Source organism: Patagioenas fasciata, chromosome 5, assembly GCF_037038585.1.
Source record: "Patagioenas fasciata isolate bPatFas1 chromosome 5, bPatFas1.hap1, whole genome shotgun sequence".
NCBI classification, from domain to species: Eukaryota; Metazoa; Chordata; class Aves; order Columbiformes; family Columbidae; genus Patagioenas; species Patagioenas fasciata.
In genome coordinates, this window is record NC_092524.1 from 38638528 (window position 1) to 38710616 (window position 72089).

At 36.0% G+C, this 72089-nt stretch overlaps 1 long non-coding RNA gene across 1 annotated transcript; it reads right to left on the reverse strand.

Moving 5' to 3' along the window:
- Nucleotides 1-27881: 27881 nt before the first annotated feature.
- On the reverse strand, nt 27882-54006 carry LOC139828005 (uncharacterized). Its single transcript, XR_011739165.1, has 3 exons — nt 53711-54006; nt 52694-52773; nt 27882-27974 (listed from the first exon to the last, which is right to left on the reverse strand). It is a non-coding gene; the product is annotated as an uncharacterized lncRNA (long non-coding RNA).
- Nucleotides 54007-72089: the final 18083 nt, after the last annotated feature.

Below are 72089 nucleotides of genomic sequence, written 5' to 3' on the forward strand. Positions count from 1 at the left end.
AAAATAGCCCAACACCATCAAAAGAGTTTGAGCAAGTTTCTGTATACATTGCTGAGATCCTAATGTCAGAAAAGGCTTCTGAAAATTAAAGAGCTGCTGACACCTCATGGCAAACTTTAAAAACCATTCTCAGTAAACACAACACTACTGCTCTATTTTTCTTGTTTTCTTTACAATAAAGGGCATTTGTTTGAAAACAGTATCTTTGTTTACTAAGCCTGCATTTTGCAAGAGCAGCTGGGTCAAAATAAAATTTATGACAGTGCCAAAGAAAAGTTTTCAATTCAGGTAAGCAAAAAATTGCAGAAGCAAATGAACTCTTAAGAAGGAAATGTTTTTCTTCCAAGGTTTTCCAGGATGCAAGAGAGTGCAAAAGAGAGAGAGGCAATCAAATAAGTGGGTTAGCTATTCCATCAATTAGTGTACCCTAGTCATTAATATAGAGATGCAGCTAATACAGCGCATACTTATATTCCTTTCAGTATTATAATCCTCTCATTTGGGAACTATTATCTCAGCTGTTTCAAATCACACAAGCTGACATTCCATGTAAAAAGTTGTCAGCAAGTTACACTTTTTAATAGCTCAAAGCTGCTGAAAAGTTTTAAAGCTGTGAAACACAAAACAAAAAGGTATTTTTGCAATGCTTCTGATGTTTTCTCTCCTCCTCCACCACACCTTTTTTTGTGCTGTGAAGTATCTTATGTTCCCTTGAATGATGTTTCCTGACAGAGACACCTTTCAATCTGCCAAAGGCTAAATGTGTGCTGGAATGTAAGACAAAAATCCAAAATAGAAAGAAAAAAAAAAGTCACAGGAACTTAGAATGCTAGAAAAGTCATTCTTCCAGTGCAAATAGCAACTGAGAGTTAAAATGTGGCATTTTTTGAAACAAAGACTTCAACAGACAGTTTGGATGACACTAAAATATTATGTAATAATTTTGGAAATAAATAACTAGCTTTCCTCTAGTAATGGATAGCTGAGAAATCAGCAAATAGCCCTTTGTGAAGGCGTTATGGTCAGTTAGATCTGCAATCCCTGCAAGAAATTCATTACATATAACACCTTCTCAATAGCTGTTTTTTCATGGGTACACGTACAGGTATAAACTGTTTAAGACAACTATAGGGCATTTATTGCCTCCCACAAATTTCTGTTATCATCTGTGCATGCAGTGCTTTTCCCTAAGTTTGCTGGTTATTTGGAAAACTGATTCAGGATGCATCCTACCTACAAAATACAGATAGAATACATGGATTGCATGCATCAGATAAAAACCTTACTTTGAAGAAATAATTGAATACTAGTGGAAAATATTTAAGTGAGTTGCTGTATAAATTGCTTATTGTAAATTAGCTTAGCATTTCTGGATGTGATAAATTAGCTTGTTAAATCAGGAAAGGCTTCTGAAAATTAAAGAGCTGCTGAGTTCAAATGAGTTCCAAACAAACCATGCTAATTGTGCATGGTATCTAAGGCAAATGCCTCTAGAAGCTGCAGAATACACTTTGTGTATACTACATGAAAATCCAGCTCTGGATTTCTTTGGGAGAAATCCAGGAGCCATTGACATACTCCTGAACTATGCAAGGTGGTGACAGCTTAGCAGTTGTGTAGTCCCTTTTTTAGGACTGATCTTTAGTTATGTAACTTACTTGTAGTAATATAATTATTACTATTGTCAGTATCGTTATTTTTTCTGGGCATGTTGGTCACAAGCAAGCATCACATTGTGGCAGGCATTATATCCACAACAAAACATCATTTCTTCCAACGGTGTTTCAAGAGTGAAGAGTTTTGACATACACTCCATGGATCAGTGAAGACTAATATAAAATTGATCAGCAATGAGGACAGTTTCTCATGTCTAGATCTTTCTATTACAGTATCAAGACAATAAACAACATGGGCCCTCTCTGAACACAGATTTCCAAAAGACAGTAAGGACTGGCCATGTGAAACTGATGCCTTTTGTTAATAGACTATAAGATCTCTTTTTAAGTGAAATGGGTTTACATTTTTTTAATAGATTTCAAGAATTTGACTACCTGCATATGCTAGCAAAACATATACCAGCTCCAAAAACATGACTGCATCTCTCCCGGGGCCTACATTTTGCAGTCCACTGCTGTCGCTATTCATTTCTGTCCTGCAGATTCCCATCGGGACCTCTCATCAAGAAAAAATTTAAGCTCACATTATTTTCAGCTCAATTTAGGCATGTGCTGAGTTTTTTTGTCTGAGAAGTATACTTTCTCTGGATCAGGGCCTAAGCTTGGTTGAAATTCACGCCTCTGTGCACATATCAAGGCAGCACACAAGAGCAGGGGAATGGGTTCAACCCACTCCCCCCTCAACCCAAATGTTTGAGTGCAGACCTATCCTTGCTACTTTTTCCAGCTTGTAAAATATGTCAGAAGTGAATAAGAATGAATCCCATGGCCTCTCTCCCAGCTCATCCACAAGGGACTCTCACCTCTGCCTATTTGCAGCAGCAGACAGAAGCACTCTGTTCTTCAGCTTTGCCCACCAAATTGGAGAGCTAAGTGATATGAAGGGTCCTGTGCAAATCCTTCCACGGTGGTATAAATTTTAAATACCGTGAGGAACAAACACTGGCAGCAAAATTAATCTCGAGTAAATGAAAACATTTCTCATCAAGTTTCATTTACACTCTGGTTGAATACAGCTTGTTATTTAGAAACAAAAAAAACAGCTACAAAAAGAGATGGATAAAAAATATTGAATATGTTTAATTTGTAAGAGTTCATAAAATAATTTTAGATTAGGATACACTTAAATCATGCTAAGAGACAACCATGACAAGGACCGCCCATACTATGGCAGTTCCAAGAGGATCTAGGCCTTGATTCTCCACAACACCGATTTTTCTGTTTTTTCTACCTGATTATTCTGGCCTATTATCTTGGAACAATAGGCTCTGAGGCCCCTGCTTTCATTATCAAACTTGGTTCAATATGCTGAAGACCTCTGTCCTTTTACAGCAATTCAGAAGGAATAATAAACAAACTAGACTTTCACAAGTCACCAAGAGACCAGTCTGTATAGGGAGAGTCCTGGTCAAAGTTGCAGAATTTGGTAGAGACTTAAAGAGTCAGCTCAATTTTACAAGTTTAGAATATGTTCATTTTGCTATCTGGAAGGCTATTAGCGAAAAACATTTATTCCCTTAGTCCTTATTGTTTGTTTTACTATGGAAAAGTTCATTTGCTCCAGAACAGTTCAGCTATGCAAGTCTTTAGCTGTCAAATTCAAAGTGACTTACTCAGTTCCTACTGGTTAACTTTAGGAGCTGTTTCAGCTGAATGAAATCTGATGCAAAAATTGTTTCCCTTTTGGATGTAGGTTTAAACATTGGAGGATCCAACATTTTACAACAGTACTGTGTAAGCCTTTGAACTCTAAGATTTTCAAAGTTTGGTGATTTTATTGCTTCTCCACATTAAAGACACATACATTTCAACTTGTAATATACTACTCACTGACTCAGAGATTTTCTTCCCACATTCAGAATGTTAGCTCAGTCTTATGCAAAAGTTGTTTTTTATTGTCCAATTTCACAGAAAATTACAATATATAATCTCATTTTGCCTTTCATATAGGTTTCTATGTTTTCTGGATTAACATAAAATATTTAGGTCTTTTGGTGATGCTATAATTTATATAAACAAACTCCTACCTAGTTTCCTCCTGGGTGGAATGTGTGGATCTATGCCATGTGGGAAAGACTCCTTTGCAGAGATTGCCATCTCAAAAGAACAGATGACCTGATTAGCAGCAAAGTCCCTGTGCTTTTTACATTCACATATGCTGTGGTATGTCCTCAAGGGTGTTTTTCACCTGTACTGTATTTCCCAACTCTGGTAGCTTTCTAGTCTGTCATCACAAGCTATGGAATTTGACTGTCCCATTATTTCTTACTTTTTCTTTTTAAAAACTACACTACTGGCCTTCATTAAACTTTGCAGGAGTTTACTCTCTTTGGAAGGAAGGTGAAGTAACCACAGTTTTTTTGTGCAAGGATAATAATTTTCCACTGTTTGTCTACCATAAAAGGTTTTTACAAAAGAGTTTAAGCTATGCTTAAAATGTGTTATGTGAATGTGCTTGCCATCTCCTGTTACTTTCACCATATCGATGCAATTGCCAGACACTATTAATCCTGGTACTGGGAAGTTAGAGGTAAACTAATGCTTAAACTGTTCCAGTAACTGCTACAAACTATTTTCTGAAGTATACTTCACCTTACAATCTACATATTAGAGCACTACTTGTCTCCTGTGTGTGGTGGTGGATAGCATATTGTGGATAAAAATAAAATTAAGTGAAGTAACATATATTATTAGCAGAAAATTTGTGTATACCTTGGAGACTACTATACCCTTCTTTCCAGACCATTACATTTTCTTTACATTAATTTTGATTACAAAACAATAAAAGTAGTGCAAAATTCCTTCATAATGTTATGCAATTTTTTGTAAAAATGGATTTTAATATTGTCCATATCTCTTCGGTATTTTTTCCTAAGGGTAAGAATATTTGCCAGTATTTTTTTATGTAGCTGTTGAAAATACTGGTAGAAGATGAATTTTTGATGTTATTGTAAAATATCCAGCTTGATTGTAAAGATTAAATCATATTGAACTTGATTATATGGGTTTCATTCTCCATGTACAAAATAGATATAATCAGCGACTACACTGTCCAACCAAAACTGCTCATTTTCACATTACTGAACTGCCATAGACCAATAATTTCTGATACAGATTAAGAACAAAAAAAGATTTCCAAGAATTCTCCTATAATTAATCTGCAGATCATATACATTCTGAAAATACTGGAAATGCAAAATACTAAATACTCAGCTAAATACACAACAGTCAGACAGCATGTGGCTTAGCTGATAATCGTTCCTAGAAGTATGGAACTTCTAACAGTCATCATTCTACAATGTGTTTCAATTTTAAGTCTCCAGAGACCCTATTACAAAGTCAAAATTAATAAAAAGAAAATAAAGGAAGCTATAATGTTGTTTAAAAAAACATGTGAAATTTAACACAAAAGCTGTTAAAATAACATTACTGTCCGACATAAACCCAAAAATACAAGGGAACTCTGAATTAGGGCAGATGCAATAACCTTAACGCAACCCCGTTGTGCTTACCAATTGCATACATATGGTATGTAAACTAACCCGCTGTTCTGAGACCCTCTGCTAAAGGACCATATGTGCTGCAATTGGTAGGCGCAGAAGAGCTGTGTGAAGGGTGCTTTGTGGCTGCTTATACTAAGTTTCTTCTTGGTCTTCTTGGGTCACATTCATGCTCTCATTGTACCATAACCTGTTTGCTTCCACATTTATGTTTTCTCCTTGACTATCCATTTATTCTGCTGATTTTAGTCTCATTCAGTTTGAAGATTAAGGTAAAAATCTTGACAATTAGATTTTCCTGCGGAACACTGTTTACCAAAATAAACACAGTTCATCTCTCTTAATTGTAAGTTTTCACCTAAATAACTTTCTCATGTCCTCTAAACCAAATGCCATATATCTTGTTGTTTTAGTCCCATCACCTCAGTGACAGACATTTCTACCCAAACTCAGAGATGTGTGTTTGGCTCCTTCAGCCTTTTTTGTAAACCTGAAAAAAAAAAAATTTCTTATACCAGACTTAGCAACAGGGTCTTGAATATGTGATAGATTCAAGTTGCAATATTTCACCACATTGTACTTTTGTATTTTTCACCACTGACTATTCTCTAGGTAACTCAGTGCAGATTAACATCACCCATTTTCCAGTAAACAGCAATATTAAACCAAGACGTATCTTTTACTTTATTAAATATTAATACTTAGCATTTAATATTAAAGAGTCTGCATTCTTTTTCCCAACCTGCTCTATACCATTTTTAAATTTTGTTTGAAAATAATTTAATAGGTCTAATGTAACACTCTGGAAAAAAAAATGTAAATTCTCCTAGTACACTACAGATGCCTACAAGGTCTAACGAGCACAGAAAATATGTGAAGGTAAAACATAGCCTAAAACACAGAAAAAAATGTACTAATTAATAAATAATATATATGATGTATGCTTATGACAGCACATACACAAACTATAACACTAACTGTGGGACAGTAGAACCTCAAGTGGCCAAGTTATTGAGATATTTTTGTGCTTTTGTGCTTGTATTATCATGTATAAAAAACAATAAAAGAAACAAAATAAGCAATAAATATTGCTCTGGAGGTCCGTTTATCTGTCTAGTTTTCAAAATCCTCACTGAGTTTTGAGTGCTCATTTCAGCACTCACTGCAGGGTGAGGATTGTACAAAGATGGTTTTATTTTTCTATAGTTTTAGGACTTTCTTAGTGCCAGATCTGTTAGAGTGGAAACTGAAGCAGCCTCAGGCACTTTGCTCTAGGCTGCTCTAATTTAAGACAGTTACCAATGACCTCTAGGAGCCAATTTATGAGTAAGGTTTCAACTAGAAATATGAGTCGTATAGCCTCCCATCATGGACTGGTGCAGAACTCTCACAGCATCTCCACATGAGGGAAGGTTTCCTTTTTCTTGGCAGGATACTCATGTGAGCAGAGTTACAACTGTTAAAGTGTTCTGCACATGCACACTCCAAGGGAGAAGTGAAGCTTGTCTACCTGTGCATACCCTGAGAGTGCAGCCAGGATATTTCAGTAGTCAAAACTGAGAAATACAATTGTATGAAACCACAGTTTCAGGAAAACAGAAGGAGATGGGGTATGTCCCATTTTTTTCTACTTGGATTTCATAGTTCTTTTTATTTTGGGGAAGATTTTTAGGGTGGTAGCACTTACTGATCTCAAGCTACTATATTTATGCCACTGAATGCATCTTGCATAGGTGACAAACAGGACTTATGCTGACCTTCTGCAATAAGAAATTGCAAACAAATAATTTTCTCAGAAGTTACATTATTTTAGACTTCTGCCGTCTCCCTTTTCAGTCCAGTAGTTCCCCTCTTTTTTTGATGCTTTTCCATATGGGCTACAAAGGGAAAAAGGGTTTATCAGATTTCTAGGACAAAGCTTATTAAAAGCTATGTAGATGAAATCAAGGTCAGAACCATGTCTAGAAATGAATGAGCATCTAAACAATGCAACAGTTAATAATTTTATGTCTTTGTGAGTATGTCTTTTCTTCTTAATAGTTGATGATCTTGCATTTAGCATCAACATTTGTAGTTGTTAGCTCACCATTATGAAGTTGAATTGAACCTGAGATATGAATCATTGCACAGAGATGAACGTCTAAAAAGCTTAGGTTTGGTTTGCGTGTTAGATGGGAAAGGATGAAAGATTTTTGGCCAGGTGCAAACTGCTAGGATTCCATTGATGTAATGCTGAATCGAGGCAGACCCTAAGTGATGGAATGATTTCAAAGAACACAATATCCTTTATGAAATACCTGGTTCTTCTCCAGATTACTCCTGAAGTAACCTGGAAATGAATTTACATTCTTTTAAGAATGCCTTTCTACTTATCAGACTACTTTTGAAGGCCCAAACTAGACCATATCACAAAATAATTCATTTTAGGTTTTGGAAGCTACCTGAAAGAGGAGAAGATTTAAGCGATTTTATTATTGTGTGTGCCATTATATGTATGAAACACATAACTCTACATCTGGGAGCATTAACCTTATGTTCTTTGCAATCTGAGATATGAAGATATGATAATAATGAATTAGTTTCTTTATTTCTTAAGAAATACCCGTATTTGACGATGAAGTATTGTAGACAGCAACCTGACAGGCATTGTGCTAGACAAGATGTGCTTTTTAGTCAACTTCCTCCTTATTTTCAAACATTTCTCCTTTCACTCTTGTGGCCAATAGCTGTACAAGTGGATAAGTGGCTCTTTCAGATCTGATGCCAACATCAGCCTACAAATTGGCAGATGGTGCCATGAGGCGAGGCAGTTAGTTGGCAAGCCCCCCACCCCCTACCCTGCAACCAATTTAGCTTCTTATGTTGGCATGGATCCTGCCATCCTGAGCCAGTGCCCAAACTAGGCCTTCTAGCGTGTGACTCAATATGCTACTGCTTAGCCTTAGGACAGCTAATCATGTATTCTCTCAAAATTGATGTGAATTAATTAGGCACTGTGGGCAGGGTCTGAAGGGGAGAAAGTGCATGGTCTCACTCGGTAAAGCAAAGCAGAAAACCATTCCCTGGTAAAACAATATGCCCTCCCCTTCTGTCAGTGGCTAAGTGCTGCCTTTTATTTACTCCTACACCATCTTTCTGTTGAGTAAGATCAGGTTTGACCTACCGGGTACTCATTAAGTTACAACGTATTTGTTTTGTTAATTGGCACCAGCTTTCAGGATTTTTTTTTTTTTTTCCTGGCAGATATAGATCTTCTTGGCAATTGTGCACCCCAAGAAAAGGAGGAAGTGGGAAACCCAGTGCTGTATAAGTACAATTAGCTTTAACTGGAGAAACAGAAGCTGGACTTTAGCTTGCTGGCTGAGTTATGGGGAAACTTTATCAGAAAGTGTTGCTGTGTCAGTGGGAATGTACTGTAGCTATGGATACTGGGAATTGCTGAAATATAATTCAGCCGCATAAAGGCCTAAGCAAAATGAAACAAATCACTTCCCCTCCAAAACTTTAGATATTAAACTCACAGCATTAGGCCAAAAACGGAAACCCTTTCAACTGATAGAGTGACAGGCTCATAAATTTCCCTACAAAACCTTGCAGTGGGAGGGAGTCTCTCCTGGAGCCGGGTTTCTCACCAGGGACCCTGTGTGTACAATGGGATGTTTGCTCAGGCATTTGGAGCTGGATTTCAGACACTAAAGAAGGTCTGGTTCTCTTCTGGTGTCTCGGAGTTTCATTCCAACTTGCCAGCAGACGCCATATATGCAATAAAATTTCAAGTAGTGGTGAAACAGAAATATTATTGGAAAGCTTTAAATACAGAGGAGGGAAAAAAATAGCCTTCCGGTTCCCTTTTTTTTGTTAAAGTAAATGAGTGCCTTATTGGGAATACCCCACTATTTGAACAGCAAAATTTTGGAAAGTTTCAGCTGAAATTTTCTGCTGACAGTTTCTACTTTGAAGGTTTCAACAGTTCACCATTGTTTTTACTTTGCTTTCAGTTGTTAGAAAAGCAAATGGCTTGTGCAAGCAATGCCTCTAACAATCAGCAGAAGTTTTTGTATGAGGCTTATGATACCACAATTCTTGTTGTAGCTCTTGAATAAAGCAGTTTCTGGATGGTACTCAAGTAACTGAACAACCGCTTATGTGACTCTGCTGCTCTGTTCACTATGTCAGCATTTTATAGGAACATATACAATTGCAGATGGAGAAAAATAAGATTTACATATATTTTCATGCAGGAAGTGTGCAGGTAAACAAAGCAAATTTGATATTTCTTCTGGTGAGGCTTGCGAAAGGCTTTTACACAACTCTACCTGATTTCCAGACAGAAAGAGAAATATTTTATGTAAATAACCATTTGAAGTATTTTATTAGGGTTTTTTTATTCTGGATCCAAAGCATACAAAAAGGATATATGGAGGTTAAAGAGAAAACAAGAAATACAGGAAAGCAATGTCGAAGAGGTAGAATTATTAGTATAATTTTCTTTTCTCTTTTTTTCCGTCCCCCACCAGGGAAGAGTCTGATCAGTAATATGAATGAGTTATTTACTTTTCTATACTCTCCTTTCTTCACATCACTCACTCAAAGAGCATGTCAAAACCACTATTCTCCAGAGCAAGCAAGATTAAAGACCCATGGGAATTATTTCTTTCTAACATCTTGAATTAAAAAAAAAAAAAAGTCACAGGAGAATTCCAAAGGTAACGGTCTCAGGCATGACAAGGAACAACAAGGAAATTAAAAGCATCTGCACTGGAAAGCTGAGGTTGTACAGGTATCACACACTTAAAGAAATTAAATAGCATAAGTGAATTAAGTACAAATCTAAGGGGGGAAAAAACATCAGCAAGATGGAATAATGTAAAGGCAGTTGAAAACTCATCATCAGACCTGACACTGAAGTTAAGTCTCCATCATACCATGAGAGCACAACCTAAAGCAAGGGCATACTAGCAACAATGATGTCAGAACACAAGAATCACAATTTTAACCTAAAATATCTAGATGCGCAGATTCAAACAGATGGAAGTAGATTACAAGTAACCTTCTATAAGGACTAAAAATCACCTCAATATGGAAATGTTTTTAAAGTATTTTATAAACCTAAGTATTAGGTTAGAGGTTAAATTAGCTGTACAGTTACAGACAGACTTGTATGACTATCAGCCAGGTAAAGGTTCACAGGCAAGAATTTTTGAGAGAGAGGAGAAAATGAAACTTCTGATTTTGAAAATATCTTCGATCAAAGTACTTATTTAAAAAATAAAGAATTTAAAATAATTTGATCCATTTTTGTCAGTCATCATAAAAAAATTATCCTGCGGTCACTCAAATTTAATAGTCAGTGTTTGTACTAGTGGGAGTGACAAGGCTGAACACAGATCATGTATTTGAAACTGTAATTTTTCACTATAGATGAAGTACCATTGTCTGCGAAAGGGGCATGATAAAATGTACTACTTCATCATTAATGTTTCTTTCAGCTGATGAACTAATTTGTAAGCCTAGAATCAGAACCTATGTCCTTGGTTTGATCTCTCACCTTGTACATTGAGGTAGATACTTGGATTGAGAAATACCGCTAGTATTTTTCAAGAACTGGAGGTTTAATACTAATAACATCTCCACAGAACAACAAAAGCGAAGGCCGGTGAAATCAATAAATCAGTACTACTGTGGTATGTCAAAAGGTTAATGTGCGTTAACTAAAAAAAAAATGGGGGTCCAGATAAACTCTACAGTGAAACTTACATGCAAGTTTATACTTAATTTTAACATACTCAGTATCTAGAATCATCTATCTGACTCACACATTCCTAAACAGGGTTTCTAAGTGAGAAGTTAGTTGATATATTGATTTGACAAAAGGATTTTGACATCTTAGTGGAAAGCAGAGGAATAAAAAAGTATGCACTCATAAAACCATAAGCCCATAAAATTCAAATATCTTATGCCAGCAAATCTAATATTGTGTAATAAATAGCCTTTATTGTCCAACACTACTTTTCAGATGGATTTTAAGAGAGATTTGAAAACTGGGAGACTGATAACACAGCATCTTGCATGTGTGACTGCTTATAAGAATACATAACAACATCAGAATTATTTTACCAGTAAAACTATAAGTCCAGGGTTCTAGCTCTGTCAGAGGAGACTGAATGTTTCATGTGGAGAAACCCATATTTCAATAGGCAGTGTGGAGTTACCTGATAGGAGACCTTCCCTTTAGTATTACCAAGTGCAATGCATGTCCTCGGCATGAGGCAGTTGCAAAAGCTGGGATGGTGTTTGCTCCTGTGAATGGATGATTATGAAATAACTGCTTGGACCCTTACATAAATTTTAGTTCTTTATGGCATATTCTTCTTAAATCATGACTATTTAGAATTAGACTCTTGATCCTTTAAGATACTCCTAAAAATCATTTCAATTACAAAAAATTATCATTTATATAAAAAATATATAAAACAAAGTCAATAAACTAAAAGCAATAAGTGTTTTGTCAATAAATATCAAAAAAAAAAATATTTTTTTCTTCATTAAGCAGTTGTGATTTATGTTTTATCTTGTGAACAAGTTGTTTTCTGATTAGCCCTGTTAGACTGAGTTTTTATTTCTAATTAAATATATTGGATGAGCAGTTTTGGGAACTAAAGTCTCCTTTTGCACACACTGATGATCAAAACAGTGCAGATGACCTTGTATCACGCAAATGCTTTTGGTTTACTTGTTTGGGGTATTTTTTTACGATATGGTTACATCAGTTCTAGGAAAGGCAAGTGGGGTAAATTCTGTGAGTGTTCAAATGGTTGATTTCTTCAAACTGAAGAACATCTAATATTGCCAGTTGTGTTGTACTACTATGCTGTGAAATGCTTTCCCACAGAAGACAGAGTTTAACCATCTAATCTATGTTTTAATTATTTAATTAAAGGAATAAAAAATATCAAAGCCTAACAGTTTTGTAAATATAATTCATAATACAAAAACTATTTAATGTCTTGGCTTCAAACTTACAGGCTAATACCATTTTATTTTGCATATATTGTTACCTTTGAAATCATTTGAAGCAGAGATAAATGTGATGAAGTAGTATTTTAATTTAAAAAAAAAAAAAAGGACAAAAATGGCTTCAAAATATAGAGACAAGTTAAATATCTTTTGAATATCTGTTTCACTGCTTGTTCCTAGACAAACAATGGAACTATTAACAAGAACACATTACTATGCTTGGCAATATTTTATATGGTATTTGACAATCCATGGGGGCTACTTTTCCCTCTCCATGAATAAGATATATAATTTAATGGGTTTCTTTCATCTTAGACATCATAGCAAATCTACAAGAACATCACTTAATCTCCTCTATCCATCTTTCACCTGCAATGTTCTCACAGACATGAATGAACTGAACTCATAATACGCTAAATTTTGTATTATGAATATGTATTTTCACATTGCACGTGTTAAATATTGTCCCATCCATAGCAGATTTGAGACTGTCAAGTATATTTAAAATACTGATTTGAGGAAGGTATATGACTTCTAAACATCTTGGAAATATATAAAACATTAAGAAATCAAGTGACTTCAGCTGTAAATTTCCAAAGTCAAATATGTACTGGAAACATTATGCTAATGCTAAAATGACAACAGGGCAATTGATCACCTGTTCCTTATTGATGACTATGAAAAACCAACTTCATCACCACCCTTAGTCTTTTTTTTCTCTTTCATATCAGTTAATCACAAAACTCACTTAATCCCTTCCCTCTTCCTTAGGAATTTGGAAAACATAAGGAAGGCTCCTTAGTGAGTATAATTTGGCATAGATCTCACAAGACAAATTATATCCATGTCAAGTTATATTATTTGAGAACCTGGTACTCATACTATTTCAAAAAAATGCAGAATGGCTAGATACGCAGATTACAGCAATTGGCTTAGCTAATTTTCTTTTTGATAGTATTTTAATTTTTTGTGGCTTTTTGAGAGAATCAAGCCTCTCTCTCATACTAGGCAAGAAAGTGATGAATGCTTTAAAAACATGAACTTGTATAAAGCCTGGAAAAACAGAAAAAAAAAAAAAACTTGAATAATTGTATTCTGATTTCAAGACTAATGTAAAGCAAGGTGTACACGAAAGGTCCTGAGAAAGACTTTTCCCTACGATTCCTGTTCTGTATAACCTTTAGGCACACACCTGAGTTTGCTCAGACAAACCTCAACAACTAAATCTTGTGATTTTATTTATTTGTTTGAGTACTTATTTTAAGATTTATTGCTATTCACTTTTGAAAGGTGCAGCATTTCATATGTGATTTCTATTGCAATAATGCTCAAAAACACAGCCAAGATGCTATGTGAATGCAGAACAAGGAAGTTGGTCTCAAGTGATAGACATCTGTCCAAATTTTTCCTTTTCCCATTGGAGTTGTTCAGTATCATATAGATGCCTGGTTTTAGACAATGGGAATTGTGATAATCACATTTTGTGGGTGATCAAAATGGACACAGCTGCTTTTAAAATACATTAATGTTTTCAAATTACCTCTGTGTTTCCTAGCATATTTTGGAGTTCTTTCCATTAGGCCACATCTATGCCATCCACTTAAACTGTAAACTCCTTGGTCCTGTTGCAAAACAGCATCACATTTGCACAATTTTTGTGCATTCTCAAATGGTCCTTTAGCACTATTGTAATAAACGATCAAACAGAAGATTTGTCTTAATGACATTATAATGAAGCTAGGCTTGTCAGAATATGATAAGTTCAATGAACCTTATAACATCATTGCGTCATAGGGGCAACAAAAAGCCAGCTGATTCTCTCCTGTCCCATAGAAGAATCAGCTAAACCTGTGTTGCTCCTGAGATGTGTGCCTAGTGTGCTCTTGGAAACTTCCAGTTACAGAGATGCTCCTGCCTTTTGAGGTAATGTGGTAGTGTGTTAAGAATATTGTTCCTAATACCTAATCTCACAGAATCATAGAATCATTTTGGTTGGAACAGACCTTTAAGATCATCTGAGTCCAACCATTAACCTAACATTGTGAGGTTCACTTCTAAATCATGTCCCTAAGAACCTTGTTTACATGTCTTTTAAATACCTCCTGGGATGGTGTTTCAACCATTTCCCTGGGCAGCCTGTTCCAATGCCTGACAACCCTTTCAGTGAAGAAGTTTCTCCTAATATCCAATCTAAACCTCTCCTGGTGCTACTTGAGACCATTTCTTCTTGTCCTATCACTTGCTACTTCAGAAAAGACACTGACAACCTCCTTGCTACAACTGCAATTTAATGAATTCCTTTTCTCCAGTGGAAAACAGGTAGTAAATTCTTCCTTTGATTTTCTGTTTGATCTGGTAGGCCAGGCTTCCAGATCTTTGATTCTTCTCCTTGCTCTCCTCTAGACTGTCCCATGGATTCATCACTTTCTTGACTGTGGTACCAAAACCAGATATCCTATTCCAACTGATTGATCCTAGCACCGATTACAAGCATATGATTATTTAACGTGTCTTGCATATGTTTTCTATGGCATTTCCATTTTTTGTAGTGCCATACTACTCGTAAGACCAGCTTATCCCAAACTACAAACACTAGATTTATTTCTGCAAAAGGTTCTTATAGCCGTTTATTCTCTATTCTGTATTTATGAGTTAGTATTCCAGCATAACTCCTCATGTTTCCGAAGAAAGTCACTTTATTATTTTAAAATAATCTTTTTGTCAAGAACATTTTGAATTCTAATCCTGTTTTGCTGTTTACTTTTGCTTGCTTAAGTAGACTCTGCTTCCATCACCCAAACCATTAGCATAAGCATCAGTGGTATCTCAGAGCTAAGGCATTGTCTCCACTTTTCTTGAAAAGACATACAAGTTAACTTGTATACATTCAATTATACTATTACCTACAACATAAAATATATGGCACCAACTGGTAAGCCAGGGTTTTTAGTTTGTTTTGGTAAAGATAATGGGAGTACAGTAGAATTAGGCGAGTTTGTGAAAGCAAGTCCATAAAACCAGTTCCAGTTTCTGACTCTAGAGATTCTTAGGGAACAAATTGTTGTCATCTATAAATACCTACTTTAGTATATGTAGTATACTGTAATATTACCATACTTCTATGTCTGCTTGGTTCCTGTACAAAGTGGTAGACAGTAACAGTTACAGAAAGAGGGCTAGACAAAATCTTACATTTTTAAGTAGGATTCCCTATCCAAATCAAATCATACTGATGTAAATGAAGTACAAACCAAACCTGTGAGTCCTAGTGAAAATGCAGTCCAGTGAATATGAAACAGAACCAGAAAAAGTCTCAGAACAGATAAGACTATTTAAGGTATTTCTAAAAATGTAACAATAACCGTGTCAATGACACTAATGATGCAGTTAATATCTCTAAATCAGTAGCAACAGAGCCCCATGCATCATGCAAACAGAGGAAAAAAATCCTTCAAAATTATTTTCTATTTCACTAAGATGAGAAGATGAACTATGAGCAAAGAAAAGCATTTATACCATTATAAAATAAAAAGGTTCTCTCTCTTAACATTTTCTCTTGTTGCTTCTCTCCTGCAGAAAAAGTACAAAATTGAATACAAACTGGACGTTTCAAATCTTAATTTGACTGTGTTCCCTATAGTGGAGTTTAGGTTATTTATCTCTGGTAATATCACAGGGCTAGGTTTTAAAGCTTACTGCAAAATACTGAGGGGGAAAAAAAAAAATAATAAAAGGGTGACGTTTAGTTCACCTGTTGGATAGAGGAGCTCAGGAAACACAAAAATCCCAAGAAAGCAGGTGTTTCAAGTCACAAGTCTAAATAGAGAAGCCTATGTTCAAATTAAATTTCTCTTAACGCTAATCATATGATGGTTACAAACTAGCCAGTGGTATCAAGCAATGGTGACTTTGTCAGACACATATGCTTAAGTTCATACTACATATAAACAAAAACTCTGTTTCAAGAACCCAGAGATTTACATACCAGTCTTTAGTGAATATAATTTCACATGATTTATAGTGGCTATAAAATACTTTAAAGGTCCTACAAAACTTTTAATGTCAGAGAAAGAGAAAATACAAATGAATTCCACAATTCTTGCTGTGGTCTAAGGACCAAACTGGAAAGCTGCTGTGTTTATTGTATACCCTTTTTTTTGAAACTCAGTAGGAGCAATATTGGCAGAATTCAAGTTTTGTAGTGGAAATATAAGATCCTGAAACTGTAATGTATTGTGACTTACAGCAAAATCAAAGGCATCCTTTCAGGCTTAATGTAATTCGTAGACTGATGCACAAGAGTCTCTTGTCCTGCTGAGTACTTCTCTTGCTTGAGTAATCCTGCTCTGAGCCTGCAGGACAAACCACCTTCTCCACAAAGTCATAGTAGCAGATTTCCCCGTGAGCTGGGTGTGCTTTGAGTCGCATGCTGGGGAAGGAAACATGCTGCTGCCTAACATTTCTTCTATTTTTTTTTGACAATTTTTCTCCTTGCAGTGTAGTTATATTGTAATGCATTCAGCCCTGACTTTCCATGTTCCTCTTTCCAAGGATTTTATGCCAATTCCTAATTTTCATGGCCTTTGATAAATTCACTGAAGGTGACACTCTTTGTTGCCAAAAGGAGTCCCAACTCTTGATTCCCTGCTCTCACATCAGGGCAATTTACAGAGCAAGCAGAATGCACTCCTTGTATTATCTTGCTGCCTGCAGTGGGGTTTTTGAACAGTATGCTCAAGTATTTCTTATTCACTGTTCCCACAAACAACCTTAAATCACAGGATATTAAAGTTAGAAGCCAAGATAATGCTGTCACAGTAGGCTCACAAGGCTCTTAGCCACATTCACTTCAGAACTGATTGAAATAGAAGAGCAACACACAATTTCTATTATTTTTTTTTTATTCTGACACAGAAGACAAACTGTGATAGTTTATCTTTAATTTACCAGGCATTCCCATTGATGCAGAAGTGTGTTCATGTTAAAAAATTAGGTTGAAGATTTATGGTGTTTGCCTCTAAATTCAGAGACTGTCCTGGAGATGGTTTCAGACTGACTTTTCTGCCCCAGATGATTAAGAGTTTTATATATATATATATAAGACATATATATATGACATATATATAAAGACTTCATAAAATATTCAACTGAAATGAAAGCATAAATAAATCATTCAATAGAGTTTAAAGACTATACATAGGTAATCAACAGGAACCAAAATATATTCACTGGGGAACAATAAACTGTAATAGGAAAAGTTTTGGAAAATGTGTAATGGACATAAGACATAAACTATCATTTCACCTCTGAGTCTAGCACATCTATATAACTTTCTGGGATGTCTTCAGTATAGGTACACAGATTAATGGAAAACTGGAAAGCTATGACAATGCTGTAAGTTGCAGGATTGGATGGTATTAACACAAAGAGGAGAAGTCATGTCTCTGATACAATACCAGTAGGAGAAAAATACTCAGATGAACAAAATGAATGTGCTGTCCAGAAAAATACAAACCTGCATTTATAGTGAAACCACAGATACCTTGGTTCGTAGGCATAGAAGGCATAGAGACAAAACTATAAACACAAGTCTCAGTTCATAAGAGTCAAATTAGGACTAGGATTTTATCAGACTCCACAGTTCCATATTAAAAAATTAAGATTATTGCCCTCGTGGTCTAAAAATAAAAGATATGAGCTTCCAAACAACCATGAAACAATGGCTCTTAATGATCTACTTTGCCCCAGATATTTCACTGGCTTTTTGCATCTGAGATACAAAAGACCATGGGAAAAATAGTTCCAAAGAGCACTTTGTATATGACACAAGGAGAAAACTACTGTGTCGATCCTAAGGTCTGTGCTTCCTTCCTGTGCTTCCAATTCCACATGTACAGCAAGAGACTTAGTTTTCCTCCTCTGATACTCTAGTCTGGAACAGAGAACTGGGGCTAGACCTATGCAACCCATCACATCTCTTCATGAGGGAAGAGGTCCACTAGTACTAAACTTAAAATAACAGTAGAGGACAAGTAATAGTGTGGGGATGACTTAGATGTAATCACAAGGTATAAATCATACAAAACACACTTTAACTTTGTTCAGTTTCATAGAATATCAGCAGATATTTGAATTTGCTAAATGTGAGTTTTTCTGTCTCTGTGCTTAGCAAACCATGTATTACTGCACAGTAGTGGTTATAAAATATCTGTTGACATGAAGTCAGCTATCAAGGTTTGAGACTCCATGTGACAAGTCATAACCTAAAAGTCAAAATGGAAATAGACACTCCACAGAGAATAACAAAATGTGCTCCTACAACATTTGCACCTGAAACCATTTGAAAGAGCAAAATCCGCTGATTTGCAAAAATAAATGGAAATTCACTTATTTGAACAGATATTTACCTTTAATTATTCAATTTAAATATGCAAATCTGTGCTGTATCTGTTCATATAGAATTTTGTGCGTGTAATATGTCATGCAGAGAAATTTATTAAGTGTTAGATGCGCTTTAAAAGAGTGGACGGGAGGGTCCAGTCAATCTGGTTTCCTTCTTTCACAGCTTCTGTTCTTCATGTTTTTTTGCTCCCTCACATGCACTGTCACTAAAGGCATAGACATTTCTAATGAGTAAGCTCATTTTCTAGTGTATATAAAGAGATACCATTTGCAAGATTATTTATTAATAAGCACAGTGCTTTATACTATGTTGTCAACCAATTTCCTAACATAATATCCACATCCTATAATTTCAGTTTATCTGCAGTGGGAAGGACGTGAGAATATATAAAATTGTCCATGGTTTTGTTTTTCTGAAGGTCTGGAATCTCAACGTGTGTGACACTTGCACATACTCCATCAAGATGCAGTAGCTTAACAGGCAATACCCACCTTGAACATTGCCACACTGACTTGCAGAATTGTGCCCTTGAGAAAAAGACTGCAAGAAAAACAGAGAGTCATTCAGTGACAAAAATGAAATAGAACTGTCATCTGGCAGCTCTTCATAGTCCATCAAGTAGACTATTAAAGATATAAGAAGAACCACAGAGTGCTTGGGCAAAGGTTGTTAAACCACTACTCCAAGGGCAGGTCACTGCACATTGCTAAGATTGTTAGTAAAAGATAAAGCAGTTTTCGCTATGAAACTTGACATTGCCAGTTTTCAGCCTCACCTTTAATACTATACGCTTGCAACCAGGGACACAGCTGGACAAACTAATAATACAAGAGTTTACAAAAACCGTTCTTACTGATGTCAATAACATTGTGTATTGAAGAATCATAATTTTGTCATCAAATAACGTGAATCTGATTTTCATGTTGCTTTACTTACATTCTACATTGATTAATATATTCTGTGTTACCTTGCCATAGTTTTAAAAATAAAAAGACATATGTGTATCTCACAGTGAGATATACATATACAGTGTACTTATTTTGAAATTACAACCTGAAAGACCAAACAGAAATGTAATTAATCCTAAACTACCAAAGCAATACAGGGAATGTGAATAGCTCTCACTTAAATGAACAGGGAGAGATGCTGGTCAGCCTTTCCTGAGACGAGTGGAATCAAGTAGATATGAGGCGGAGACAGAACACTATCTGACTCTAAGCCATATGCACATCAGAACTACAAAATGCAGACAGGGCCCTGATTTTCAGAAATCCAGAGATCTTCTAGTTACAAATTAAGCTATTGATTTTCAGCAGCTCTAAACATTTAATCCCTTAGAATTTTACAGGACTGTTGAAGAACGTTAATGTAAAGCAAAGTACGTGGTCTGTTTCCATAACGGAAAATCAAGTGCTGAAAACCATGCCTGGTTACTAAATGCTGTAACATTTGCAAAACATCAGCTACTTTAACAACTGTCCCATGTAAACATAAATGTACTTGTGCTTGCCTACAAGTTATTCCTAGCTAGTGCTTTGATACTCAGGCATAGTTTAAGAAACCAAAGCAGCTATGCCATTATCCTGTTTCTACTATTGCATTATAGAGTGCTGTACGCAGTTTTTATCATTAAATAGGAGAAGGATTAGGAGTGAAAAATTTTAAAATAAAACACGCTACTAATCTGACTACAGAAATTAGTAGGTTCACTGGTACATCCCTGTTTACTACACACTTGGAGAGAAAGAGCATGATAGATAGACAATAAAGAGGTACACAATAGAGGCTGTTTATACATATACAAGAAATCTGTCTTCCAAGTTTTTTGCATCTTTTTGTTGTTTTTGCTTTGTTCTGTTCTGTTTTTCCTAAAAGAATATAATAAAATCATTGACCAAGAATTTTGTGATACATGGTCTGCAAGTTTTAGGAAAGAAAATAGTGGTATCTAACCAAAGAAAGAAGCAAAGGATGAAAACATCTGATCAATCTCAAATGCTTGTGCACTAACTAGCTATTAGGTGATTATTATTTAGCACACCTACTTTGAATTAAAAAATAAATATCTCTGGATGGATGTCTGTAAGGGAGATTTGCTAGTGTTTAGTAATGTTCCTGTTACTATCCCACCTTTGAGTCTTCACCTTATCATGAGCAGATCACACCATCATTAGTGCTTCATCATTGTCTGAATCAAATCAGATGAGTGAGATGTCTCAGGTTTCAATACATTCTGATTGTTGCCTTATATAAAGTACATGAACCTAAATGAGGCTGGTACCTGTTATCACTGTTTTAGCTCACCTGTTAGAGGAAAAAGTTGCAGGAGATTATAAGGTTGGGATCTATTTTTCCCTCCGCTGAGTACTTTAATTAACAGACACTCTCTGTAAACATGTTGAGGTGATCTTTCTCTCAAAATTACTCTTGTGCAATTGTTGAGATCTACTTGAACTAGTAAAGTCATACCACGAATATTATGACACGATAAAGTGTGCATTTAAATTTCCATAAGACCTTGACTTTTTTACCATGAAACTTTCAGAAATAACTAAGATAAAATCTTTGCCATGAGGGCATTGTAAATATTAATAGCTAAGGCTCCATTTCCTTACACTGGTTTTATACCAGCACTGTGCCATCAGGATAAAAAGTTGAGAAGATAACCTGGTCTCTAAGAGAGCAATTTGCTCTTGATTCTTTTTGGGGGACCTCAGAGCTCTTCCATTTCTACAGCAGACATTTGCACTGATGGTTTGACATCAGTGCATTATAATGAACAAGGAAGATTTTGCAAGAGATGTGTAAGGTGTATGATGTAAAATGTATGAACAGTCCAGACCATGAGGTCAGGAATATGTGTGGGCTCCCTCACAGACAGAAGCTCGAAGTCCTATGCTAGGGCAAGTTTTTGCTTTCTCTCTTTTCAAGGCCCAGTAACTACTGAGTTATCTCGAGCAATGGATCAGCTTCATTATCAATGGGAAGAGTAACCCCTGCATTTGTTCATAAACTTGCAGTGAGGCTAACTGTGAATGATAAATAAAAGGGTAAGTAAAATCTTTTTGTTACATTCCATTTAAAATTCTATTATGATTTAAGTAAACTCAATATTACCGGAATAAGAATTCGCTTAATGAGGACTATAAGTCTCACAAACAGAAGAGCTTATCTCTTTAGCACCCTGGCAATCCCTTAAGTACTTAAAGATAAGCATGTGGTGTCATCTTAAGATGCCTGAGGCAACAGCTTCCAGCTACTACTCCAGACTCGACCACTTGCCCTCAACAGACAACCTCCCTGTTAGGCTATAGTACTGAGAGAAACTACCATTTCATCCTTTTCTGATTGAAGATTAAAGTGTATATTATACTATTGAAAAAGGCATGGAAATATTGTGAAAAAGGGTCTGGACTGAGTGTTCCAGGCAAATGGGAGTTCCTTCAGATTAGGTCTAAAAGTATGAAGACCTCACAGAGGACGACAACTTCAGGAACACCAAAGTGCTTGACGTCTCCTGTTAGCTGTCTCCATGAGGCTACCTGCAGAGGACTTAATCTGATACCTGCCCAGTTCTAGTCTGAGGGTCTTATGTTTCCTAGCACATCTCAGAAGAACTCATCACAGAGAGCCTATTCTGTGATGTGAAGTTTATCTAAAGTTAGTAATGGCAATACTTTATTTTTAAAATGAAAATGACATTCACTCCATGGTTATGTTTCAAATATTCCTGTTGCTGGCTTTGCTACACTTAGGATTGCTTACATAAACACATTAGCCACAACACAGGTCAAGAAAATATTCAATATCAAATTTTCATATGATGTTTATTCTGGTTACGTGGACAGCTATGTGCTAAATTCTGTACAGAGTAACCCACTGATAATTATTTAATGTATTCAGTCACTAGATGTCACATAATCACGGCTTTTATTTGAAGATTTAATTTGATTTTTAAACATTTTGGTTTATTTTACTTTGTTGCTTCTAGGTTGACATAAATTTTATTTTTAAAAGTATTTTGACAGTTTCCCCCTACTTTAAATCAAAAATCATGTTCTGCCAAGGCAAATCACTAAACCTCCAAGGAAAACCTATATAAAATTTTAATATTTATAGACATTGTCTTTGAACAATTACAGGTATTTTTTTAAAGGAACTGGCCTACTGGTCTGAAACTTTATGACATAAATTCTCAACAGCTCTTCAATTTTTTTGCCACCATCTAGCTGGGGAAAACAAAAGCCCTGCATTTACCCTGTTCTTTTGTCTTCCTCGAACCTTGAATTTTGGTCTCAATTGTGCTGCCTGTATATGCTGTCGGTAGGTGGAAACATCTCACATTTTCTTTTTTTAAACATTTCCCTATCACACAAGTAGATTTGTCTCTGTCATGTAGAAACAGTCACTGTGGCTTTGTGTCCTTTTACAGTTCCCATAATTTCAAATGCTCTCATCACCTGTGTCATTTATGCCACTAGCATGGCCTTTATATAACTCTTTGGTAGTGATCATGTACATATTTGATTATTTCAATAGAGGATGAGATCTTCTCTGTACTATCTGAGGATGAAATGCTATCTGATTTTTAAAGGGTTGTACCAACATTAATTTCCAATGTCCTTGCTGAATTTTCTTGTATTAGGCAAGGTAATGTAAGGTGAAAGTCCTTCAAGTCTTCTTTATTCAGTTCTGTAGCCATACCCCCTCATTATGAATCACAGCTCTTTTCAGCCATATTTTCTTCTGTCTACTACTCAGCCCCTGTACCTGCCCAGAAAAGTTGTCATCCATGGAGGGAGGAAGAAGCCAGATTTCTCCTGTTCTCCCCATTTGCACTGTAGGAATTAATCTGGCTGCCAGGGGCTCCTTCAGTCAGTGTATGCCTAAACTTTCCTGGAGAAACTTCAGTACAGACTCCTGCCATTATCTAGATCATCCGACTCAGAGCACCAAGTGTTTTGATTTTTGTCATTGTGTTCTTCTAAGACTTGCCAGAGGATATGTTGATAGTATCTTAAAGAAAACATTTACCCAGGTAAAAGACTATACTTAATCTGCTTTGATCTTTTTAAGGGACAAACAGTTTAGGATCCAACAAGTTTCTTTCCTTTGGCTAAAAATGTTAGAGAAAATTCCAAGATGTAATTGCTTCTTGTCAGATATTCGAATGTCTGTGTCTGAATTTTGCAGTGAAATATTGATCATGCAAACACTCATGGGTGGCTTGTTTTTGTACGTACAAATGGAAAGAGGCCAATCGAGAGATTTCCATGTTTGGGTTGCAGATTAAAATAATAAAATTTATCCTTGTTTTTACACTGATAAACTAAAAAGGTTATTTGTTTAAGGAGTGGCAAGAGAAAAAAAAATAAAAATAACTCCTTTGAAATAATTTTGTTCCTTTGGTACTTTGGTAACATATATAATATGACCACATCTTTTGGCACCATTGCATACTGCACAGTTAACTACATTATCTTGTTAGGACAGTTATCTTCTCTTATATGACAATGACTTGCAATATGTAGTCACTGCCTTCTGGGGAAAGGAAAAAAAACAGCAATTACCGTGCAGTACTCGAATCTGCCTGCCAACAGCAGACCAGTGATTTGTGAGACACATCAAGAGCTTCTGGCAAGATCAATCTAGTGAGATCCCTCTGATAGAGGAATAATGAGTTGACAAAGACCAATGTTCAGTTGGGCCCAAGCCCAATAAGATTACTGTACAGCATCATCAATATTGTCTGTGTTTGGAACTGACACAATCAGAATGGAATCAATTGTATTTTCCACAGCACTGTCACACATGATTTTTAACTTTGGCTCACAGTACTGCAGAGAAGCTTGCAGATGTTGGCAGATTTTTGCTAACTTATGGGATGTCATTATTAAGTAGGAACCATGCACTACAGTAATTTGTGGTTCTGCATGTTCCATCATATGGTCTCTGTGTTGAGGAAGGAGGAGAAGGAAAAGATGCAGTAGCCGGAGGGATTTGTCTGTTATCACGCTCATTTTACTGTGATTGTTGAAAATACCATGTGACCCTAAAGGTGCGGATTGTTTTTCAGGGGAGGACTAATTTGGGCTGTATATCAAAGTGATTTTACTCAAGTATGGGCAAATGTCGCTTTTTTTTTTTTTTTTTTTTTTTTTTAAATACAGCAACGGAAACACTTTGGTACTCTGATGAAAAGATTTAGGATACAGATGACCCCATCTGTGAATAGTAGACGTGATCCAAGGAGATACAATGTATACTTAAAAAAAAAAAAAAAAATTAAGCAATTTCTTCAGCCTTGCAGCTACTAGAGTTAAACATTCTGTCACAAAAAGCCATCACCTGTATGTGCTGTATAATCCACTTTCATGTCTACTCATCTTTTGTGTATAGTGTAGTTTAGTATAATCCAAAATAAACAACATTAATTTGTAAACTAATTGAAATTAGACTGATACTGATGAACTAAAAATCTATAATTTATTTACAAAATACCAAACTGCTATTTAATATTTTTGAAAAAGGAAGGCGCAGCTAAAAAGTCAACATTCTTCTGTAAATATGTACATATCTTCGGATGCGAAAATCTTCGTTTTTTTTTTCTTTTGTTCATATCATTCTCCCCATTACTTGTTTCTGTGCAGAATGTTTTTTTGGTTTTTGTTTTTTTTTTTTTTGAGAACGGGATTTTAATTTTCATTAGAAATAAATCTGAAATTTCTGAAAACTGAATTTACCTTTTGACTCATAAAACACAGTAACACAGACATCAGAAGGAAAATTTCCATATAAGTCTGCATAGCAGAATTTATTTGTGTTCACATAAAGCTGTTCTGATACGCTTTTATATATTTGTCTATGTCGAGCTAATATGAAGGCTTTAGCTGACAGGCAAAAATTCACTAAAAGAGAAACTTGTTTTTAACAAAACCAGGACAGTCTATTAAAAAATGCTACTTTAGATGAAAGAGTGAATTATTGTTAATGAATATTGTACTTTATTTCACTGTAGTCAAAAGTTTGAGTTTGAAGAGCAGAGATTAATGATTTCATATTACACTCACTAGAAGCTAAAGGACAGCAAACTGTTTCAGAGACATCACTGAATAGCAATCAAATAATGGTAAGCTTTAACCACTGTCAATCTGGACAAAACTTGAACCAGTATGCTGGAAATGAACTTTGGGGCACTCGTGGTATCAAATAGCCTTTTAAACATTTGTTCTACTTGAATCTGTCTATTTTGATGATGTTATTCCCTATCATATCAGACTCACATTTTTAGTGGTATCGCTTCTGTGGGTTATACTGTTTTACATGAACATAAGAGAACTCCCCACTGGGAAAATGCTAGATAAACATTTAGTATCTTTAACAACCTGGGAAACTTCCCAACCCAAACAGTTAGAAAATTGGGCTAAAATGCATTTGCAGTTATTAGTATAGTGTAACTTTTAATGTAAACACCTGACTATCTGAAACATCAGTTGTTCACTGGGAGGCGTCCAAAAGAAGAGGGAAGCAACTGGCAATATACATTTATATCTCTTGTACCCTTTCTTCCCACATAATTTCTTTTTGACTTACACAGCCCTATTTTTAAAAGATTGAACTGAAAGATTTTTTACAGAATCAGGTAGTTCAAAGACAAATTTAAGATTGTATTTTCTGTAAAGTGTAACATTGCACATAATCTACTCAGGATTTTTAAATATGGGAGGTCTTCAAAATCTATTTACAGCAAATTACATCTAATGCAGCTTTTAAATTAAAGATAAAATGGAAACATCACCTTACTTTTTAAAAAAAGCTACTAAATTTAAACATATTTAAGAAATACATAGAAATAAATCTAAAATATAAAAACTAAACATTATTTAATATAGTTTGCTTTTATCAGTTGAACATTACAAAAATTGTCAGTGCATGAAAAACAGAAAGGCAAACTCACTGGAAGCCAGGATTAAACTACATTATTTCCCATCACACCACACTTTTCCTGTGGGACAGATATTCACATTTTTATTGGTTAATGAAATTTTAATGCTACAGAAATGATCTATTTCTTTTAAAAAATGAGTCAAACCAGAATTTGCACAGATTTTGTATATTGTGTAGTGCAACTTAATAATAATATTGGTAACGTATTCTGTACTTAACATTCTCATTGATTTCAGCTTTTTTCCCAATAGTGCTAAATGAAGTTTTTGTCACTTACAAAAGCTTCCTGATATACAATTATTTATTTATTAATCTGAAGAAGATCTGAAGTAATTAAAGACTTCACTAAAATCTGTCTGGCTGAAACACAAGCCAAACATGCAAACAGAAAAGTGACAAAAATATTATCTGTCCTTTGGGAAACATTTACACAAAGCGCACGTGTTGTGGTTTTTTGTGGGGTTTTTTTTTGGTTGGTTGATTGTTTTTTTGGTTTTTGTTTGTCAGGGCTTTCTGTTTGTTTTTTGGTTTTGTTGTTTCATTTTGGGTTTGTTTTGTTTTCTGTGTTGTTTTTTGTTTGGTTGGTTGGTTGGTTTTTTTACTTTTCTGTATCTTGTGACCATTCCTTTTAGTCAGAGGTGTTCCATGCCTTGTGCTTGGCATTCACCTCCTGGCTGGGTTATTAAAAACAGCACATGCCCCTATGTTACATCTAAGGACTGTTTCAGATAAGACACAGCTTAGCAAGGTTTGAGCGGTGCACCTAATTTGAAGGACCACTGCTCATGCTGGGTGAAGTTAGATATGTTGAGATCACTTCCTGAATTGGGGACTAATTGCAGTGTTGAAAAACAATCACTTAATAAATTTATTTTCTTCTAGACTTCATGTGGTCCCAAACAGTAACAAATTTTTGAATAGTGATTGCATACTACAAATAACTATCTTCACAGATAATGCTGTGACTAAAGAGTGTATTGTTTTGTCATTGTCAGGACTTCAAACAATAAATAAAAAATTAAAATCAAATATATATAAACTGAGTCACACTATTTCCTTCAGAGATTTTTTTTTTTTCAGAATTCAACAGTTCTTTTTTGTTACTTCTTTTTTCATATTCTACTGTAACATAACACAGACCATTTTTGTTGTGTATGTAACGTCTCTTCCTATTGTTATGGCATATGCATTCTTCATTTCCTTTTGCTGTTCATCAGTCTCTCCCTGTCCCCCTTTTTTATTTTTTTTTAGTGTGACACCTCTGAGCTGGTACCCATAGCAACACTTGCTAGTAGGGGTGAACCTATGAAGCTGGTGCAGCTATCCCCATACCTCACTTCTGACAACGCCAGTCATTAGTCCAGCAGTATCTGCTTGGTCAGATCTCTGCAGTTCCTCTTCTGGTCTTCCCTTCTTCAAGCCGTAGCTGCCCTGTGCACAAAGATCCAGAACATTACTGTTAATGATTTTCCATTTATTTAAAACAGCTCAGGCTGGCAGCTCTGTCTAATCCACGCTCAATGGCACTGCCATATTAAATTATAGAACTATCACTGTGTGGAAGTAGTTTCAGGAATTTCAAAACTCAGCTCAGTTATCTCTGAGTTTGTCATCACCTTCATTTTAATTATAAAATGAAATAATAATAATAATATAAAATAAAAATTACAATTTCTTTGCTCTTTATTTACAAAGGTGGATCATGACCTATAAAAATGTCCCAAAACCACAATTAAATTACTTCTGTGTCACAGGCAATAATTGTATTTTTTTTTAATTATAAATGATATGCTGTACTTTAATATCTCACACATTTTAACTACTGCCATACAGAAAGGTCTAAGACTGATGTACAAGTGAGTCATTCCAGTAGAGATCTTGTGCTGGTCAGCTGCACACAAGATAAATTTCATTCTAAGATTAATCTATAACTGAGATTTTCAAATGAGGCTAAAGGGGTTATGGACACAAATCCTACTGAAATATAATGGGAATTCTCTCCCCAGCTCCCTTAGGTGTTTCTGAAATTACTGCCTCAATTTTTAGAATCAAATCCAGGATGGAAGAATTATGTTTTTATTTCTGTGGGTTACAACTCATGCATTTAAATTCCATCAAGTTAAGCCTTTGACATTTGTTTACTAACACATAGTTCATGTAAATATAAGTGTTTAATGCAATTAATGAGAAGTTTTTAGATAGTTTACTACCTTTTCCCTGTGTATCATATTCTGCATATGACTAGATGGATGCAACTGCTTAGTACAACTCAATCAATTTTCCATTATTAAGGAAAAATTTCATCTATTTCTAAGGGATTGCACATATGTTTCTTTTTGTCACTATGGAATTTAATGAGACCCTTCTGTTAAAATGTGTGTTTCTGGTCTTATCTGCAGCTGTATCTGTTGAGATCAAATATGCAGGCATGCTGACAAGTCCTAGGAATGGCTTGGGGATTTAAACCCGTACGCAACCTACCAAGTATTTCAAAGAATAAGATAAATGTTTTTCTAGAATATGTTCTTGCATTGAGACTCTATTTGTTCTTCAACGACCTACTCATTTCGGGGAAAGCAATATATAAATATCTGTTAAATTTTTCTATTCAGACTCATCAGAAAATTTGTGTCTTTCTGCTGACCTGTTCTTTTAGAACATGTGAAATATTCTGGTGTATCTTTTAACCAATGAAAGATTTCCTTCAGATGATATTACAGGACAAATATGAAGACCAACTTTTTGAAATTGAAGATAAGTTTCTATCTTGAAAATGTATAGGTAGCCTCAAATCCCACTGGGGGAAATCTCTTTGACTTGATGGTTTGTCTGGTATGATTCTCAGACCATTTTGATAAATGAGTAAGAAGTAAATGACAAAAATGAAACTGATAGTGGGTTAAGTTCATCAGCCGATTTGGGGCATAACTTGTTGGAACAGTAAAAACCTAGAATTGAATCTGTAATTAACTACAAAATATCAGACATTGTGATTAAAAATTCCAAGTTTCAATTTATTCTAAAATGAAGAGTATTCCAAAAGCAGTTAAAAATCCATTTAGTCAAGGTGAATGTTAACACACATTCAGTGTTTTAGGTGTGACGTAGCTAAAAGACCGGTTTATCACTATCATTAGGGGAAACAATGTTAGACCAATGTAAATACAATCTTCTATATGGAAAAAAAGTCTATGCGTTTTAGAAAAGTATTCCACTCTTCCGTGTGCTTTGGGGATCTGTTTATTATGAAAATAGCATAATTTAACACAAAGTGGATAATAATAATCATCATCATCATCCTCATCATCTTCAGATATGGAGAATCAAAGAATCATAGAATGAGTTGGAAGTGACCTCTAAGATCATCTAGTTCCAATCCCCCTGTCATGGGCAGGGACACTTTCCACTAGACCAGGTTGCTCCTAGAATTATAGATGATCTAAGGTTGGTATAGGACTTCAGTTAGAGCGTATTTAGCATAATTATCTAGGGTCACTTATGTGCCTGAAGGGTCAAAAAGCTTGAGTTTCAATTCTGAAATACTGACTAGAACTCCCATACAATGATTCCTAGCAAGTGTCATGAAGGCAACTTCTGCTAATTAGTTGTATAAATACAATGAATAAATAGCAAATAACACTTCTTATTTAAACTTCATTGTTTCTCAGTAGCTGCACCAATTGAGAAAAATGTTTTTCCTTGCATACAGTTTTCATCTTAAAGGCAGAGAATCATTTTTTAAAAAGTTTTTTCTTAATTAAATTGAACTGGGCATCACTCATAAGTCTTGTAACTTTAGTGAACATTACTCACTTCCCCAAAAGCATAGATGGATGTTTTAAGAAGTTTGCCGGTTATTACAATGAAAGCAATATCAATATTACTTTCCTAGTAGCTGGATGCTTACGCATAGATAGCTGTGTCTTCCTATGTAATAGGTCCTATTAATTTCAGTGAAACTGTTTGATTCCTAGAGCATTACTGAACAAAAGTCAGAGTGGAAAAGTCTGTCCCACAATATCTCTGTCAACATATTTTCACAAAGGCATTAATAGAATCTGATCCTTAACAGCTTTAATATATATATGTTTCCATTAAAATCAGTGATGTTAGACCCATTTACATCAATAAAAAAGTCTTTGATAGAAGCACCACAGCTAGAGATTTAAAACATACTCCTCTGTGAAAGGGTTGTTCAGATGTGTTGTAAGGAAGCACAGAGCTTTACAGAGTACTGGAAAGTGCCTAAAAGACGTTGTGCTGGGTCATGCCATGCATTACAGATGATTCTTGTGCTAGTTTACAGATTCTGTAACACCAGGGTGGTAAATTATATTCAAGAGCAACTTCAGAAGAAAAGGAGACTCCTTGTATAATAAATAGTTCTTTATATTAGGTGGAAATTAATTAGTTCCAAATTCTGATCAAATTATGAGATTACATCCACTTTAATACAAATTAATTTATCATAATGAATGCTAATAGAATTAATTATAATCAGACATTGCACTGGGTGAAATATTTCATAATGGTCCCTTTCATAATCGTAGTAGATTATGTGCATATTTCAAAAACACAGAATAGTAAGAATTATGCTAAAAGTGTTTCATGGTGGAGGTGTGTTAAAGAACCATGACACGAAATTTTCGCCTAGTTAATGGGAAAAATGAACTCTTGCCATACTGAAAGTTGATTTGATACACTCCCTTGAGCATTCAAAACCTGTTTATTTTTTTCTAGAACACCCACAAGACGTCCAAACACAGCCTAAAATCTTGGAGATTGAACATCCTCTTTGATTTTTCTTATATTCTTACTTACAACCCTCATGACGCTTGATGCTAAATCATGATATAATGAGTTCCGAATTACTTAGGCCTTTTTCAATTTCCATAGAAAATGGACTTTAATTCAAACCTATGCCTGGTTAATTAAAGTTTCCATGATCTAATTTGATGTAATTATTTCTATAAATTGAGATGTAACCAGAGTTATATCCTAAGGTAGAATTGGGCTATGGTTACACATTTTTACTTAGATGGCGGGAAATGACAAGAACTTCATCATTCTCTCATATTAACCCTAACCTTGCTGGCCACTTGAATCAACACAGTTCTACAAACTTAATTGGTCAAGAAAGAATTGTATTTTCAAAATGTCAGACAGGGTGGTTTTAAAAATTTTTTTAGCAAGATTGATTTTTCCCATAGACATTTGAATAGTAATGTTTCTGTTTGCATCTATCATGAATGGTTATAGCACAGGAAAAACATTTTATATAGTCTACCTGTCTTATTGACAGTCCAGTACATATTTGGTCTCTTTTTCTTTTCTGTGTAATAATCACGCTAAAATAAAAATTAAATTAATTTTTCTCTAAAGAGCTCTTCCTTTTTAGAAGACATGCTCTTCTAAATCATACACAACATGATCTGAACAATTTACAACATGACCACATTCTGAAAAAAAGGGAAAACTCCTTGCTAAGTTATTTTATTTTGCCATATCAAAAACAAAGCCTAGATTTATTTGTTCAGGCTAGCAACGTTTATTACATCCTGAAAAAACCTGTCACTCCTTCTTTGGCTAGTTTCTTTAAGCTGTTGCTGATCTACTTGAGTGATCTATCACAGTTGCTTACTAAAATCTTGTCACGTCCAGTCAGCAAGTGTATACATATACTGTTCTTTGTAAATAACATTAGAAAAAGCCTTTCTGAAGTCTTTGCTGATGGACAAGCAGAGTGCAGGTGCTTGCATATCAGGCTTTGCAAACAAACAAGACAATATGACAAAGCATTCAAGGCTTCTAGCTGCACTGTCTGAGCTGGTTTAGAGGTCAAAAAAGCCGGTTTCCTGTTATGTGTTAGAAATAAGTAATTAAGTCTGGGAAACCTGTTAGAGCTACAATATTATGCCTGGAAAGTAAGGGTAGAAGCCATTCTGCTGAGTGAAAATGCCAACTTGAGGCATATCCTCACTGATAATTTAGATGCCCATTTTCCAAGAGATAGGCAATCCAGACCTCCTAACATAAGCTCTCTACAGTCAGTGCTGCCTTAATTTAGTTACTTTCCTGTTAGCATTCCATGGGGAAGGTAAGGATAACATGGGAAAATCTAGTCCACTCAGGTTAGGTATTTAATTGTCTGTTGCATCATTTCTAAACAAAGAATAGGAAATGTTAAGTATTTTCATATTTGTATGATGCAACCTGCATTATTTTTTTCTGAATGCATGTCTAGGTGATAATTATTAGCAACTTAGTGACCTACTGCTGAAGGGATAGCCCCAACCATCAGATCATGAACTGCCCCAAGGGACTACCCTCTCTACTCCTGTTACAAGGCTACATTTTCTACTCTTTGTGATGCCAGTCAGTCATGCATTACACAGGGTCCAGAAGGTCACCCAACTCTTTTCTTGTGTTTAAGAGTAATGTAGAGAAAGGCAGAATTAGACTTCTAGATCAAGGTCTCTGGAAATATGTACAGGTTCTACATTATAACCTTACTGGATAAAACAAGGGAACAAAAAATAATTCAGAAATTGAGATCAGAGCTTTAATTCTTTTCCTACCTACTGCCAAAACTACTAAGCCAACAGTTATATTTCTCTTGGCTACTCTCCCCTACCCACAAGTCAAGTACATCACGGCAAAATCTTTCTAACAAGCTCAGTAAGAGATCATGATTGGAGTTCTTTATTATTAACTCCCATTTAAAAATGGTTTTATTGAAGAGAGCTAATGATATGCTGCTTCTTTAACTTGTTGACCAGTTGTTGATTTCTTTTGATAAAGAAACACTCAGTGTGACAGCAGAAACTTTAGGAAACTTCAGAAACTGAGAGGAAAGCAGTTCAGGAGATGTAAATCCTTGTTAGCTTTAGTGAAACTGGACCTGATGTATAATAGAAATAGTAATCAGTATTGGAAGTTTTTTTCTGATAAAGACATCTGGAAACAAACAAAAAAACCCATTCAAAATATATTCAGATTAAATACATCTGTATTTGTGGTGTACCTCAGTGTCATGCACAACTGTGGATCTTAAACCAATTTGTTAGAATCACATTCTCCATGGGAAAGTTATGGAGCATATATAAATTAAGTAGTGCCTCGATACATTTTATTTTTTAGGCACATAACTGTCACTTTTTAAATCTAAGATCCATCTCTCATCACATTTTAAAAACTAAGATACATATATCCCCTAAAAGAAAATTAGATAAAGTTTCTCTTATAATTCTACAAATGAGAAATATGACTTCGATTTCTTACCATAGAATCACAGAACAACCCAGGTTGGAAGGGACCTTGAAGGATAACCTGATCCAATCTTTATGAAGAACCTTTTTTTGAAGAAATTCTGAGTAAAACCTTTCATTTATGGCTCCTATATGCACATGCCTGATCTCCCAGTTTAACTGACATTCTGAATATTTATGCCGACTTAAAATCTCCATGATAAGGTGTTATCTAGGCAAGATAATGAGCTGATACTTGTCTGTATAATTTCAGAAGGCAAAGGTTGCCTCATTCACCATTTTAATTTGCTGATCCCCACACTATTTTCTTGAAATAATTTATCAGTTTTGTTTCATTACAGACAATAATACAAACATGTTTTCTTAGTTATTATTGTTTTTCCAATCTTTTATTATTATTTTATTACTATACAATAGTACAGAGTGGAAATGTAAAGTTCATTTGCTTTAATGATCTTTTCTTTGCATCTCTTGAAATGCAATGTCCAATGCCATAAGGTACTCAGCATTTCTTGTGAGGTATTTAGCATCCTTTAGGTACTCTGCTGGTTTAGTTTATAACAAATCTCTTTGCTAACAGGAAAAGTCATTGTATAGTAATTTATAAAAAAAAAAAAATTATAGACCCATCTATTAGGATTAGTTTAGTAAATAACAAATATGAAACATTAATCCATTTTCATTGGATATTTAATTTTCTGTGATAGTGTTGTACTGTAATATTACAGGGATTTTGTAAGAAGACAGGACAAACAAGTGTTTGAGAGAGCTAAAGGCTAGAAAACAGTCTATAAACTGAATTTTCCCCATTATTAAAAAAAAAAAAAAAGATGGAATTTGATGTGGCAATAGCAACTACAACGTAAGCTACCTGACCTTGCCCTTGCAATGACCGCAACCTTGACCTGCAGGGACACTCTCTCTAGGTATGAGAGGTATGTTATTACATGTTATTTCATTACAAGGCCCCTGCTGAGCAGCAACTGCCAAATGGACTCAATTAAGTGTTTCTTGTGATGTGGATTACTGTCTACTGGGGCGAGTTGATACTAGCAAACATATTTCATGCTCTTAAAGTTTGACTGGTTATGAAAAGTGTGTGCGTTACTCATTTGTGACACTTCAATGTATGATTTATATCTATTTTGAAAAATCATACCATGCAGACTTCGGTTGTACACTGCAACATTTTCTCATTCCTTGTCCTTCAGCAACAAAACCCTGTTACCACACTCAAGGATTCTCTAGCCAGACTGAACCTTCATAAAAGTAAGCTTCCAAAAAGAAAAATTACTTCAAACAGTTGTTGCATTCTGATGATCAAATTGACATTTATCATTGAGGATAAAGTTCAAAAATGGCACATACTCAACTCTGTATGCTTTCTGATTTTTATCTCAGGAAAGTTGTATTGGAAATAAAACACTGAGTACTCATGACAGCTGGTTTAATTCCTTCCTTCTTTAAAATCAGTCTTCTTCAGGAAAACAACAACTGTGTAGAGTTGTTGGTAAAAATGAAGAATGATGTCTCTCTAGACACACATATTCTGTATTTATAAATTTTTAAAAATACACCATTTTCACTATCTTTTCTGTATATAAGAGTTTTCTAGAAGTTGTCTTCTGGGATATCTTCTGAAACTTGTGGAAAAAGAATGTTGAGCAAATTAATAAGCTGTTGCATGTAGAAAGAATACATTTTACAGGACTTTCAAGTAAAAATTTTTATCTTTTTTATATCTCTGCATAAAATGTATTTTTTCATAATTCATACGTAGGCAAAGTAAGACAAACACTTCAAAATATTTGTTTTTCCATCCTATTCTTTCCATGGCATTTTTCACCAATAAAATGTGGAGTGTAAGCAATTTACATTAAGACAGCTAGAAAAAGCTAGTAACATGGAATTCGGAGGAGGTTTTTTTCATTATTTCTAAAAAAGCCTCCTCTTTTTTCTTTGTTCTCTGTGAAATCAGTAAGACTGCACAGAATTACTTTGGTCCTGAAGGTAAAAACAGGAAACACTTTGTAGAGGAAATAACTACCTGTGACCCGTCTTAGGACATCATAAATAATTAATATAGGTTTTAAACCATAAATGTCTTGTCAACCAAAAATATCTTACCTTTCTACTGTTGTTTCAGATAAAAGACTTTTTGCAAGTTAATGATTAAGCACCACTTGAACTAGAACAAATTTCTACCTGAATGACTTCTCAAGGCTATTGGAAAATAATTTTTTTTAATTGTATTAGATGGTTGTAACTAGAATCATAGAATGCCCTGAGTTGGAAGGGACTCACAAGGATCATTGAGTCCAACTCCTGTCCCTGCATAGGACAACTCCAAAATTCACACCAAGTGTCTGAGGGCATTGTTCAATTCCTTGTTGAACATTGTCAGGCTTGGGGCCTGCTACAGTGCTTCACTACCCTCTGGGTGAATAACCTTTTCCTAATGTCCAATCTAAACCTCCCTTGGCACATCTTCCTGACATTCTCTCGGGTTCTGTCATTGATCACCAGAGGGAAGAGATCAGCACCTACCCTTCCTCCTTCCCTTGTGAGGAAGCTGTAGCTGCCATGAGGTCTCCTCTCAGTCTCCTCTTCTCCAGGCTGAACAAACCAAGTGACTTTAAACGCTCCTCATACGGCTTCTGTAAACCCTTCACCAGTTTCGTGGCCCTCCTCTGGACACTTTCAAGTAGCTTTATATCCTTTCTATACTGTGGCACTCAAAACTGCACACACTACTCGAGGTGAGGCCACACCAGTGCAGAGTAGAAGGGGACAATCACCTTCCTCAGCCAGCTGGCAATACAGAATCATAGAACAGCTTGGATTAGAGGGAACCGTTAAACTTCATCTAGTCCAAGCCCTCTGCAATGAGCAGAGACATCTTCAACTAGATCAGGTTACTTAGAGCCCATCCCACCTGACTTTGAATGTTTCCAGCAATGGGGCATGTACAACCACTCTGGGCAACCTGTTCCAATGTTTCACCACCCTCACTGTAAAAATTTCATCCCTATATGTATTCTAAATCTCCCCTCTTTTAACTTAAAATCATTACCCCACGTCCTATTGCAACAGGCCCTACTGAAAAGTCTGTTCTCATCTTTCTTATAAGCCCCCTTTAGGTATTGAAAGACTGGAATAAGGTGTCCCCAGAGTCTTCTCTTCAGCTGAGGTTGAATAGCCTCAACTGTCACAGGAGAGGTTCTCCTTCTCTTTGATCATTTTTGTGTGCTTCCTCTGGACCCTCTCCAACAGGTTCATATCTTTCCTGTACTGAGGACTCCAGAGCTGAATGTAGTACTCCAGGTAGGGTCTCACCAGAACGGAGTAGAGGGGCAGAGTCACCTCCCTGACCTGCTGGCCACTCTTCTTTTGATATAGCCCAGAATACTGCGGCAATGAGAACGATTCATACAGATGCAGACAGAGATGCACAAGCACAGAGTTCTTGTTAGCAGCGAGAGCAGAGCCAGGCAGAGCTGAGCTCTCTTTTATTAACAGTTCTCAATTTATAGGTTTACAAATACAGGGCTGGACAAAGAGGTTGGACAGTTTTTTTCAAAAAATGTTATTCTAGACATACCACACTCATGTTGTGACTGTTTTCAGTCACATTCCCATACATATCTTGTGGGTGGCGTTCCAACCCACTCATTCACACGCCCAGGCCCAGCATTTACACATCATACGTATGGTTTTCCGACCCGAGGTATCATTCTCACTAGCCTGGGATATCACTCCTTACACTTATAAAAAACATATTTCTGTATAACCTGTCCAAGGCTCTTTAGCTAGATGTGCACATCTTTCTGTTCCCACAGGATATGATTGGTTTTCTGATCTGCAAGTGTACATTGGCTGTTCATGTCCAACTTCTCACCCACCAGTACCCCAAGTCCTTTTCAGCAGGGCTGCTCTCATTCACTTCATCCCCCAGTCTGTATTTATACGAGGGGTTGCCCCCACTGAGGTTTAGGACCTTGCATCTGACCTTGTTGAACCTCATGAGGTTTACATGCGCCCGCTTCTTGAGTTTGTCCAGGTCCATCTGGATGGCATCCTGTCTCTCAGACATGTCAACCACACCACTCAGCTTGGTTTCATCTGCAAACTTGCTGAAGGTGCACTCAATTCCACTATTTATGTCATTGATGAAGGTATTAAACTGTATTGGTCCCAGTATGGACATCTGAGGAACAGTAGTTGTCAAGATCTCCGTCTGGATGTTGAGCCATTGACCAAGCCAGTGACACCCTCTGGATGTGACCATCCAACCAATTCCTCATCCACCAAACAGTCTACCAATCAAACCTTTATATCTCCAATTTAGAGAGGAGGATGTTGTGGGGAACCATGTCAAAGGCCTTACAGAAATTTGAATATATGACATGTTTAGCTCTTACCTTGGCCCTTAATGCAATCACTCCATCACAGAAGGTTGGTCAGGCAGGATTTACCCTTGATGAAACCATGCTGGTTGTCTCAAATCACCTCCCTGCCCTTTATGTGCCTTAGCATAGCTTCTAGGAGGATCTGTTCTATGATCTTCCCAGGTACAGAGATGAGGCTGACAAGTCAGCAGTTCCCAGAGTCCTCCTTTCTACCCTCTTTAAAAATGGGTGCAATGTTTCCTTTTTTCCAGTCACAAGTGACTTCCCCTGACTGCCATGCCTTTTCAAATACCATGGACAGTGGCTTGGCTACTACATCAGCCAGTTCCTTCAGGACTTGGATGCATCTTATCAGGTCCCATAGAGCTGCGTGTAGCCAGGTTCCTCAGGTGGTCACAAACCTAATCTTGTCTTACGGTGGAAGAGACTCTGCTCCCCCAGGCCCCGTCTTGCAGTTCATCTACCCAAGAGGTGTGGGAAAGAGAGCTTACCAGTGAAGACTGAGGCAAAGAAGCTCTTGAGCCTTCTCCTTGCCTGTTGTTACTAGTTTACCAGTCTTGGTCATCAGGGGACTACACTTTCTTTGACTTTCCTTTTCTGGCTGACATAGTTGTAGAAGCCCTTATTATTCTTTGTGTCCATTGCGAAGTTCAGCTCCAGCCGCACCTTGGCCTTCCTAACCCCATCTCTACACAACCAGAAGGCATTCCTATAGTCTGCCCTGCTTCCCTGTGCATTTCCTTCTTGTCCTCTATTTTGGACAGCAGGTGTCCACTCATTTATGCTGGTGTCTTGCCTTCCTTTCTTGGTTTCTTATACCTGGGGATCAACACAAATACTTAGAGTTTCTGTTTAATTTTTGATGTTGCAGTAACTTTTTTCTGTGGTAAATGTAGCCTGGATTTAAGAAAAGGCTAAGAAGAACAGAAATTGCTATATGTTGTTCAGTGTTTTCCCAGAAATAGATACTCAACACAATGTTGAATGGAAAAAATTCTCCATCAGTCTGACTAGTTCTCTTTGAGCACTCACTACACAAACATGAATACAAAAAGTTATCCTTCTGCTTTAGTGCTGCTGAAAAAAATAGTTCATTTTATTTTCTAGAAATACAATTACCCCAGAAGTGAGAAGGGACCAGCCTCCACTATTCTGTCACCATCCTTTTCTCTACAGTGTTGTGTAATCAGAACTCCAACAATGGCTACATTCTGCTTTATTGTATATTTTTCTTGATCTTTTATTCATAATTTTTTAATAGATGATAAGAAATGGAACTAGATGAATCTGTAGTATCCTGTGGTATCACAGCAATCTAATATTTGGACTAGGTTTACTGCAAAATCTAGAAATTACACAATTTGTGTTTGATCTGGTTATTGTAGTTCCTGTGACTTCATGCAAAGGAATGCCACCATTCACTGCTGGAGTCCCGATATCCTGGCAGAGTTCACAAGTGATAATAAATCCTATGCTACTAGTATACTTTTATACATACCACAAAAACTAGCAGCATAATTTACAGGATATAAACAGGCAAATCCATGGGTTAGAATAAGTGCCTCAAAAGAAGGTGAAGAGGAAGCTTCAGAATCATATGTTAAAATTCTGCACTTCTAATATATATAATTGTTTTCCATTTTCAAAAATTCTAAATTAATTTAAGAAATTTTAAAAGTATTAAGCAGTCATTCTGTCAAATGCAGTGGAGCTGTCTTTACAAAATATTACCAATAATTACAATCATTTAATTTGAAGTACTGAGCAACACCATACAGAACATGTATCATTCATCATTATTGACCTTAGTAGAAACAAATTAGCCCAGATCAGTATGGACTCAAAATATCCATTAGAAAAGGCAATGATTGTTTACAAATATTGGTAATTTCATATATACCTGTATTAATGAAAAGAAAGGAGGTCTGGATGTTTCTGCCTAACAGAAAGGAATTTTTTCCTTAGCTGAAATTGTTATATAAAGTAAAGTTGACACAATTGTTCTTTGATTAATGTTATGCAAAACATTTGGTTTTGTTCAGTTGTACTAACTTCTGAAATTGAAATAATTTCAAAAGCGTTAATGTGTGTTGCTGTAAAAAAATAAATTTTAAAAAATATTTTCATTTCTCATTCAAAGGTTTTTGACTGGAATTAGACATGTAGGAGCTTTCTTAAGATTATGGATTGGTATTTTCTGTATATTGAATACATGTAGCAAATCACTACTTTTTTAGAGCTTACTTAAATCAAGTAAAAATGTGAACTTGTAGCCTTCCCTGAAGAGCTGTACTGTTCCATGTTTCTACATATCTGGACATGTGGAATAGAATTATCAGAGCATTGATTACTTTTCAATAATTGGCAATATTCCAAGCTTATTGAGTACTATAACTACATATAAGACTGCTAAGCACTGCAAAGCACAATTGCTTCTGAACAAGAAAAGTACTTTCTATTCAAACTTCACAGAGAACTTTACAGGGTTTTCTCTTTTTCTGTCTTTTTTACAATGAATTTTTTATGTTCTGTTCTTCCCCTGCTTCTTCCAGTCCTTTTGGTTTTGCAACATACGAATGATAGATGTTCCTTTTTTATCCATTTTCTTTTCAATTCCTCCTTTTAGTTAACATGTGGTAAGGTTTCTGTCGTGGTGTGAGGGCTGCTACAGGGGTGGCTTCTACGGGAAGAGGTCAGGGGCTGCCATGTGCTGGACACAGCCAGCTCAGCAGCAGACCCACCACAGGCCAAAGCTGAGCCCAATGGAGGAGTCTGTGGTGCGTCTGTGAAAGCATAACTTTTAAATGGCAGAAAACACCAAGGGGGAGAGAATGAGGGAACACAGGAAGAGACAGAAAGAGCAAAAGCAAGAGAGATATCTAAATAGAAAGAGCAAGAACCAGAAAGAGACTGAAAAGGGAATGACAAGATGAACATTGAAGTCAGAGAGTAGAAAGTGCTCCATGGTGGACTAAATGGACTGCAGTGTTTGTACCCGCTGACACTAGGCTCCTTGAAAAAAAAAAAAAAAGGTGTGGGGGATAGGAAGCAAGACAACTGTAGGAGGCTGCCCAGCAATTAGAAAAATCTGTCAAAGTCAACCAAGAGTAAATTAGTTCATTAAAATGATCAGAGTATAAATAAGAAAAGGAAAAAAAAAGTCTTATGACTTTATTAGATGTGACTTTTTTTTAAGACTAAAGCAACCAATATAAGAATGACTTCTGTGAAAACTAAACAGACTATTTACTTAGGACTAATAATTAGGAAACATAAAAAGTGTCTTGAAATGGCAGCAGAGTTAACAGAAAACATGTTAAAATCACAAAATTGTATTTATTGTTTCATGCACCTAACTTCTTTGGCTTTTTCTGAAATACACCAACTAGCTACTCTGATGGCTGTTGTCTTTATATCTGTTGTAAAATAAGCAAATAATTGTTTCACTCAGGCTTGTGCAATCTCAATCTAATACTTTGCTAGCCTAAGGACAGATTAACCCTAGTGTGCACTTTAGATATTTATGCTTGCAATGAAAACAACTTGAAAAATCAAATGTGCACTCAAAAGGGAAATCAGTATAACTACTGTTAAGCGAAACAATTGCTTAGACTTTCCGCAGCTTCAGAATAACTGTTAATTAGATAATGTATTCTGAAAGCCAGAGAGAGATACTAAGATCTTCTGATTTGTCCTTCTGCGTAATATGGGACTTAGGATCTTACAGAATCAATTACAGCATAAAGTAGGACTAAATTTATAGAAAAACATCCTATCATGGCTAAAATATTTACTGTCATAACGCGCTTGACAAACAGTTCCCATGGGTAACTACTCTGGTTAGATGTGATTTATTAGAAACCAGAATTTAAGTTGAAAGTTGACGTGCTGACTATTTTTTTACTTGTTTACTATAATCGTGTGAGCTCATGTTAAATTTCTACTTTCCATGAATAATAAATTATTTTATAGATAAAGAATGGTCACCAAGTCACACTACAAACGGTTTACTTTGATAAGCTAATTAGATTGACCTCACTGAATCTTATTTGTAAGGCACTTTCAAAAATCCTTTAAATATTCTCAAGGCCTTTCTCCAAACTGGATTCTGGGCTTCCGGTTGCAATTTTCAGTAGCCACTGGAACAGCTTCAAAACCCAGGGAAGTGTGCTGTTACTTCTGTTCCTCATTTCACTGCGCACACTCTCCTAAGTTACTTTAGTCTTTCTGACTATAGCAATGTGTTGGGAGTTCATATGTTAGTAAAATGTTTTGCGTTTTTTAGCAACACTGAGAAGAAAGATTATTACAATTGTGGGAGATCGTTCTAATTGTGGCCATGAAGTACATCTTTGATCTAAAAGACAGAACAGACCTCACTGAAGCTGAAAACCCTGCTAGCTGTCAATCATATTTAAAAGGAAAAGGAAAAAGGAAAGAATAGAAGAAGGAGAGGGAGAGGGAGAGGGAGAGGAAGAGGGAGAGGGAGAGGGAGAGGGAGAGGAAGAGGGAGAGGGAGAGGGAGAGGGAGAGGGAGAGGGAAGGAAAGGGGAAAGGAAAGGGGAAAGGAAAGGGGAAAGGAAAGGGGAAAGGAAAGGGGAGGAAAGGAAAGGGGAGGAAAGGAGAGGAGAGGAGAGGAGAGGAGAGGAGAGGAGAGGAGAGGAGAGGAGAGGAGAGGAGAGGAGAGGAGAGGAGAGGAGAGGAGAGGAGAGGAGAGGAGAGGAGAGGAGAGGAGAGGAGAGGAGAGGAGAGGAGAGGAGAGGAGAGGAGAGGAGAGGAGAGGAGAGGAGAGGAGAGGAGAGGAGAGGAGAGGAGGAGAGGAGAGGAGAGGAAAGGGAAAGGAAAGGAAAGGAAAGGAAAGGAAAGGAAAGGAAAGGAAAGGAAAGGAAAGGAAAGGAAAGGAAAGGAAAGGAAAGGAAAGGAAAGGGAAAGGGAAAGGAAAGGGAAGAAAAGGGAAGAAAAGAGAAGAAAAGAAAAGAGAAGAAAAGAGAAGAGAAGAGAAGAGAAGAGAAGAGAAGAAAAGAGAAGAGAAGAGAAGAGAAGAGAAGAGAAGAGAAGAGAAGAGAAGAGAAGAGAAGAGAAGAGAAGAGAAGAGAAGAGAAGAGAAGAGAAGAGAAGAGAAGAGAAGAGAAGAGAAGAAGAGAAAAGAAGAGAAGAGAAAAGAAAAGAAAAGAAAAGAAAAGAAAAGAAAAGAAAAGAAAAGAAAAGAAAAGAAAAGAAAAGAAAAGAAAAGAAAAGAAAAGAAAAGAAAAGAAAAGAAAAGAACAAAGATAAAGCAACTAAATTTGTTCATCATAGAATGGTTTGTGTTGGAAGGGACCTTTAAAGGTCATCTAGTCAAACACCCTGCACATCACCCGGGGGATGTCTTCAACTAGATCAGATTGCTCAGAGCCGTGTGCAACCTGACCTCTAGTGTTTCCACATATGGGGTGTCTACAACCAAACCAAGTACAACTTTGTGATGATAGGGAGACAACAGAAGCTTCTCTTTAAATGTCTAAGGAATCAGGAGCTAAGCTGTACCAGCTGGGAGGTTTCACTTTGGAGCAACTGTAATTGCACTGATTAGGGAAGGGATTAATTGCAATTTTTGCCTACCTGTGGAAGAAATCAAAAAGCCCTAGACAGCCCAAGAGGTAGGTATAAAGCACAAATTAAGAATTGGGTGTCTCTCCTAGAAATGGTAAGAAAGGAAATAAGTTATTACTTCGTCTTATAGTGTTTAGAGGAACTTTGCACATACTTCTGTATGTGAAATATAGAATCATAGAACGTCCTGAGTTGGAAGAGACCCACAAAGATCATCAAGTCCAACTCCTGTCCCTGCATATGACAACCCCATAGTTCACACCATGTGTCTGAGGACATTGTCCAGTCTTTTCTTGAACAGTGTCAGGCTTGGGGCCATGACACTTCCTTTTGGGTGAAGAACCTTTTGTCCAACCTAAACCTCCCCTGGCACGTCTTCCTGCCGTTCCTTCAGGTTCTGTCGTTGGTTGTCAGAGAGATCAGTGCCTGCGCTTCCTCCTCCCCTTGTGAGGAAGCTGTAGACCATGAAGAGGTTTCCTCTCAGTCTAATCTTCTGCAGGTTGAACAAACAAAGTGACTTTGGCTGCTCCTTATACGGCTTCCTCTCCAAACTCTTAGTCAACTTTGTAGCCCTCTACTGCACATTCTCCAACTTTATAACTTTTCTATCCTGTGGTGCCCAGAACTGCACACAGTACTCCAGGTGAGGCTGCACCAGTGCAGAGCAGAGTGGGACATTCACCTTCCCCACCCAGCTGGTAATGCTGTGCTTGATGCACCCAGGACACGGTTGGTCCTCTTGGCTGCCAGGGCTGTTGGCTCATGTTCAACTTGCTATTAACCAGAACCCCCAAATCCCTGTTCACAGAGCTGCTCTCCAGCATCTCATTCTGTGGGCTGTATGTATAGCCAGGGTTGTCACATCCCCGGTGCAAAATCTGACACTTGCCCTTGTTGAACCTCATGTGGTTGGTGATTGCCCAGTTCTGCAATTTGTCCAGATGCCTCTGTGTGGCCTCTCTGCCCATGAGACTGTCAACAGCCCTCCCAGTTTTGTGTCATCGGAAAACTTAGTATCCCCATTTTCTGATGATCTCTGAGGCTTGCACTGTAACATAGTACATAGATGCAGTTTCTCTTGCACAGCTGAAGTTGATAAGACAAACGGAATAAATTAGCAAGATTTTGGTCAGTGATCAGTCTGGAGTGAGAAACATGTCTCTTCTCTCTTTGAATGGTGCTTTACTAATTAGGTCATGCTGTCTTTCAGTAGAAGTAGATATTGCTAGCTGAAATGAGAACAGGACAAAAGGAAATGCTAATTTCAGATTTTATCAGAATAATGACACATCCTGTGCTTGCAAAGCATAATGAAACAGACAAGTTTAGAGGAATATGCTGATATTCTTTCAGGAGAGTCATAAGAATCTGAACCTGATTGCTGATGCCTAGATCCAACAACCCAGGTTCCAGTATAAATTGGGGAATTACCTATTAGAGAGCAGTGTAGGAGAAAGGGACTTGGGATCCTGGTGGACAGCAGGATGACCATGAGCCAGTACTGTGCCCTTGTGGCCAATGAGGCCAATGGCATCCTGGGGTGTATTAGAAGGGGGATGGTTAGCAGGTTGTGAGAGGTTCTCCTCCCTGTCTATTCTGCCCTGGTGAGACCACATCTGGAATATTGTGTCCAGTTCTGGGCCCCTCAGTTCAAGAAGGATAGGGAACTGCTGGAAAGAGTCCAGCGCAGAGCCACAAAGATGATTAAGGGAGTGGACCACCTCCCTTACATGGAAAGGCTGAGGGAGCTGAGTCTCTTTAGCTTAGAGAAGAGGAGACTGAAGGGTGACCTCATTAATGTTTATAAATATATAAAAGGTGAGTGTCATGAGGATGGAGCCAGGGTCTTCTTGGTGACAACCAATGATAGGACAAGGGGCAATGGGTACAAACTGGAACACAGGAGGTTCCACTTAAATATGAGAAGAAGCTTCTTCACAGTGAGGGTGACAGAACACTGGAACAGGCTGCCCAGGGAGGTTGTGGAGTTTCCTTCTCTGGAGACATTCAAAACCCACCTGGACGCCTCACTTAAGTGTTCCTGCTCCAGTGAGGCGATTGGACTGGATGATCTTTTGAGGTCCCTTCCAATCCCTAACATTCTGTGATTCTGTGATTCTCTGAAGTTCAACAACATAAATCAGTGCTGGTAATACAACTCCATTCGTAAGGCATCATTGCAAGGCATTGCAAAAACATGGCAAGTAATGATGGCATTTGTCTGGAATTATATTTATAAGGGATGAATTAAAACCTGTTAAATCCATCTGTTCTTTTGTAAGCAGATACTGTTCCATGATTCTGCATTCAATTTCAGTGGATATACTAATTCAAATTTGATTATTTCAATAAATTAAATAACGGCACTTTACTACTTGCCTCTTTATGAGAATCACACATGAAGAGGTTTGTGTAAACACCAGAATCTGTTCTGAAGTTGTCCACAGAATGCTTATTAATGTCTCTCTAATTTAATATTAACAGTATTACTGTATTAATGACCCATTTTCTTGTAGCTTTGGAGGCAGAAGCTATAAGTCTCTTAGTACCGTCAGGACAGAAGTTGAGTAATGATCAGCCATTAATTCCACTCATGGCTTTGAAACTGAAGAGTAAAGTGTAAAGGGAGGAAAAGTGGAGGAATGAAATGCATTAAGAAATGCGTAGGGAAGCATCATCCAGAAGAAAAAAGCTGTGGAAAATTGAGACTAATTAAAGTTGCAGTGTGAAAGGGAATATAAGGATAAAGTCAGAAAGTGCAATGTATGACAGGTATAAGAAACTGATGGCAAGGGCAAGCAAAACACAAAATAGAGTGCACAAGTGAAAGCATGTGCTAGAGGAAACTGTGAGGAACTGCTGGATATAAGCATATTTGTAAGAGAGGAGGAGTAGGCAAAAGTTATATGGCTCACACTAGAAAATACTTAAGAATTACTGGAGTCATTGTCCCAGGAGTAGTGGACAAATATCTAGTTGAATAAATATTGTGCATATTACGTAAAACCTCAATCTTCTGATAATTTCTAATGCATGTATGTACAGTACAGGTCTACCTAATAGCATTATATTGTTTTTAAAAAATTCTGTGATTCTCAAAAGGTTGAAAAGTTACTTGTGATTTCTCAAAATTTGGGGTTAGAGGTATTGTTGTTATTTTTTTTTTTCCTACAGTAATGTCTCCTTGAATTAATAGTGATTATTTATTAGTGTATGGAATATTGAAGGAAAACCAGCAGTATCAGCATAGACACTACTTTCTTTACAACTCAGTTATGAAAAATAATAGAATCTGGATGGTGGCTGGTATTTCTTCATGGAATGGAAGTATGAGCATTCTTTAAAAGCGCTGTTGATCTCATTTATCAAAGGATCACCAAAATGTATCATTTAGGAACAGCAAAGGCCAGTTCTTAAACAACTACTTTCTCAGTCCCTTCTTTTTATTTTTATTTTTATTTTTTTTTCATGTGCTCTAGCCTTTGATTATTTAGTAATTGCATACTTATGAACAGAGAAGAAAAATTTGTGTCAATAAATGCTAGCTGGAGAAGTGCTTCCTTTTGCCTAATAAGGCAGTTGAGAACTCATGTAGGTAATGACAACAGCATTGAACATTTTAATTCTACACTCTGATTCTTAGCAAATTCTTTCTGTGGACAGCCTATTTTCCACCGAAGTGGAAATAGTTGCAGCATATTGGCACCCGCTGAAATGAGTGCAACATACTTACACTCAATACTGTGATATGATCTATGTTTCAATTTTTTGCTTCTTAAAAATAACCTGATGAAGTTTAAATTATAACATAGTTTATTCCAGCAGCTAGAGATTGCAGAATATGCATCTGAAATGACATAAATATGATAAATAACCTCCTCCTACAAAATGCTGTTGCCCTTTCTGCTCAGGAAGAGGCGGCAGCGATAGCTACACAATTTAGCAACAAATCACACACCATATGTATTTAATACAAATATATATATTAAAATCTGTCGTGTAAAAAATAGGCTACTACTCTTCTGTTACTTGTAAGTTTTCTTAAAACTTTTTGAAGAACTTTGTTTTCATGATTCCTTGGATTTTGTTGAGTTTTTCCATTGACAACACTCTAAGGGAACACTATTAATTTAAAGGAATCAGTGTTGTTATTAGAATAACATTTATCAAACATGGAGCTTTATTAGAAAATACAAGCCTGCTGAGAAATAAATTCAGTCAAAGATCATTGTAAAATTATCAACAAGGCTGAAGCACGGAGATTGTGTTTCATTATAAAAGGTCGCCTATATAGCTTTCCTACAAGCTAAAAAAGACAACCCAGGAAACCAATGAAAAAACAATGGAAAACATTACACTATTGTTCCCTACACAGTCATCCCAAAGGCAGGAGTCTGTTGCCTAGCAATTCTGACAGATTATTTACACTTTCCTGAGTGTCAGAGATACCATGAGGTCCAATGAAAAACCTCAGGACACTATACTTACTAATGTCAAAAGTGATATATTTTCCAGGTACGCTATATTGTTACTTGGAAGTATTCATATTTAACTTTGCAAGACAAAATTGTTTTCCTCTTGGGCAAGCCTTTTCGTCTTTTTTACTTCTTCATTCAGTCTGCCTTATATAATACTGTTTTGCAGTTTTTTTCCTGATATTCCTATCTTCCTGATCTTTGAAAGAAAATAATGCTTCTTTTGGTGTACTCCTTAGAGTTACATTGACCAGTAACACCACGTTACGAATTTTGAAAACACTGTCAGTCTGAATTGGTTGCCTTTACCAATTTAAAACAAGTTCTGTTTCAAAGCACTTTGCCTGCCATCCAAGGTAATTGGAAAGCCAGTCTGAAGAACCTTCTAATGTGTTTTTTAAAATTGACCAAGGTTGCAGAGGCAGCTTCTTAAAAAAATATAATTAATTTCTATCTGTCTAAGCTGATCAGTGCAGCTTGACAGTCCCTCTGTATTCTTTGTTTTAATGCATGTGAATTTTTTTTTTTTTTTTGACAGACTATGCCTCCCTTTCATCTCCCTCTTTTTCTTCTGTAAATTGGCATTTTCTGTCTTCTACGAATCTCATTACCACGTACGGATTCTCCATTGCTTCACAATAAAGGTGCCCACCTGATGTACCAAAAGACTTGTAAATATATATTTTTCTCTACCAAAGTTTTTTTTTTTTCCATATAAGATTTATGGTTACAGTGGTTCTAACAAGCCAGCAGTTGTCTGAATTATCCAAACTCATTACATCTATTCAACTCATTTTCATTCTAAATCTCTACTGTTTGGTGTTATATAGTGACTAAGATGTTCCAAGGGGATATAGGTAGTTTTTCCACTGATTTCTAGAACAGCAATTAATTAAGAAAGATCCTGAAATAACTGAATTACATCATCTGAAGATTTAAGTCAAAAAAAAAAAAAAAAAAAAAAAAGAAAAATGAACATAAGTCCTGGAATGTACTACCAGTCCTCACATGAAGTTTCTGTATCATCTTTAGTTTTTCCATCTACATATACAAGACCAGGCTTCCTGAAACTAAAAGCCCAAAACCTACTTGCCACTTAAGCATATTTGTTTCTTCATCTGAAACATGAAACTAAAATTTTTCTGACCCTTAGAGCTACCACAAAATCTGCCATACAAAATGCATAAGAAATGTCAGCAGTAAAATAATTTCTCCCCTTGTTTTCAGCTTAGAACAACACTAGTGTAAGAGATGTTGTGAGTGATGACTGTATGGGTTTGGTTTTTACTGCATTGCTGGTCACTGGGAAAATGTCCCACTTCTCTAATTTCATTGCATAACTAATACCTTTTCTTTCAGACCAAATGAGTGTCCTGGTCTAACCCGAACTGCAGCAGTAGATGATCAACTTTTTTCCAGTCAGAATTCCCTCTGATTGCATACATATTTTAAAAATTTCCAAGAATAGTTCCTTCTATTTGACACTGTTTGGTTTGGTTTGGTTTGGTTGGTTTGTTTTCCTGAAGAGATTAATATTTTTGCAAATAAAAATTAGATGCTGCTTTTGGACTTTCACAGGGCCAAATAGATTCCTTTCTTATCCCTAGATCTCATCTCTAGATCCTCTGCTTCTAAATATATTGTTTATGACTGCTTTTTCACCAAATAAAGCATATGAAGAAAGGTAATAAAATTAGCAGAAAAGACATAGTGTATAGAAAGCAGGACTAGGACTTTCTAGAGTCACTGCAGAACTCTTAAGTTTCTTATGAAGGGATGTTTTTCTTTCCTTTTTTTCATGAAGTTGAAATTGATCCTAACTATTTTGAGGTGCATCTTTTGATCTTAAAGAAAAGCTAAAAGCAACTCTTCCTGTGGGCTTTTGGAACTGAATGACAGTCATAAAAAAATCAAAACCAGCTGTACACTACTAAGCTTAAAACACTTCTGAAATCTTGCCTTCTTTATTCTCATATTTTAAGAAATATGTAGTTTTGTTATGACATATACAAGATACTTCAGGTTAATATCAGGAGGCCATAAAAATATCCTGATCCAACAATTCTGGAGGAACTGATTGCACAGTGAGAGGTGTTGGTCAACATGTTTTAATTTAAAAACATAAAATTTGCCGCTGAATTCTGTAATCTTGTTTAAAAAATATTTTGCATAATGTCCCTGAGTCAGGACTCAAACTCTGCATTGCTCTGCAGAGGAGAGAAGGTTTTGTTGGTACTGATCGTTTTTCATAATTCTTCTGCTCCTGAAGGGGAAACATCACATGCATGAAGATTTCTACAAAACATCCCATATTACTTCCATTCATCACTACTAGTTTGAGCCTTTTAGCATTCGCATACTAGTCACAAAGTGACTAAACAACTTGATGAATGTATTTACAGGATGCAGGGGTAAACTACAACACGGACCACTATATTTTGCAACATCCTTGGTTTTATGGGAGTGATTTTCCGCTGACAAAAAATACTGGCAGATTTTTATTTTTACCAGTAGTTCTGTGAACTTCAAGATATTTTATTTAGGCTGCAGTTTGTCCTATTGTATGAAGGTGAAAAGTGGCAGTGATCAAGTCTTAGACAATGAATGTTGGGAGAAAATCAATAGTCTGATTAAAGAAAGAAAGCTCAAGAGGCTTCTAACCCTAAAAAGTTGATTTGTTACTTCACTATATCTCATTGAAAGACCAAACAATATTAGTCTTTAGATTTACCAGGTGCATTATTCCTCGCATAGTTTCAAAGGCATCGGTAGTAATGGGAAAGAACATCTCTATGTTAGCCTTTGTTTCCTCCTAATGTGTGCCAGTCAGATCTGTGGGAAGAAATGCCCTATACTGTCTCATGTAGGTGAGCTATAAAACTTGCAGGAACAGAGGATTTCTTTGCTCTGTTTCTGACCCTGAAGATTAGATTGAAAAAATCTCAGTTTCAGGTATTTTTAAAACATATTGTTCCCAAAGAGACAATGAGAGTAAATGTAGGAGTGTATGGTCCTGCATTTGGGAAGGCAAATAATTTTAAATGTTAAATATTAAATTAAAAGATAAAAACTTTTAAACATTTATTTAAAGTACTAAATGGATGACTAAGAAAAATATGTTTTGTAACTTCAAAGAGCAAAAGTAAGATGTCAGCTATAACTAGCTCGAGTTTCTAATAAAAATGGCTAACAGTGGCAAGACATTTAAGGCAATAATAACTGGATAATTGCTGAGAAAATATTTTGGGAAAGTTTCCAAATGGTAAATCAGAATACACTAGGTCAAAGACAGAGTAAGTAGAGTTTCACTGCAAAGTGTAGGCAGCATCTGTCCTAGAAGTGAAGTTTTGCTGATGAACCTCTGCAGACTCTTTTAGGGAGTCAGGTTTCTGGGACTCAGTCCAACAAAGCACTTATTTTGGACGTAACTTGAAACATGCAAGTCAACATACTAGACTTAATTAATATAAAAGCATTGACTGAACATAGCATTTATCATGACGTAGACTGATAGCTCTTGGTTTAAATTACATCCTTCTTTATCTTCAAACTCTTAATAAATTTAGGCTGCTGCAAATCATTGAACTCTGACTCCATTGCCTTGATAGGCTATGAGTAAGTGTACATGGGCTAGAGCCCCAAACCTCAGAGTATTTAAACACCTACTTCGCTGGAACAGTGAGAGCATTTCTGGTCCCCAGTATCAAGAGAGATACATTACTACTAGAAAAAAAAAAAAAAAAAAACAACACATAAAAGAGCATCAAACTTGATGAAAGTAGGTAGGAAGAAACTAGCTAAACCAGCAATTTGCATTTTGAAAAAGTGGTGACAGAAGAGTATGAAAGATGTTCATAAAATCACAAGATGAATGAAGACTTTTTTTTTTTTTTTTAAATAGTGGAAGAGATACAGAGCATCAAGTAAATTAACAGCAGCCTGTTTAAAACACGTATTATGAAATGCATGCACACTGTGCTTAATATAATTGTGGGGATTATAAACAACAGGATCTACTAAATTTTATTGATCGGGATACAGCCTCTGCTTTGTCGATACTTATTGTGGATTGAAGAGGTGATACCAGTCTGTATTTGCCTGAGCATATAGTCTTTTATAAGCACTGGCTTCTGGTCACTGTCTGAGACTCTTTTCAGGTAGATGGATCACTGGTCTGAATCTTTTGTGGTTCTTTTTACCCTAGAATTAATAGAAGACATGCACAAATAGTTTTGAGAACCTGGGCCCAGCAATGTGAAATCAAGAAAGAACAATGCAGCTGAAAGAAGAAAAACCTGCATGTATTCAGGATGATAAAACTCCCTGTATATTTTAGCAATTGGGATATCATTCATTCATGCAGACATGAATCAAAAAGATGTTTTTACGTCTGTAGAGTTACTCACAAGTTAACATTCTCTAAGAAAGTCATATGGCACAGTTGGCTGGAATTCTAAAATGTCTTTGGTGTCTGATCTTCTGCTTCCTGCAATAAAAAGAGAAGTTTGTAAGAAAGTCTTATTTTTCTTTAGTAAACAAGGACACAACAAGGACCAGTATTCTTAAACCTGTCAAATAAAGTGACTGAGAAACACTTTAGTGATAGGTAACGAATAACACCCTGCAGAAAGTTTTCAGGGCAGCTCTAAGATCAACCTAGATGCTCATTTATATAAACGGGTCAGTACCTAAGTCTGTCCAATCCTCTATTTTCTTGCAGTTACATTCAAACTGTATCTTGTCTCTCAAAATATCTTGAAGATCAAACTACATTTGGTTTAGATAAACATGCTGACTGAAGACTTGTTTATTAAAACAACAAATACACTCTAAATATTCAAACTTTTGCTATTTAACTTACATATTAGGTACAAATGGGCAACCTGAAGATAGAATGAGGTTATATCTTGACATGGTTTATATACCAAGCCAAAAAGTGTTCCAGTGCCCTCTTAACTTACTGAATCACAATTCTTTCAGAGACTGTTTGCTATAAACAAAAGGAAAAAAAAGAGAATAATTCCTTATTTTGGTGGAATAAATAAATATTTTGAAAAATGTAAGAAAATCTGGGTCAGTGATATCATATTCATAACAGTCGATGCATGTTAGGGTCTGATCTATGATCACTGCATTCAAGGATTCCTTTAACTGAAGCAAAGGTAAGCCTTTGCACAACTGGTTTTTTTCATTCTATTTTTTTTTTTTTTTTTTTGTCTTTGAAATGTGCCCTGATTGATTTATAAATTTACTGGTAAGCTTGGGTTGTAATGCTGTGCCACGAGAGAGTAATTTAGGATTCTGCTTGCTGCAGAACAATGTTCACATTTCTTAAAAAGAAGTGTGACATTAAAGAGTTCAGTGGCAGGTTTGCTCTATTATTTACTGCATGGGGGAGATACACCGAATCAAATGCTGCTTACTTTCTCTCCAGGTTCCTGTGTCCGTTTACGAAGCAAACTTTCAGGCGTCTACTTTCCCTGGTAACTGCTTGCTCCAGGGGCTGTGTCTTGAAGCTCTGGAGGCAAACTTTCAGGCGAGGCTTATGTCCATCACAATGCAAATGTTCGGGTTTCTTCTTCCCCAATAACCGTTTGCTCCGGAGCCTGTACTTAAGGCTCCAAAGGCAAACTTTCAGGGGAGACCTGTAACCACATGCAAAACAGACTTTCGGGAAATAAAAATCTCAGAAAATAAAAAATTTAGTGGAGTAGAATAGCAGAAGGGCTGGCTCAAACGGGGTACCTGCGCAGAGGTCCACCCGAGCACAGAAAACTACAAACTTTTATATCTTTACAGACCATTCACACCAAAATCCAGACCAATAGCAATATTTCACCACCAGGTCCCTTGCACCGCATTGGACCCTTTTTTGCTGACTCCACGTGGGCCCGTTTTGTTCAGTTGTTAACATTGGTTTTGGTCCATATCTTTGAAGGTGCCATTTTGTCTGGACAAATCCTTTCTTCTCAGCAAAGTGCAAAAATAGGCCCCACTTCACAGATGTCTGTGATGTCTCTATGTTAGCCTTGGATCGTTGTTTTCCCAGTCTGTTCCATTTTTCCCAGCAAAATGCAAGCTAGACTTTATCTTGCAGGCATTTAGTGTAGTCTGAAGTTGCTTTTGGCAAATACAAGCTTAAAAAATTAGCAAATCTAGTCTACTAAGTAACATGAATCAAAGAGTATATAAAAAAAAAATACAACCTTATATTTCTAAATAATCCGTTACATTTCATGTGCATCTACTTGAGCTAAATGACTAATAATGAACTTTAATTGGGCTCATCCACTGACCTGTGAGTGGTAAACTGATTGCCATACAGTTCTCTTACTTAGCAGGGATTGCTCAAAGTGGGCACATTCAGGCTGTCATATTCACAAAATGAAGTGGCTGACTCACAGTCAAATTGCATACAGTAGGAAAAGTATGCATAAGACTCCCTGTGCCCACAAGCTACCAGCGTTCAGTGTGCTGTTTTGCTTCCCTGTGGGTCTCCTGGAAGGAGTTCTTGGCCTGGCTGCAGCTCAGGTCTCTACCTCCTCTGGACCCTGAACAAAACTGCTGCTGATTTGGCTGGCGTGGGGTGGGGAGGGTCGAGTGAATCCACCACATGCTGATTATAAGGATTCTTTCTACTGTTCTACTAATTATGGAAATGAAAGACTAAAAAGTTCTTTCTCATTTCAGGAATTAAATTGTGCCTGTCTACTGATCCAGTATTTGTAGTTGAGATAGGAATTACTGTATTAAGGACTTCAGATATTGATTCTAATTACAATGGGCAGTCTGCCATTAATATGAGGTGTGATGCCTCCAAAGCAGTTTTTCTCTAAAGAGAGAAATTAATTAATTAATAGTAAAATAATAAATTATTCATGAGTGAATCAAAGTAACCAAGGAAGAAGCATATTTAGTAAAAACAAACAAACAAACAAACAAACAAACCAAAACCAAACCAAACCAAAAACAAAAACCAACCAACGAACCAAAAAAGTGCTCAACAAACCACAAAACAAAATGAAAAACTGTAAGTAGTTTAAACCACTCATCAAGACCAAAGAAAATTAAACTAGACAATAAAACAGAGTAGGTATTGTGATTGACAAAGCAAAGCAATTCCAGTGTAGATAATGTAGATAATGAACTAAACCAGATCAAACAAAACTAAAAATGTGAAAAACATGAAGTGTACAAAATTTCTATATGCCTTAAAATCTTACACATGTATCCTTTAATGCTGAGTGGTTACTAATAACAGTTACAAGCTAAATATTGTATTTCTATTCCATGTTAGCTTAGAAGCAAACTCACTCGGGACTGGAGAGCATTGGCATGATTCTAGATATGTGGCTTTAAAGGAAAAGGCACACATTTTTCATGCAGGATAGTCTCTGTTGGTGAAATTAATACAGTATACTGTATTACAGTGTATTGAATTGAGCTTTTGGGCAAGTGGTAACCCAGCTTAAAGATGGCTCAATGAGAAATAATTTTTAAAATGACATTTGAAATGGAATTTGTTATAAATTCTATGGGGTGATTTGACTTAAATGGAGTCATCAGTATGACCCATCACATAACCCAAGTAATGAATTTCTTCATGTTTCTTAGTCTCTGAAGAGAAACACATCCAAGGAATATGTATTATCAATGTAAAGTTTCCCTAGAGACAGCTATCTCTTTGCATGCAAGCACTACTATTTGCCATAGAATTACCTAGGAAGCTCCAGTTGAAGATATTAATAAACCACAGTGCTATGTTAGAAAGACAATTCAGTTTTGGTTTCATTTTAATTAGCTGGAATAAGATTAAATCCCCATGGAGAAATCAGAGTTAAGGGAAAAGACAAGGCTAAGAGCTGGTCAAAATTAGCTTTTAGTGCAACAGCAAGATAAAGCAAAATGGGAAGCCTTGTTGGATATCTTGGCAATATACTTCCACTACCAAAAATATCTGCTGAGATGAAGATTGAACATTGTTGTCCTTGAAATATGGAAGGTCCTGCAGCTTCTGCTAGAACATCTCACTGAAAAAACAGGCTAAAATCTCCTGAGTAATTTCAGTGACCTCAGGGAACTATTTCCTATGAGATCCAATGAAAGCCAGAAGCTATCATCTACTACTTAGCATCATAAAAACCTGTTTGCAACGCATAGACTTTGGGCTGTATATACTGAATTTTGGTTACTATGTATACAATAAGCAAGGTATACAGATTTTGCAATCAGCCTGTAAAGTTAGTCAAGTATTTTGGCATTTGGAGAGATGTAGATATATAAAAGTCAGACAAAGAGTCATTAAAGGATATCCAAACATGACCCTGAAGTGTTAAATGAAAACAAATTACACGTCATTCTACTTCATTTATTTGATATCCTCTCATATCGTTGAGATAGAGATAACAAATAATAGATGAACTGTTTTTGCTATTGGGGAGACTATATCTTTAATTATCTCTGTCATCTTATTTAAATACTAAGTTTGCTGCACTTAAAAATGAGAAAAATCATATAGAACTCTCCACGCAGTGTATAAAGTCCTTAAAAACTATGTTTGGAAAAAGCCTCAGACCTGAATGCAGATCTTCAGCAAATCATGCTTTAGTATGAATGTGTTCAAAGCAATCAATTTACCTCATCCTGGAGGACTACATCTTATTCTGTCCAGCAGAGGAACTCATTTAATGAACACTGGCGGATAAAAGACTAGCTACAGCTGGGATAGAAGACTACCTAGACCCAGGATAAAGCAGAAATCCTGCATGACCCTTATTAGAAATCCTAGTTGGCTGGTGCAGCTCAAGAAGTGGGGTAGGCTAAGCATGGACCTGTCTCTTCACAAGGTTTTTCCAGACTGGAATCCCAATCATCCCCCACTACACTGGCCCTAGCAAGAGTAATAGCCCTATAACTTCCTGCTCTCTTCAAGAAAGGGATACTTTCATATATCTATTTTATCTCACATATAATTTGCATTTCCCTGTGTTAAAGTGAGAGGATTAAGTCCCACATGTGCCAATTTTAATGTCTTTGTTCTTTGCTTCTTTATGTAAGCAATGAAGAGCTCCTCTGGGCAATAGAGTTGAAAATCAATTCCTCTGAAATAATTTTAATTTCTCTGCATTTATCATGAAATAAATGGAGCAGAATTTGTCTCATTTGTCTCATATACACAGCAATTAGACAATAATGAAAGTGCATTTATGAGATTTTTTCCAAATTTAATCCAAATATAAATAAGTTATATCTAGGCATAACTGACCTGCAAATTTCAAAACTAAAGCACTGAGCTATTAGCTAATTCTACTGCTTAATATCTAAACAAAATGTTAAAATATTCAAATGCATTTCTGTAGTAATTCTTCATATTTTGTTCAGTTATGTTAATTTTTAAAACATCAGTAATTGCAGACCATTTATCTTATATTAGGTCTTAGTTCTCTCTCAGGGCAGTGGACAGTAATTTCTACCTCCTAAAGAGATCCTGATTCCACGGCGAAATATCAGCAATAATGAAAAAACCTTCTACAGTTCAGTGATAGAGAAGAAATCTATCTTCTGAAAGCAAAACCACAATGAAAACCAGGTTACAGCTTACTTGATATTTACAGCCGGATATGACGTCAGTCAGAAGGATAGTACTGATTGATCTCAATGGCAAGCAGCTGAGCATGCTTATTGATTTTAGAGATCAGTTACTTCACAAATGGCAAACACCATTAATACACTAGAATTATAGCACTGATGATTCAGAGAACAAAAAGTGATGTTGCATTTAAATAATTTAAATTTCAGTTGAAAGGAGGTTGCAGGTAAAATGCAGGGCTCTCTTGACTGGACTGCAGTCCCAGCTGAAACTTTCTAAGTATCACTTTTTTTTAATTTATTACAAGGCAAGATCTCAAGATTCATCAAAAATAAATGAGGTTTTGTTAAGATATCATAATATTTTTTTACAATATCTTTAAAGTTTGGTAAGTAACAAAACAGAATTTGGGAATTTTTTATAGGATGCTATATGTAAGTTTTAATTAAATTATTATGAAATTGAAATCATAGTGAAAGGGATTTTCACCCAGACTGACTGAAGTATTTCTAAACTAATCCTAGAAGTTCTTCCCTTTAGGCCAAGCAGATGCATTAAAAATCCATAAAGTCAGAATAAGTAAATGCAGTTTTCTTTGCTAAATTATATGTAAGAGTATTTGAGAATACATAGATGTGGCAGCTTTTCATTCAGCAGGACTCAATCAGTCCCATATTTTTAAAATAATTCTCGTATAAATAAATGAATAATATATCTCACGTACTGCATGAAGCAACAAATAAGTATGAATTTCAGAACCAATACTCTTTGACAGAATCTCTGGTCAGAAAAACAATATACTTTTTAATGAGTTGAAGATAAATTCTCCTTTTGCAGTTAAACAAGTTTTTGTCATTTATCAAATTTTCTGTAAATGAAAACAGGAACATCTCCAATTCTTATCAACTGTATTTAGCTTTGTAGAATAAAACATCATGTCTGAAGAACATAGATAATGCTGATTTCAGAGTTAGGAACAAGGTACCAATTTTATCAACATTAATCTCTCCAGGAAAGGATCATACAATTCAGGGAGACACTAAATTGTAACTTTTGTATTTATATAGGAAATATTCTCAATCAGACATTAACTCCTATGTAGTCAAGCAGAAGTTGGTCTACCATCAGATTCAGGACCCCCACTTCTAACACTGAGACGGCATTTTACAGAGTGGACATTCTCAAGCAACAATCAGACTATTTTATAAGGGTGTGAATAGAATATTTTTTTCCACATGGGAAATCACTTGCTGTAGGCCAAGAGCTGCTGAAAATGATGTATTATATTTGTTTGAGTTAGCACTGTTAGCATGCCAAGCAGGGAGCAGTGGTGTGGCCAGCTTAGGCTAGCCTTAAGTAATCCATCAAAGCAGCAGCAGATGTATGATAACATCTGTCAAAGTTGCAATTTAAGGTACAGGGAACTGTATCTTCCATTGTAATTAATATAGAATCACTGGCTCCAGTGGAGTTAAGCCAACTTGAACAATCAAATACCATGAACCACAATTCCTATATACCAACATATTGATATGTATATGAAGCTAGAATGCCATTAAAAAAAAAATATGTATTAGATAACTCCAGAGAGGTGATCAATTCTGCGATTTCACAATTCTGTTCCCATTATGCCATACTGTTAAATTGAATAACAGCTTTCATCAATAATTGGTAAAACACATATTGTTGTCAGTGTGTATGTGCATATAATAGGCTTCCTCCGTCATCATGTCTAATGAAACCAAAGCACTTGAATCAGCACGTCATCCTGAGGTTGTAAGAACACCTGTTAGGAGAGGTCAGAGCTTCTCCTGAATTTTACAAGTAGGCAGCATGTGCACTGTTACCTCTTGTCCTTTGTGGCAAGTTCAAGTTCTAGGGAGATCTGAAAACCCTGAACCAATATTGCTCACAGAAGTATTTTGGTAACTGCAGGAAGTTCTGGCTGTTAACCTCTATGACACATCTTTGAAGACACCATTTGTTGCTCATAGACTGTTAGCATTTGGGTGTCAGGAAATACCTGTCCTGGGAACAATCTCTAAATGTAGATTCACCTTTCCCAGAAAAGTTAGATATTCAGAAAAAGTTTTGTGTAAGGACTAAAACATAACATTAGAAAGGCATGCACTCTACTCTAGGGAACTGAAAATAAGCAAGGAAGTAACTAAAAAGACAGCAGTATAACCTGCATAAGAGAAAACATGCTATAAAGCATGACTGCTTTATAGTCTTGCCAGTGGCCATGAATATGCTAGAAAATACAGATGGAAAAAGAATTTTCTCTTTCACTCAAAGGTTTTTTACAGCAAGAAAATAAGACAGAAATACCTTTAATCACAACAAAGAAAGAAAAATACTAATCTTAGTAAGAAACAAAGGGCCAGATTCTAGTCTGGTATAAATCAGATGTTGGATGCCTGGCCTGGGCCATCCTGTGTCATCTGAGAGAGCTTACATTGCATATACATTTCTCCTTTATTCCCACTGCATTTGTGTACAACCTCAACTGTGGTTCTGTGGGCTGTTTTATTCCAGATTCCAAGCTTTTGGATGCTGAAATCATACTAGACAGAAGCAAATCTTGCTTCATAAGGTTTTATATGATAAAAATAGACTGTATTTTAAAATGTAGCTGGCCAGAGCAAAACTTTTTTTCTACCTACAGCCAGTGTGACTATTTCCTCCTGCCAGCACAACATAAACTACAGTAAAAGTAAAAAAAAAAATCTGTGGAGGTAGAAGAAAGCAGAAATCTTGTGCTAGAAATCTGCTATTTTTTATTGGTTTATTCTATCTTCACGAAGATAGCAAACAAGACAACTATTTTTTACATCAAGTCATTGTGAACTGATTGCAGTAGTCTGAAAAAAACAATAATTGATTTCAATAATTAATTCCTGCTGACTAAAGTAATGGTGCTGTTTATGCATTCCTCCTAAGGCCAAGTAAAAAAGAATTTTAAGTCAGGCGTGAGTAAACAGTAACGTTACTTTAGGGAACAGAAGTCCCCTAACATACTGTTGATTTGGGAAAGGTTTTTTTATACCCTCAGGCTATAACAATTTTATTTTATATTCTCTCATTCTGCCTCAGGATGACCCCAAGATTCTTTCAGATTTATAAAACAAAGGAAACAAAGTAGTAGATTAGCTGTTTTGACAGGAGAGAAAGAGCCACAGAATTTAAAAATATAGTTTCTACCAAGTTGATCAAAATTCTCCAAAATGTTGAAATAGATCTAAAAAATATGTTGAAGTACTGTAAAATTAATGTGAGAACAGAAATGAAAACATTCTGTGATGAATCTCTTTCATTTATTGCCTTCTTTTTCACGGGGCTGGAGTTGTCTTTCTACATATTACTATCTCAGCAGATGACATACAGAACAAAAAGTAACTTCCCATGACAAATGTTATAACTTCTTTGTTGAAGTTTTCATGGTAGTCACAATGATATCCATCATGCATGGCCTACCATGGATCTACCAAGAAAAATTCTCACAAGCATTACCATTTTTTTGCAAGATTATGTTGCTTATAATATAAACTCTCTGCCAAATTCATATTGGGTCTAGTCCATTTCACACCAAAATAATTTTGCAATCACATGTCCAGCTTTCTTTTATCTTCACTATATCACACTCCATGTTTTTCACTTATCTGAAATGTATTCCTTAAATCTGTTGTAATATTAAAGTTTTGTTATTAATGTTATTCCTATGGTATAGTACAAACATAAACCAATCCCTTATTATTCACATATATTCCACATTCACCCCATGCAGGTACAGAACTTGACCTTGTGTGACTCCACTAGTCCCTTGGTGATCAGGTTCCTGTTCTATAGATCAGAATAAAGGCAAAACTAGACCAGATGTTTTTGCTATTAGATAGATTAGCCCAAAACTAAAATTAGGAAAACATACTGAATCTGATTTACTATCGGTATATGATCTGTTGCTGTACAGGGAGCGATGGATAGTAGAGCAGAGGCAAATGGCAATTTATTAATGCGGGCATGGGAGTTCCACACCCTCACCCCTGACTGCTCTAAAAATGCCGAACGGAGGGCCCCAGTCTGGTGATGAAAGCTGGTTTTGACAGTAAAATCTCAGTAAAAACAACATAAAATCATTTTATAAATGGTGCTTGAGAAAGTATTGGTGGAAATACTTACCCCCACAAAAATTGCTCGTCTACAGATATATAAACACATATAATTTCAAAATTGCTTTGAGTGTTTCCTTGAAAAGATTAATTTTCCTGAAGTATTGTAGTAAGTCACCAGACAGTAGATGTATATGAATCTGTTCTTGGTTAAAAAGACCCTTCTTTCAGACTATGCAAACTGTGTTTGATTAGAACTTTGGATGTTACATAAAAATACAATCTTTTCATAGAGTATTCCCGTTTTGGAATATCTAAATTACAGCATGATACGTTCATGCTCTGAGACAGGCTATTGAAAAGTTTCAGGAATATAGGAGATTTTGTCACAACTTGCATAGTAAAAAATCCTTACATTTAAATAGCAACTGGGCAAAGATGATAAGAGTTCTTCAAAGCTTTTTAGCCAAATACATTATTCCCCCAAAATGTAGATTTAGATGGACTGACACTGTTTGTGGATTCAAGCTTAATTCATATATTTGCCTGTGTTGAAAAATCTGTGGGACTGTTTTCAAAATGTTGGAATTTAAAGAAAAATATACAAAATTAAATGAAACTGATATCAGTTTTGAGGAAAATTAATCTGGGGAATTTTTATTGCATCAGGGAAATTACAAGAAAAATAAATGGTTGTAAAAGATTATTTTAATTGTTCAATTTGATGAGTGAATAAAAAAAAAAAGCCATGTGATCTAATCATCTCTGTTTTGTGCATAAGTGAACAGAAACCTTTCATGTGATTTTGTGACATGGCCTGTCAGGGACAAAGTTACGGATGAAATTGAGTTTCCTTTTAGTCATCTGTTGGTTGGTTTTCTGGTTGGTTTCCTATTGAATCACAAAGCACTACATCCTTCACAGTAGTAAGTACTGGGTCCTGAATATCCAGCTTTTTTTCTTCTTTCCTTTAGAGCACAGCAATATCAAAGGCATTTTCTGTCAGCGTCAGGTGACTGCTGAATCATGTTTTTGATTATACCATTGGCATGAGCTGCCCATATACCATCTCAGGCAAATCACTGCTTTATTAATCAGTCCTTCAGTGTGGAGGTAGCACAGATCCATTTATACTCTAGCCAAACAGTCATAATTCTCTGGTACACAGGTATACTCAAGAACTCAACAGCTGGTGATTAAAATCTGTCCTAGAGCAGATGGGGAATACTCTCTCTGAAGTACATGTTCACTTCTGAAAGGATGCTAAACATTCCCAAACACCACTTCTGCTGGGACTGTGTCTGCTTTAGAGGGAAAAAAACAACAACAACAACCAAAAGAAAACAAAACAAACCCACCTAAATCGAGGGTTTTACTCTGCAGTTCTATCTCTACTTTGTGGTCATCTGCCTACACCCTCCTACATATTTTAAGCACTTTAACATATGTGTGCACTGCTGTGCTCTGCACTGTGCATTTACACACAGCCTTGCTGGTTTGGTGAAATGAGGGGTCTCTGAAGAGATGCAGCAGTCACTGTGTCTACCCTGGCAAGCTGTTGATTTCCAACCACTTCTATAAATAAGCTATTTATTTCTTGTATGTGTTATAGGGTATATTACGTTTGTTACTGTCTTCTTTCAGGCATGTTTCTCCTGGAAAGGGAGAATAACTACCTTTGGAGGGAATTATGGTAAGACAGAAGCTGGTGAATCAGTTTTCTGTTTGCCCCCGTCAGTATTCCTCACATAGTCTCTGGCCCACCAAACCTGCAAAGTAGCAGTAATAACACTGCAACTGCCAGCTTGCTGACTCTCACCTAATCTATCCCTGGGTCTCTTCATCCACTTTTTATCACACCTCACCTTGTTCTATTTATAACCAGGTTCATGAAAAAATTAAAGTCCATTATATCTCTATAAGATCATATCCAACTTTTACCCATGTTTAATCTAACATAAATATGCATGTGCATAAATGTAGTATGTATTCATACTGCAACATAATATGCACTGAGAACATTCTACATCTGCGTAAATCTAAGGAATTTAAAGAATCATAAACACTAGGCATGAGTAATGTATTAAAAAATATTAGAAAGAAATTTGCCACTGTCAAAGCAATAAGTTCTTCAGAAATACAGATCAGTCTTGAGGAGTCAGAGGGGCTGCTTAAGGAGATGTTGTCTGTTCATTTCAAGTGAACTGATGAGTAATGCATTTTCTTCCTGTGCAAACCAACTGTTCCTGTTATTACTGATAGCATCTACTGCTCTGCAGCCTTGCCCTTGCACACCTTTGAAAGTTTAAATAAGGATTAGACAGAGAATTAGGAAGAGGCTTTCAGCTCTTATTGCTAGCTGCTGGTATTTTAAGTGAAGATTCCAACCGATACTCCTCAACTGAGAGACCCAAATTAAGGAGATTTGCTGACTATTAAAGTTCCATTTCCACATCAGAAGGAGAAGCAGTGTGACACGCTCTGCATCACAGCGGTGCAGCTTTGGCCAAGCTCCAAGTGAGCAAGGGCTGACTTAGATCTCAGTGGGTGGTGGCCATTACGCATTTTGGGAAGTCTATTTAAAACTGGCATGTGAACTAGTTCTATCAGAGAGGAGAAAGTACAGGTAGTAAAGTCACCCTGTGACATCTGCCTTCCTGCTGTGGGTTAACACACAGAAATGGAGCTATCTGAAGCACAGAACCATTCACAAGAGGGAAATCAAACAAAACAAACTGGAGATAATTTGATGTTGTTAAAATCAGAACTGTCACACCAAGAATTCCTGTGAAGTAGGAGTAGTAAAGATCTTCCGCTGTGACTAAGCATTTGGCAAAACAAGATTGCTGCAGACCATGCCAAAATGATTATTCCTACCCTTTAAACTGATTGAAGACTTCAAGTAAGCATTTTGGCAGACAGTCTAGAAAAAGATTATCATTGCTAGTTAAATGGATGTCTAGAAGTTAAATGGAAGTCTAGAAGTTAGATTTGCCTTAGGTTTCCAGTTCATTACAAAATTAAATTTTGACACAACTAGTATTGGGTGAAATATTTTTAAAATATAGAAGTTCATCACTGTATAATACCTCGAATCTTCTTCCAATACAGACCCTCTCTGCTATTAACAATAGGATACAGAGCCAGGAGGAGTACTGCTGCTTCACTGCTGGTGGTCAAAATAAATATTTCTCAATCCAATTGCTGTAGGACATTTTAAAAGACACAAAACACTCAAATGAAGTCACAGAGACATAAAATAAGCAATTTTTAATGTGTCACGATGTTCACTAACATGTATTCCACATTTTTTGAAGTTGCTATGAACTTACTATTAAGTATTCTTGTTAACTCAGATACTACTCTATAGCGGCTACACACTAAGAAAAATAATATTGTAATACAAACTACTGATGACAGCTGATATTAATCATTAAGGAGATATCCATTGTTACACTTTTATGTAGTTCAACTAAGAGCAGAAATACCATTTTCTTATCAGTACTTCCCAGAGTCATAGCATTATTGCTTACAAAATTGTACCCAAGTTTGTCATAAAAATCTGTGCTAAAATGAAACCAACTTAGCACTTAACTTTAAGAAATCCAAGATCAAGAACTGTAGGTAACATCTGCAATGTTTACTGGTAGCAAATACTACCTCAAAGCAATTGAAGATGAGGAATTTGTGTTCAGCTGGTTTACTCTGGTTTCAGTGTAAGGCAAACAAATTTGCTCTAAGTCTGTAGGTATTTCTCCTTATGGCAGACTTTGTACTGTAGACTTTTTACAGTGATTGAATCTCCTGTATACAGACTCCATTATTTCACTGTTAGTGATTGCACAGTTTTCTGGAAGTGGATAATTCTGCCATTTGCAAGTAATGGTACTACAGGGATGAAACCTTATTAATGTCTAGTATCATATCTGAAAATAATCATACCATGAACCCCTTGGAGTTCATGACATTTCAGTTTTGCCGTACTATGGATATTTGGCTTCATTCTGATGGCATCAGGACCATTGTTATACGGGTGAAACACCACTGAAATTAAAGAATGATTATTGCGTATGTATGCAGCAGTAAATATGTTCTCAGTTAAGTCTTTCAGTTTTAAAGCACTATGCCAGTAGGATTGAACATGCTTATAACCTATAGAAGGACTCTCTTTCCTAGACATTTAATGTTTAGACAACAGGGCCTGTATATTATGCCAGATGCAGTGATGGAATCTTTTACACACAGGCAAGATGAGCATGATAAGAAAGAGTTACCTACGACTTGTTTTTCTTTATTAAACTTAACATAATTCACAATGTAGATAATTCTGTATTCTACACCTAAGGTAATTATATAGGTAATTAAAATCTTTAGTCCTCATCCAATTGTTCCTTCTATTCGTTATATAGAAATTTTGGACATTTTGTGTTCATACAACTATAATTTATAGTTTTAAAAGTCTATTTAGATTATGAGACAATTATTCTATTTGCACATATTAATAATCATATGTCACTTTAAACTTCTATTCTATCTGATGTTATCAGAAGTTTTGGCTGTGTTGTTTTGAATTGGCAAAGAATTACAAATGGTATTATTTTTTTTCTTTAACACATAACCAAATAAAACTGAAGATTTTTGTAAATGGGAAATCGTGAGTAGTCAATGATGTTATTTTTCCAAAGCTTTGGTTCATTGGAATATGATTAGTTTCATAATTTAAAATATTTTAATAATTTAAATTGTGTCATTCCTAGCAAACCATAGTTGGTGTTGATTTTGTCTTTTCTTCTACATAGATGATTTTTTAAAAATTTCATGCACATTTGACATCTGATCGAATTATCTTCAGATTTAATTCATTAAACACTGCGTAAGTATTTTACATTAAAAATATTGGTTGTCTGCTGCCATTAGTATTGGCTATTTGTTCAATAGTATACATCAGCATTTATCAATAATTGCTAATGCCATCTTAATACTGATATGCTACAGATATCAATGTCAACCACCAGTCACAGTTCTGGCTGAAAACTCTTCATTTAGTCTTAATAAAGTGAAATTCTCTCTTGTTTAATGGTTACAAAACCAAACTTCAATTACGAACCAGCATGTCAAATCTTTTAATAGTAGCAAAATAAATGATCCAGTGATTAAAAAGCAAGGCACAGGTTGGGATTTGGGTCGCAGTTACAGTTAAATGTACTTTTAAGGAACTGAGAAGCAAAAGAAAGTTGACATGCAAGAGGGCAAAGTGTATATTTGGCCCTCAGAAAAATCTTGGAAAAGGAGATTCCCCTTGAGGCAAGATTGGTTTTGGTGTAGAAGAAGGTTCGGCATAACAAAACTTTTTCTCAGTGTTTGTTTATATTGTGTTCACAAAAAGCAAATTTTGTGTGCATTTTTAACAAATAAATTGGACTCTAGCCAAAAATATCTCAGTAGGTCTTATCCGTGTATCCTTCTGATGGGAAAAGAAACAATAGGAAAGCCCTTGAGTATTGACTACTTGATTGAGCCTGAAGACACTACCAAAATATGGTACTGTATGTTGGATGTTCATCTGTGAGGAAGAAGATAAAGAGCCCTGCAAGACTGACTGCTGGTAAATATCCTGAAGGAGAGTGAAAGAAATAAAAATGCAAGCAGCAATGAGATTACCTAACTCACATTCAAGAAGGTAGTCAAGTATAGGACTACTGTCTTGGAATAACACACTTCTTCAGGAGAATCTGTTCACTTGGATAAATTCTGTAAAACTAGTACATCACCAAAGACATCAAGTATGTGAAAATAAAGTTATACTTTTGGATGAAAAAAATGCTTTAAATATCTGAAAAATTATTAGTATTAGTATTAGTGTTAGTGTTAGCGTTAGTAGTAGTAGTAGTAGTAGTAATAATAATAATAATAATAATAATTAGTGAATACCTAACTAAAACTGTGAATTTGCCTGCTTTTTCCAGTGGGTCTACTGAAAGATAATAGACCTGCTTTGTGAGCATCTTAATATTGTGTCTACAATAACAACAATAGTACTAGCTAACCATATATACTGTCATTGTACCTCTCCTGTGAAGATGAAATGGTCAAATATTTACACATACTACGTTTTCTTTATATATTTATGTTTTGCCCATTTTGAAAATTAAAATATAAACATTCTGGTAAAAAATTCTGTTCTCCCCATCATGCCACACAGCCAAAGACTAAATCACTTTTGCTTTATTTGATATGGTGTGTACATGCACGTATAAAATACATTAAAGGTCTTTGTTTTACTGTATTGTGAAATTAAAAAGCATGCAGTCTCTGTAATTACATTGTCCTTTGCCATCTCTTTAAAAAAGAAAAAGACTGTGTTCAAATTTTCCCCCTGTTTTATTTGCACCCTATTAACAACTGTTACTAGAGCTTTAATTATGCCCCTGTGATTGCAGAGATGCGGCTGACTTGTGTCATTTTCCTCCCAGGGGATGCTTTATAATTACCAGCATCCATCGTGGCTGCCTGTAAGCTGATGCTTTTTTATTACCAGTTCAATAATCACTGCATCCTTGTGAACATCTGCTCTACAAGCCATGCATCGGAGGTCCCAGTGCCTGTCACTCGATGCTCCCTTGCTGTGGTGACCCTTTTGCCCTCACCTTCAGTTTATATCTAATTTGCTTAGCAGAAGCCTCATCCAGATTGCCTCACAGGAACACAATTAATGCTCCAGATTCGCAAACAAAGAAATTTTCCCCGTTTTTTTTCTTTTTTTGTCTTATTATCTTAATGTGATATCCTATAATTTGTATTCACAGCAGGGTGAATCAATATAAATCCAGAGAAAAATACATTATTTGGTTGGTTATCTAGCTACATAATGAAAAGTATGTAAGTGGTGAGGATTTTTTTCTCCATAATATCCATATAACATTCTCAAATAAAACATAAATATCGAGGCTTTCTGTATATATTTTCCTACAAAGAAATATTTTCTATTTGAGAATTTAATTGTTTTCTAAACAAGAATTCCTCAATACAAGAATTTAAAAGGCAGGAAATCTGATACTTTAATAAACATATAATTCCTTATGTTTATTTCTATTTTTATATGGAAATACATAAAGTCTGAGTGAGTGTCTTTTGGTGAAAGAGGATTATTGTTAGTTGCAGATGTGGGTCATATAGCTGGGAATACCATCAGCTTGTCTAGTTGGCTCTGTCACTCATGAGGGATGAAGCCTTTAAGACATGCAGTCTTCTGCCAATATAAATTTTTATACTGACCTACCATAGCCGGACAATGTATAATACAACAGACCTTCACATGAAATATAGTGAACACTGACATGGCACAAAATCAGTACTGTTAGTGTTTCTCTCCACGTTACTGTGATTGAAACATGTCTCCGATTAAAGATTTTAATCTAACCTAGCAAAATTCTTAGAGCAGTGTATACTGATACTATCTCTTAAGAAGAAGGATGCCAGAAAATTAGTAAGCACTGCACAGCCATTTTGAAAAGCTCTAAAGTATGAATTGGAAAGACACTTTTTCTTCGTGGACAGTTCTTTATAGTTTCTAGTAATTTCAGCCTTATTTCTTGCTGATTAGAACTACCTATGATAACATATTATAATAGTATGATCAATGGTTACAACTCGTTATTTGGTATGTTTCTATAGCAGTGCTTTGGATACGAAATTATTCAAAGGTTTGAATACGGCCTTCAAAGGGTTTATTGCAAATCCTGTGGGCCAGTTCAGATGAATAGAGCTATAATGGCTGTGCCTGGGGTGGGCCTCAAGTACCATCACAGGAGAGAAAAGAAAGTGCTTGCTTGTGAGACTCTGCTTATATGGCCATAATATTGTGTGGCAGCTTAGACGGTTTTGAAATCAAGTCAGGGAGACATTTGTGTGCACTTGTAAGAAAACATAACTTCGTAACACACATCCAAACCCTGTGTTACATGCCCTGTCTATGAATGTGTCAAAATTTTCTGCAGGTTGATTTGTTTAAATTGTGTTTAGAGTGGTACTGGATAAGGGAGGGAGATTCGAATTACCTTTCTGCATATCTCTCATTAAAAAAAAAAAAAAAAAAAAAAAGAAATATTGGTGTGGTATATATTACCTTTAACTCTAGGTACTTCATGTCAATATGGTGGGCCTCATTAAAAATTATTGGTCAGGATATTGTAATGTATTCTAGTGGTCAGAGGTCAAAGGGCTTTCTAGTATAACACAGAGACAATCCTGACCTCTCCCTTTCTTTAGTTCCACTCCTAGGAGCATAAAGGATGCCGAGGCCAGCTGCTTCCCTAGTACTTACGGACTTTTAAAAGTTACTATGGTGAAACAGAAGTCTTCTCATAAAACATAGCAAAGGCACAGCCAAGTTTTTCAACCTTGCTTCTCTAGCAGAAAAATCTAGAAGGGTGCAGTATATCTATGTCAAACATACAAAATATATTACATATACATATATATATATATATATATACACACACAAAACTATATAGAGCAAACATGGCTTATCCTCAGAGGTGGCACTCCACAGACTCTTCTTGACCATTTTGTGCCTGCGTAGCAGAGACTAACTAAAATTTGAAATCAAGGAAAGACCCTGCCTTTTGGGCAGATCTAGAAATGCCACCAAGGCATCATTAAGTCAGAGAGGCATCATAGCATCACTCCTTGCCCTCCTCCAAGCAGGAAGAGTGGCTCCAGGACTGTAACTTGCTCATGGCAGCATGTTCTTGTGTGCCTTGCTGAGTCTGAAAATACAGCCTTGTTAATAGGTCCTGCAGCTGCTGGCGAGGCATAAATCTGCCTTTGCCTTTAGTAGGTGCCCTTCACTATTTTCCAAAGGGAAAGCCATGTCACCCCAAAAAAGTCACACTACATGCTTAAAGAAACAGTGCCCTGTTCTTTCTTGTTGAGGCAAGTAGAAGTTCAAGGCACCCCTCCTCAGAGCAGTATTGTACTGCTCAGCTGAACTTTATAACCTTTTAGGTTAAATAAAGCAGAGAAAAAAAAAATTATTTCATTAACTTATTTATTGAAAGACCTTGTCTATATTACATTTAACACTTTTTATAGACTGTAAAGTACAGAGTTTAGTCAGCGAGTCATTCTACTTGAACGATTTTTCATTCTGTGTTCTCCAGTATGAAACATCTTCTAGTGTTTCAATGCCATCTGTAGATGCCATCATTGGTACCTCTGTTGTAGGATATGTATTTTTTTTTAAATCTAATGCTCACCTCCTTAAGGTTTTTCAAATTAGATAATTGCTCTTGTGTAATCTTGCATTTGTGCAAGATGCATTACATGGTGAAATATGATTTATCTTTCTAAGAACAGGAGCTTTTTTAAAAATCTGGGGTTTTTGCCTTTCACTTCATACAGTTTAGAACTTCAAACAACACAGTTCTTTATGACCTTTTAATGTCTTCCTATGCTGAGAGACTTTTACCATGATTATAACTCATATACTTGGAAGTCATGTACATAAGGTCAGTTTTTCGGGAGACACAAATCCCATTGATATCAATGGGATACAAAGAACTTACTATTTGGATAGATAAAATGACCACTTTAGAATCCTAAGAATAAATAAATGGAGATAAGTCAACCATCCCAATTTCATCAACTGCTATCATTTCAGAAAACTGTTTTTAAAGACAATTACTAGATTTGTTAATTCAACTTTTCCCATCAGAACTAGGAAATAGGAAAATATTCAAGACTAGAATCAAATTTCACAGTATGATAAGGAATTAACAGATCTCAGAGAATCATGAAGTGTGACGGATTTCAAAGTAATTGTTAAGTAACTGAATACCAATCTCAACAAACAGAGGCATATAATCTTTTAAGTAATAGCTCATTTCTAATACCAAAGACTAGCCAACAAAACAGAATTTATTTTGGTCACTCACAAATATAGGTCAGTTCATTATACTTAAAATAGCATTATGCTCTAGTAGTGGACTAAATATAATAAAAATGAGAAATCTCCAAGTTCTAATTGCTACTTTGATATTTATTTTATGTAGCTAATCGTATGCAGATTTCATAAGTTTCATTTTTGCTACCCATTAATAAAAA